Source organism: Heteronotia binoei, chromosome 9 (assembly GCF_032191835.1).
Source record: "Heteronotia binoei isolate CCM8104 ecotype False Entrance Well chromosome 9, APGP_CSIRO_Hbin_v1, whole genome shotgun sequence".
Taxonomy (NCBI): domain Eukaryota; kingdom Metazoa; phylum Chordata; class Lepidosauria; order Squamata; family Gekkonidae; genus Heteronotia; species Heteronotia binoei.
The window spans coordinates 110441680-110512997 of NC_083231.1; the positions used below are offsets into that span (position 1 = coordinate 110441680).

The 71318-nt window shown below is 46.5% G+C and overlaps 3 protein-coding genes across 3 annotated transcripts; 2 read left to right on the forward strand and 1 right to left on the reverse strand.

The window, feature by feature from the left end:
* The first annotated feature begins 318 nt into the window (after positions 1-318).
* On the forward strand, positions 319-19323 carry LOC132577621 (protein FAM47E-like). Its single transcript, XM_060247410.1, is given in 9 exon segments — positions 319-688; positions 3964-4121; positions 7060-7210; positions 8759-8955; positions 9802-9854; positions 11994-12157; positions 13724-13801; positions 19193-19274; positions 19277-19323. Coding segments are annotated over 9 exon segments (1299 nt in total). The 5' UTR covers position 319.
* Positions 19324-21660: 2337 nt separating this feature from the next.
* JCHAIN (joining chain of multimeric IgA and IgM) lies at positions 21661-45520 on the reverse strand. The gene is made up of 6 exons (XM_060247168.1): positions 45377-45520; positions 34130-34326; positions 31271-31403; positions 28985-29065; positions 22305-22861; positions 21661-22224 (listed from the first exon to the last, which is right to left on the reverse strand). The coding sequence occupies exons 2-5, from the start codon at positions 34191-34193 to the stop codon at positions 22657-22659; spliced, it is 483 nt and encodes a 160-aa protein (XP_060103151.1). The 5' UTR covers positions 34194-34326; positions 45377-45520; the 3' UTR covers positions 21661-22224; positions 22305-22656.
* UTP3 (UTP3 small subunit processome component) lies at positions 45435-47187 on the forward strand. The gene has a single exon (XM_060247167.1). The coding sequence runs from the start codon at positions 45668-45670 to the stop codon at positions 47099-47101; it is 1434 nt and encodes a 477-aa protein (XP_060103150.1). The 5' UTR covers positions 45435-45667; the 3' UTR covers positions 47102-47187.
* The last annotated feature ends 24131 nt before the right edge of the window (positions 47188-71318 follow it).

The window sequence follows — 71318 nt, forward strand, 5'->3', positions numbered from 1 at the left end:
ATTCTATGGTACCGTAGAGTTTTTAACATGAGTCCTAGAGTGTTCCTGGCACAATGTCCCTCGGGGTGATGATGTCACTTCCAGGTGACATCATCACACCAGGGATGGTGCGTGCCAACAAGGCTCATCGGGGGTTGGGATCCCCCTGGCGGCCTGCTCCTTGCCGGTGGGTTGGGGCCCTCCCAGATGGGGGATTCCCCTGCCCCTTGGCAGCTCTAAGATCTGGCCACCCTACTCCCCCCATCACCCACTGGACAGGGAGGACCTGGAGACCCTAGCCTAGTGGGGCTGGCTTTTATTTTTCAGATCCCAGAGAGAAATGCCGTTCAGGTGCTTTCAGAAACACAGCCTGTCCAAAGCTAGGCTCTCCGATTCCTTAAACAGCCGGCGCTGGAGGTTCTTGCAAAGCAGTCCGGATGACTTCCGAGCCGGCCTTCCTCCTCTAAGCCGCAGCATTATAACCCAGCCCACAAAGGGGCCTGTCCCGGTCCTTCTCCGCACCAAGTCTGAGGCTCTGCGCAAGACCCAGCTGAGATCCAAACGGAGGAATCTTGATCCCCAGAGCTGCATCTCCAGACTCAGTCAGATTCAGCAGGCCAGGAAGGAGACTGTGGCTCAGACGGAATACTGCCTCAGCAGACACCCCTTGGCCCTCTATCCTCACCTGGCAGAAAGCATCCCTCTAGAGGTAAGCAGAGCTTTTTCTTTTGTAAACAAAAGTCCAGCAGGCACTCATTTGCATATTAGGCCACACACCCTGACATCACCATTGTTTCACACAGGGCTTTTTGTAGAAAAAGCCCAGCATGAACTCATTTGCATCTCAGGACACACCCTCTGACACCAAGCCAGCCGGAATTGTGTTCCTGTGCGTTCCTGCTCAAAAAAAGCCCTGGAGGTAAGAGTGTATGTGCACATAAAAGTGAAAAATCTTTCTCCCTTATTGCAAATACAAAACCGAGACAAATCTTTGCCCCTTTTTCTTTTGGTCCTGCTACTCTTCTTTGAAAAATGGCTTTCCTAGGGTTGCCAGGTCCAATTCAAGAAACATCTGGGGACTTTGGGGGTGGAGCCACTAGACTTTGGGGGTGGAGCCAGGAGACATTGGAGGTGGAGCCAGGAGCAAAGGTGTGACAAGCATCATTGAACTCCGGCCATCACACTGAAAGGGACTGCAAACCTTTTAAATGCCTTCCTTCTATTGGAACTAATGAAGGATAGGGGCTCATAGAATTGGACCCCCTGGTGTAATCTTTTTGAAACTTGGAGGGTATTTTGAGGAGATGCGCCAGATGCTATGCTGCAAATTTGGTGCCTCTACCTCAAAAAACAGTCTTCTCTCAGAGCCCCAGATGCCTACAGATCATTATACCCTATGGAAATCGGTCTCTGTAGGGAATAATGGAGTGCCCAGCAGACATTTCCCTCCTCCCATGCCCCACTTTCTGATTAGCCTGAAGTGGGGGGAGGGCCTCCAAACCAGGGGATCCCCTGCCCCCATCTGGGGATTAGGCAAACCAAAAACCTCTGAAGGTATATGTGATCCAAATTACTAGGCTGTAATGTCCATATTGTATATCAAAGTCTTTAATAAATCAACTCTGTTTCGTTTCCAAGGTACCAGAAGGGCTCCACAATTCTATAGCCGGCAAAATGTTTTGCAGAAGTGCAGCACACAGCTGGGAAGTATTCTGCAGCATTGCCATGTGGTTGCCAACCTCCACGTGGGACCTAGGGTTGCCAATCCCCAGGTAGGGGCAGGGGATCCCCCAGTTTGGAGGCCCTCCACCCACTTCAGGATCATCAGAAAGCAAGGGGAGGAGACATTCCCATAGGAAATAGTTGAGAATTGATCTGCAGGTTTCTGGTAGAGGCACCAAAATTTGCAGCAGAGCATCCGGTGCCTCTCCCCAAAATACCAGCCAAGTTTCAAAAAGATTGGACCAGGAAGTCCAATTCTATAAGCCCCAAAAGAAGGCACCCCTATTCTTCATTATTTCCTATGGAAGGAAGGCATTTAAAAGATGTGCGATCCCTTTAAATGTGATGGCCAGAACTCCCTTGGAGTTCAATTATGCTTGTCACACCCTTGCTCCTGGCTCCGCCTTCAATGTCTCCTGGCTCCACCCCCAACATCTCCTGGCTCCACCCCCAAAGTCCCCAGATATTTCTTGAATTGGACTTGCCAACCCTAGTGGGACCTGAGGATCTCCGCTATTACATTTCATCTTTAGACTACAGAGATCAGTTCCCTTGGAGGAAATTGCCACTTTGGAAGATGGAATTATATTCCAAACTTTAGAAGATGGTTGCCACTTCCATGTTGGGAAATACCTGGGGAGGGCGGGGTTTGCGGAGAGGAGGGACTTCAGCAGGATATAATGCTATAGAGTCTACCTTCCAGAGTGGCCATTTTCTCCATTTATCTCTGTTGCCTGCAGGGCTTTTTTTGTAGCAGGAATGCAATTGCATATTAGGCCACACACTCCTGATGGAGCTTACAGTAGATCCTGTAAGAAGAACCCTGTAAGCTCTTGGAGGATTGGCTACATCAAGGGTGTGTAGCCTAATATGCAAAGGAGTTTCTGCTACAAAAAAAGTCCTGATCTTATTACTGTTCAACACATTACAATATAACATGCTTTGTACTCTTTCTTTATGTTGCACATTGTATCAAACAAAAATCGCAGCCCCCCCCCCCCCCGAAAAAAAAACTGTGTGCAGTTCTGGTCACCGCACCTCAAAAAGGATATTATAGCATTGGAAAAGGTCCAGAGAAGAGCAACTAGAATGATTAAAGGTTCGGAACACTTTCCCTATGAAGAAAGGTTAAAACGCTTGGGGCTCTTTAGCTTGGAGAAACGTCGACTGAGGGGTGACATGATAGAGGTTTACAAGATAATGCATGGGATGGAGAAAGTAGAGAAAGAAGTCCTTTTCTCTCTTTCTCACAATACAAGAACTCATGGGCATTCAATGAAATTGCTGAGCAGACAGGTTAAAACGGATAAAAGGAAGTACTTCTTCACCCAAAGGGTGATTAACATGTGGAATTCACTGCCACAGGAGGTGGCAGCGGCTACAAGCATAGACAGCTTCAAGAGGGGGTTAGATAAAAATATGGAGCAGAGGTCCATCAGTGTCTAGTAGCCACAGTGTTATGTGTATATATATATGTGTGTGTGTGTGTATTTATATATATATATATATATATATATAATTTTTTTTGGCCACTGTGTGACACAGAGTGTTGGACTGGATGGGCCACTGGCCTGATTCAACATGGCTTCTCTTATGTTCTTATGTGACACAGAGGGCGTTTTCGCACTCACCTTCAAGTGGTGCGACCACCCTCCTCACGCCGGCGGATCTGCAGGGATTTCGCACCAGAAGCGCTGGCGCACCCAAAAGAGCCGGCGACTTCCGTCGCAAAACCAGCTCAAACGTTTTCCTGCTTCTTGGCGGTTTCCATTTGAGCTGGTTTCGCGACGGAAGTCGCCGGCTCTTTTGGGTGCGCCGGCGCTTCTGGTGCGAAATCCCTGCAGATCCACCGGCGTGAGGAGGGTGGTCGCACCACTTGAAGGTCAGTGCGAAAATGCCCAAAGATGGGACATTGGCCTGATCCAACATGGCTTCTCTTATGTTCTTATGTGACACAGAGTGTTGGACTGGATGGGCCATTGGCCTGATCCAACATGGCTTCTCTTATGTTCTTATGTTTTAATGAGTAATAGCAGAAATGTAGCAAATTGTAATTTCCAAGTTGACAGCAGAAATGCTTCTTTCATGACTCATGGGGTTATAGTGTGTTTTTAGGTGTGATGGGGCTGCAATGTGTGGGGAAGAGGGAACTTTTTATTACAGGTTTGATCCAAAACAACAATCTTTGGATTCTGTCCATTTCCAGAGAAGCTGCCCCACACACATATTGCCACTGGGAAGTCTTTTCTGTTTTGTTCTTAGCTTTTCCAAGAGGTTGTGCGTGTCCTGGATCCTGAGATGCTTCCCGTCAGTGAAGAAGAGGAGGCTGAAATGGAACAGGAGTATCTTGTTCTGTCTGCATCACCTTGGTTGGAGGGTAAAGGAGAAAGAAAGACAAAGCCCAAGAAGTCACATAAGGGGTGAGTCAGTAGGGATGCCAGCCTCCAGGTAGGACCTGGGGATCCCCTGCAATTACAGTTCATCTCCAGATTACAGAGATCAGCTCCCCTGGAGAAAATAGATGCTTTGGAGGGTGGACTCTATATGGCATTGCACCCCACTAAGGTCCCTGCCCTTCCCAGGCTCCGTCCCCAAATCTCCAGGAATATCCTGACCTGGATCTGGCAACCTTATCCCACCCAATCCTGTGCCAGTGGCCATAGGGGACCAAGCAGCCCTAGTTGAGAATTTAGGGGGGATTATTCTTCTGAACCTGAAGAATAGCCTTTGTAAATATTAGCTGCAAAAGTACATAAAACATCTGCCTTTGAATGCCACCTTGTGGGTGCAGTGGTTGGTTATGCAATTTCAGACCTTTTAAGAAAAAATTAAAGACAACAATTCACAAGGTTATACACAGTCAAGAAAATAAGTAGTCTGGTGTTCCATAATCAAACATTGTTTTCAACAAATTTCCCAGGAGAACAAATCCAGTTTTGTCCTTTTTATCAAATATGCCATATTTCTGTTTCTTTTATATTAGAGTAGAGTGGGGTGGGATGAAGTGAGAGGCAGTGAATTCTGAGGTGTAATACACATCCTTTGCTGTTGCCCAAAGACCAATGATTGATTCAAAAGGTTGCCAGTTCTCAAGTTCTTTAAATATCCCATATCTGGAATCTGTTTCCAAAAGTGAACAGAAGCCTATGGGCACCTTAAAGGCTAAGTTCTGTCTTCGCTTCCATCCTAGACCCTTGCCAGTCCGGCTTTCGCCCGGGTTACGGGACGGAGACAGTACTGGTCGCCCTGGTAGATGATCTCCAACGGCACCTGGATCGGGGCGGTGTGGCGGTGCTGATGTTGTTGGACCTGTCGGCTGCGTTCGACACGGTCGACCATCAGCTACTGACCCGCCGCCTCGCCGATATAGGGGTGAGGGGGTCTGCCTTACAATGGCTTGCCTCCTTCCTCGAGGATCGGGGACAAAGGGTGGCAATTGGGGGCGAGCTGTCCCAGAGGCGTACACTGGATTGTGGAGTGCCTCAGGGGGCAGTTCTCTCACCAATGCTATTTAATATCTATATGCGCCCCCTTGCCCAGATTGCCAGGAGACATGGACTTGGGTGCCATCAATATGCAGATGACACCCAACTCTATCTGCTAATGGACGGCCGGCCTGACTGCGTCCCAGAGAATTTAGACCGGGCCCTGCAGGATTTGGCAACCTGGTTGAGGAAGAGCGGGCTGAAACTGAATCCAGCGAAGACAGAAGTCCTTTGTCTGGGTTGGGGCGCTCGGGGAGGGGAAATACCTCTCCCGGTCTTCGACGGGGCGCCGTTGAAAGCGGCGCACCGAGTTAAGAGCCTGGGAGTTTTACTGGAGCCTGCATTATCAATGGAGGCCCAGATTGCAGCCACTGCCAAGTCAGCCTTTTTCCATCTAAGGCGGGCAAAGCAGTTGGCTCCCTTCCTAGAGCGCCAAGATCTGGCAATGGTGCTTCATGCAATGGTCACCTCGAGACTGGATTACTGTAATGCCCTCTACATGGGGCTGCCTCTGTGCCGAACCCGGAAGCTGCAGCTGGTGCAGAACGCAGCGGCTAGACTGTTGCTGGGACTCCCTAAATGGGAGCACATACAGCCTGGGCTGCGCGAACTGCACTGGCTGCCAGTTACATACCGGGTTCGTTACAAAGTGCTGGTCATTACCTTTAAAGCCCTATATGGTCGAGGACCTGTCTACCTTAGGGACCGTCTCTCCTCATATGAACCCCAGAGAGCACTGAGGTCAGCCGGGAAAAACCTGCTGACTATCCCCGGACCGAGAGAGGTGAAGCTGCAAAGCACCCGTAACCGGGCCTTCTCCTCTATAGCCCCGAGCCTATGGAACCAACTTCCAGAGGAAATGCGGGCCCTGCGGGACCTAGAACAGTTCCGCAGGGCCTGCAAGACCTTCCTCTTCAGACTGGCTTTCCCTGATGAAAATGGAAATTGCGAAGGAAACCGCCATCAGAAAAAGTAAACATAGCACTAGCACTTTTAAAAAATTAATTAATTTAATTTTAAAGCTTAACCAGATTTTAATTAAATGCTGATAATGTTTAATGTAGTTTTATTTACTTGTATAATTTAACTCTGAACCATGTTGTTAGCCGCCCTGAGCCTGCTCCGGCGGGGAGGGCGGGATACAAATAAAATTTGTTGTTGTTGTTGTTGTTGTAAGTTAAAGTTTTTGTTCTGAGATCAGATTTTGTGGACTGTGCTACCATGAATCATTGTTCGGCTTTAAGTTGCCGCCACTAACTCCTGGTTGGGAAATTCCTCGATATTTTGGGGTAAAACTTAGGGAAGGCCCTCAAAAGAATGTAAGAAGAGCCCTGTTGGATCAGACCAGTAGTCCATCTAGTCCAGCCTCCCATCTCTCACAGTAGCCAACCAGTTCCTCTGGAGAGCCAACAACAAGGCACAGAGGCCGAGGCATTCTCCTGATGTTGACTCCTGGCTCTGGGATTCAGAAGTTTACTGCCTCTGAACATGGAGGGTTTCTTTTAGTCACCATCAGAGGGGGGGGGTTGGTCCAAAAAGCCCTGTAGGAACTCATTTGCATATTAGGCCAACCCCCCTTATGTCACCATTGTTTTTCATAGGGCTTTTTGTAGAAAAGGCCCTGTAGGAACTCATTTGCATATTAAGTCACACCCCCTGATGTCACCATTGTTTTGCATAGGGCTTTTTTGTAGAAAAAGCCCTGTAGGAACTCATTTGCATATTAGGCCACATGCCCCTGGCACCAAACCATCTGGGACAGCATTCCAGTGCATTCCTGCTCAAAAAAAGCAAAAGCAAAAAGCCATGGTCACCATAAGTCAGCTCGGTGGCTCTTTGCACACACACAGAGTAACGCAGATGTCTTTTACAGCAAGGATGTGAAAAGCAAGGACCCTTACACCTGGTTCTCCAAACAAAAAGTGGCTGCGAGAGAAAGGGAGGCCAGGCTGAATTACGTTCCTCCCCTCGATGACGATGTAAAGGAAGCCATCCAGGAGTTTTGTAGATGGTTTGATTCTCTGGTGAGTAAAATAATGTCTATATGTGGTCCAGTTTTCAGCCACCATCTTTTGCTGCAACCCTGATTCACAGCTCTAAGGTGGGGATCTGGGCCGATTTCAGTGGGCCCTTGGCAGAGAGTGCCTGGGGGGGGGGGGGTCCTCCCCTCCTCTGCTTACCACTGTGCCCCCCCTGCTGATACATTCCTGCTGACTGCCTGCATTCCCTTCCCCTACTGCCTAACCTTCCATCCTTTCCTTATCCGTGTGCTCACTTTCCAGTCCTTCCTGTGCTCACACACCCTTCCAGCCAGTTTGGTGTAGTGGTTAAGTGTGCGGACTCTTATCTGGGAGAACCGGGTTTGATTCCCCACTTCTCCACTTGCACCTGCTGGAATGGCCTTGGGTCAGCCGTAGCTCTGGCAGAGGTTGTCCTTGAAAGGGCAGCTGTTGTGAGAGCCCTCTCCAGCCCCACCCACCTCACAGGGTGTCTGTTGTGGGGGAGGAAGGGAAAGGAGATTGTGAGCCCCTCTGAGACTCTTTGGAGTGGAGGGCGGGATATAAATCCAATATCTTCATCTACCTCACAGGGTGTCTGTTGTGGGGAGGAAGGTAAAGGAGATTGTGAGCCACTCTGAGACTCTTCGGAGTGGAGGGCGGGATATAAATCCAATATCTTCATCTACCTCACAGGGTGTCTGTTGTGGGAGAGGAAGATAAAGGAGATTGTGAGCGGCTCTGAGACTCTGAGTGGAGGGCAGAATATAAATCCAATGTCCTCCTTCTTCCCTGATGGTGCTGGGCTAGGGATGCCGGCCTTCAGGTGGGACCTGGGGATCCCCAGGAATTTCAGTCATCTACAGAGACCAGATCCCCTGGAGAAAATGGATTTGAAGGGAGGTCTCTGTGACAGTGCTCCCCACTGAGGTCCCTGCCCCTCCCCCAGGCTCCATCCCCAAATCTCCAGGGGTTTCCCAGCCGGGATCTGGTAACCCTACCCCCCCATCCCCTGTCAGTGGATAGAAGGGACCTAGCAACCCTATGTTGGGCAGTGCATGTAGTTGGGAGTGTGGGGAGGGGTGGCTCAAGGGCTCGCAATAAGCAGATGGGCAGCAGAGGAGGTGGGTAGATGGGGAATGGTGGCAGCAAGCCCCTGCAGAACACCTGGGCCTTGGAAACTGCCCCACCTTGAAGAAGAAGATATTGGAACCATATCCCGCCCTATACTCTGAATCTCAGAGTCTCAGAGCGGTCACAATCTCCTTTACCTTCCTCCCCCACAACAGACACCCTGTGAGGTGGGTGGGGCTGGAGAGGGCTCTCCCAGCAGCTGCCCTTTCTAGGGCAACCTCTGCCAGAGCTATGGCTGACTCAAGGCCATTCCAGCAGCTGCAAGTGGAGGAGTGGGGAATCAAGCCGGGTTCTCCCGGATAAGAGTCTGCGCATTTAACCACTACACCAGATTGGTTCTCTGTATGTTGGGGTGTGTTGATGCTGGCCTTTGTAGGTCTTGATACTGTGATGTACCTTCAGGGAAGACAGACTTCAAACATTTCTTCCTCCTTACTCCAGGGAGGAGAGAAATATAACGTTGACGAAGACGCCATTATAAGCCTGTTCGATGCACGTTACGGAACCAAACCTCCCACCTCAGTCCCTGTGCATGTGGTGGAGCTGAATAATTTGCCGGCTGAGTTGAGGAAATATGTGGGAACGCTACCTCCCCAGGCACTCTGGGAAGCCCTTCTCTGCCAGGAATCCAGTCTAAGGTAAGTGTTCATGAGCGACTGCTCACATGCTGGCCATCACATTTAAAGGGACCCCACACCTTTTAGATGCCTTTCCTCCATTGGAAATAATGAAGGATAGGGGCACCTTCTTTGAGGGCTCATAGAATTGGACCCCCTGGTCCAATCTTTTTTAAACTTGGAGGGTACTTTGGAGAGAGGCACTGGATGCTATGCTGCAAGTTTGGTGCCTCTACCTCAAACAACAGCCACCCAAAAAGCCCCAGACACCCACAGATCAATTCTCCATTATACCCTATGGGAATCAGCCTCCATAGGTAATAATGGAGTGCCCAGCAGGCATTTCCCTCCCCCACCTCTGCTTTCTGATGACAGTGAAGTGGGGGGAGGGTCTCCAAACCAGGGGATCTCCTGCCCCCACTTGGTGGTTGGCAACCCCAGAGAGTGGATTTTGAGACATTTCCCTGCAATGTTATCAGCAGCCTGTTCTTCTGGGTCATCCCCACACATGGCTGGCTGTAGTTAGAAACTTTGGTGTGCTACGGATAAGGTTGCCAGGTCTGTATTGGAAAATACCTGGAGATGGTGGGGGACATGGAGCCAGGAGAGGGAGGGAGAGCAGACATTTCCCCCCCCCCTTTCTGAAGTCAGGGGAGGGCCCCCAAACCAGGAGATCCCCTGCCCCCACCCTATTCCCAGCCTCATATATTATGATGGCATATAATTTTGTTTCCAGCTGGGATCCCCAGTGAAGCAGTCAAAGTCAGAGCTGGATTAACAATTAGGCAAAGTAAGCACTGGCCTATAGGCCCCTACACCTTTAGGGGCCCCAGGCCAGCTTTCCCCCCATTTCCCCCCTGATTTCAGCCCTCCCAGCCTGAACATACAGCAACTAAGCTGCTCTTTGCCCCACTTGCCTGGTAAGAAGTCATGTTGGATCAGGCCAATGGCCCATCCAGTCCAACACTCTGTGTCACATAAGAACATAAGAGAAGCCATGTTGGATCAGGCCAGTGGCCCATCCAGTCCAACACTCTGAGTCACATAAGAACATAAGAGAAGCCATGTTGGATCAGACCAATGACCCATACAGTCCAACACTCTGTGTCACATAAGAACATAAGAGAAGCCATGTTGGATCAGGCCAGTGGCCCATCCAGTCCAGCACTCTGTGTCACATAAGAACATAAGAGAAGCCATGTTGGATCAGACCAATGACCCATCCAGTCCAACACTCTGTGTCACATAAGAACATAAGAGAAGCCATGTTGGATCAGGCCAGTGGCCCATCCAGTCCAGCACTCTGTGTCACATAAGAACATAAGAGAAGCCATGTTGGATCAGACCAATGACCCATCGAGTCCAACACTCTGTGTCACATAAGAACATAAGAGAAGCCATGTTGGATCATGCCAGTAGCCCATCCAGTCCAACACTTTGTGTCACATAAGAACATAAGAGAAGCCATGTTGGATCATGCCAGTGGCCCATTCAGTCCAACACTCTGTGTCACATAAGAACATAAGAGAAGCCATGTTGGATCATGCCAGTGGCCCATCCAGTCCAACACTTTGTGTCACATAAGAACATAAGAGAAGCCATGTTGGATGATGCCAGTGGCCCATTCAGTCCAACACTCTGTGTCACATAAGAACATAAGAGAAGCCATGTTGGATCAGACCAATGACCCATCCAGTCCAACACTCTGTGTCACATAAGAACATAAGAGAAGCCATGTTGGATCAGGCCAATGGCCCATCCAGTCCAGCACTCTGTGTCACATAAGAACATAAGAGAAGCCATGTTGGATCATGCCAGTAGCCCATCCAGTCCAGCACTCTGTGTCACATAAGAACATAAGAGAAGCCATGTTGGATCATGCCAGTAGCCCATCCAGTCCAACACTTTGTGTCACATAAGAACATAAGAGAAGCCATGTTGGATCATGCCAGTGGCCCATTCAGTCCAACACTCTGTGTCACATAAGAACATAAGAGAAGCCATGTTGGATCATGCCAGTGGCCCATCCAGTCCAACACTTTGTGTCACATAAGAGAAGCCATGTTGGATCAGGCCAATGGCCCATCCAGTCCAGCACTCTGTGTCACATAAGAACATAAGAGAAGCCATGTTGGCTCATGCCAGTAGCCCATCCAGTCCAACACTTTGTGTCACATAAGAACATAAGAGAAGCCATGTTGGATCATGCCAGTGGCCCATCCAGTCCAACACTTTGTGTCACATAAGAACATAAGAGAAGCCATGTTGGATCAAGCCAACGGCCCATCCAGTCCAACACTTTGTGTCACATAAGAGAAGCCATGTTGGATCAGGCCAATGGCCCATCCAGTCCAGCACTCTGTGTCACATAAGAACATAAGAGAAGCCATGTTGGATCAGGCCAATGGCCCATCCAGTCCAACACTTTGTGTCGCATAAGAACATAAGAGAAGCCATGTTGGCTCATGCCAGTGGCCCATCCAGTCCAACACTTTGTGTCACATAAGAACATAAGAGAAGCCCTGTTGGATCAGGCCAGTGGCCCATCCAGTCCAACACTCTGTGTCACAGAAGAACATAAGAGAAGCCATGTTGGATCAGGCCAATGGCCCATCCAGTCCAACACTTTGTGTCACATAAGAACATAAGAGAAGCCATGTTGGATCAAGCCAATGGCCCATCCAGTCCAACACTCTGTGTCACATAAGAACATAAGAGAAGCCATGTTGGATCAGGCCAGTGGCCCATCCAGTCCAACACTTTGTGTCACAAAGTGGCCAATAAAACCAAGTGCCATCAGGAGGTCCATCAGTGGGGCTGGTGTGGCTGCTACTGGCATTGTCACCAAGTTTGCCTCTCTCTGCCTCTCCCCTGCCGCTTAGTAAAATGGGCTTTTGAGAAGGTGCCTGCAGGCTGCAGTGGGGGCCGTGGGGCAGGCGCTCAGACTCTGAGATAATTTGCGAGGGGCCCCCAAGATTTTGACTGCCTAGGGGCCTCCACGGGTTTTAATCCAGCACTGGTCAAAGTACAGTTAGAGATGATTTGCTAATTATATTTAGTTTTTCGACAGGAACCTTACCGACCCAAGAGGGAGAAGATCCGGTATGGCGCCTGGTATCTAGACCCAAAGACATGGAAAAAACAGAAAGCCAGCGAACCTTTAGAAGATCCTCAACTGGAAAATGCAAGCATCAAGAATTCAAGGAAGATATTGGCTGGAAAGGTATGATCGATTAGCAGCAAGGATATTTTTAACAAGTTAAGAACCCAGCACTGTAATGCAATGTGTTAGGTTACCATGTACCGTATGTCACACACAGTCAATGACAGGAGACAGGCGGAAATTGCTGGGGATTTGGGGGGGGGGGCAGAGCATAGGGAAGGCCAAATTTGCAGAGGGGAGAGAGCTTAGCAATGCTGTGAGGCCCCATAGCAGGGTCCCCAACCTTTTTGAGTCTACGGGCACCTTTGGAACTCTGACATAGGGTGGCGGGTGCAATCACAAAATGGCTGCCGCAGCAGGTGACACAAACCACAATATGTCAGGTATCAAGGTTCTGTACAAGCCTAACAGTAACTCCTCAACATCGCAGATTCACTTCGAGTCATGCAGAAAATGCTGGCGTCTGGGAACGCTCAGCTCGAAGTGAAGCTGTGATTGCATCACTGGTCCGGATTACAAGCAAACGCCTGACGAAGCTTTGAGAAATGGCTTCGATTACCGGTCGGCCGTAGCGTGCTTCTTTTCTGTTGGGACTTCTGGACCAAGTTCTTTTTGAATCCACGTGAGCAACAGAAGACAGAGCATGGCTCTCTATTACTTTTAACAGCTCCTAATTGGACTTTAAGAGCGCCGTGGTGCAGAGTGGTAAAGCTGCAGTACTGCAGTCAGAGCCCTCAGCTCATGACCTGAGTTTGATCCTGGCGGAAGCTGGGTTCAGGTAGCCGGGTCAAGGTTGACTCAGCCTTCCATCCTTCTGAGGTCAGTAAAATAAGTACCCAGCTTGCTGGGGGGAAAGTGTAGATGACTGGGGAAGGCAATGGCAAACCACCTTGTAAAAAGTCTGCCGTGAAAACATTGTGAAAGCAACGTCACCCCAGAGTCGAAAATGACTGAAGAAGATAAGATAAGAAGATGAAGATATTGGATTTATATCCTGCCCTCCACTCCGAAGAGTCTCAGAGCGGCTCACAATCTCCTTTACCTTCCTCCCCCACAACAGACACCCTGTGAGGTGGGTGAGGCTGCAGAGGGCTCTCACAGCAGCTGCCCTTTCAAGGACAACCTCTGCCAGAGCTATGGCTGACCGAAGGCCATTCCAGCAGGTGCAAGTGGAGGAGTGGGGAATCAAACCCGGTTCTCCCAGATAAGAGTCCGCACACTTAACCACTACACCAAACTGGCTCTCTGACTGGTGCTTGCACAGGAGACTACCTTTACCTTTTTAAGTGGACTTTGAGCTAGGTCTTAGGCATTTTGCACTAAGGTGTGTCAGTTTTGAGTCAGCATTGTCATCAACTGTCTATATACGGTATAGAATGATTGTGTGACAAGAACTTTTTCCATAAGTGTTTTATTGTGCATTTCTCAATACAATGTACACCATTTGCAGTGCTGTGCCATGAGGGTTTTGCTTCTGTATAGTGGCCAGCCTGTTCATTGGTACTGTCCCATCCCGCCTAGCATCTGACGAGGAACCTTAGGTACAGCATTTTGGATTGGGAGAAAAAACAATCCTGCGTGAATCTTCTCCTCTTTGGTTATGGGTTTTTGTTTGCTCTTAAATAGGAAGCTGAAATTATGCAGCTTTATGGAACTTATGCCTTCAAGGAATTCCTGGAAAGGAAAGGCTACCGGATCCCAGAGGTAAGATCTAATTCAGAGGTAGGATCCCAGTGGCAAGACCCCAGAAGATCTAATTCAGAGGTCCCCAGCCTTTTGGGGGGGCTGACCACACAGTATCAGGGGGCGAGGTTATGCATAACCCTCCAACCTTTCAGGCAAAAACTGTGCTTAACAGGTGGCCGTTTGAATTGAATATTGTTTTAAAATATTTGCTTGCCTACACTCAGCTTATCTTTGTTCACGCAGTGAAGATCCTTGTGCTGTTGTGGGGGCAGCTGCTGTGGAAGCAATGATTTAAGATTTGCACTGCCAATCAGCTCTCCAGTGGCCAATTAGAAGCCCTGCCTGGTCCTGGCCACTTTTTAAAAGCACTTGGCAGTAGCCAGGGATGGTATCAACTGACACCTTGGGTTCCATTTTTGGGATCCTGATCTTATAATCCAAGATTAGCTCTTGGCATGAAACCATTCTTTCTGGCACTTGTTATTCTGAGTGTCATAAATCTATATAACAAACTCCAGAGTATTACGTAACTTTTTGTTTGCCAGTTTGGTGTAGTGCTGAAGTGCGCGGACTCTTATCTGGGAGAACGAGGTTTGATTCCCCACTCCTCCACTTGCACCTGCTGGAATGGCCTTGGGTCAGCCATAGCTCTGGCAGAGATTGTCCTTGAAAGGGCAGCTGCTGTGAGAGCCCTCTCAGCCCCACCCACCTCACAGGGTGTCTGTTGTGGGGGAGGAAGGGAAAGGAGATTGTGAGCCGCTCTGAGACTCTGTCCTTGAAAGGGCAGCTGCTGTGAGAGCCCTCTCAGCCCCACCCACCTCACAGGGTGTCTGTTGTGGGGGAGGAAGGGAAAGGAGATTGTGAGCCACTCTGAGACTCTGTCTTTGAAAGGGCAGCTGCTGTGAGAGCCCTCTCCAGCCCCACCCACCTCACAGGGTGTCTGTTGTGGGGGAGGAAGGGAAAGGAGATTGTAGGCCGCTCTGAGACTCTGAATCAGAGAGAAGGGCAGGGTATAAATCTGTGGTCTGAGAGCCAGTTTGGTGTAGTGGTTAAGTGCATGGACTCTTATCTGGGAGAACTGGGTTTGATTCCCCACTCCTCCACTTGCACCTGCTGGAATGGCCTTGGGTCAGCCATAGATCTCAAAGGAGTTGTCCTTGAAAGGGCAGCTTCTGTGAGAGCCCTCTCAGCCCCAACCACCTCACAGGGTGTCTGTTGTGGGGGAGGGAGGGAAAGGAGATTGTGAGCCGCTCTGAGCCTCTGTCCTTGAAAGGGCAGCTGCTGTGAGAGCCCTCTCCAGCCCCACCCACCTCACAGGGTGTCTGTTGTGGGGGAGGAAGGTAAAGGAGATTGTGAGCCGCTCTGAGACTCTTCGGAGTGGAGGGCGGGATACAAATCCAATATCTTCATCTACCTCACAGGGTGTCTGTTGTGTGTGTGTGGGGGGGAGGTAAAGAGATTGTGAGCCGCTCTGAGACTCTTCGGAGTGGAGGGCGGGATACAAATCCAATATCTTCATCTACCTCACAGGGTGTCTGTTGTGGGGGGGGGAGAAGGTAAAGGAGATTGTGAGCCGCTCTGAGACTCTTCGGAGTGGAGGGCAGGATATAAATCCAATATCTTCATCTATTATTATTATTATTAATTTTATTTATATCCCGCCCTCCCCGCCTAGGCAGGCTCAGGGTGGCTAACAACATTCAGTAAAACATGGTATAAATACAATAGTTAAAATGCATTAAATACATTAAACATATAAACACATTAAAATTATAAAAATTTTAAAACAACACTATCCAGCATCTATACTTTGTGATATATCTATTCTATAGTTTAATAGCAGCAGAGGCGTTCCGGGCGCTGTTACATATTTAAATAGTGGCAAGAGTCCTTGAAGAATCACTTTATTGGGTCCTCTGTTCAGTCATCCTCTATGAGCATTCTAAGAAAGCCTGCCTAAAGAGGATGGTCTTGCAGACCCTGCGGAACTGGTCTAAGCTCCGCAGGGCCCGCACCTCCTCCGGGAGTTGATTCCACAGGCTGGGGGCTGCCACGGAGAAAGCTCGTGCCCATGTGGTCTGTAATTTTGCCTCCCTTGGCCCCGGGACAGTCAGCATGCTCTTCCCTGCTGACCTCAGTGCTCTTTGGGGCTCGTATGGGGAGAGACGGTCCTTCAGGTAGGCAGGTCCTCGGCCATATAGGGCTTTAAAGGTAATAACCAGCACTCTACCTCACAGGGTGTCTGTTGTGGGGGTGGGGAAGGTAAAGGAGATTGTGAGCCGCTCTGAGACTCTTCAGAGTGGAGGGCGGGATATAAATCCAATATCTTCATCTACCTCACAGGGTGTCTGTTGTGGGGGAGGAAGGTAAAGGAGATTGTGAGCCGCTCTGAGACTCTTCGGAGTGGAGGGCGGAATAGAAATCCAATATCTTCATCTACCTCACAGGGTGTCTGTTGTGGGGGAGGAAGGTAAAGGAGATTGTGAGCCGCTCTGAGACTCTTCGAAGTGGAGGGCGGGATACAAATCCAATATCTTCATCTACCTCACAGGGTGTCTGTTGTGGGGGAGGAAGGTAAAGGAGATTGTGAGCCACTCAGAGACTCTTCAGAGTGGAGGGCGGGATACAAATCCAATATCTTCATCTACCTCACAGGGTGCCTGTTGTGGGGGAGGAAGGTAAAGGAGATTGTGAGCCACTCAGAGATTCTTTGGAGTGGAGGGCGGGATACAAATCCAATATCTTCATCTACCTCACAGGGTGCCTGTTGTGGGGGTGGGGAAGGTAAAGGAGATTGTGAGCCGCTCTGAGACTCTTCAGAGTGGAGGGCGGGATATAAATCCAATATCTTCATCTACCTCACAGGGTGTCTGTTGTGGGGGAGGAAGGTAAAGGAGATTGTGAGCCACTCTGAGACTCTTCGAAGTGGAGGGCGGGATACAAATCCAATATCTTCATCTACCTCACAGGGTGTCTGTTGTGGGGGAGGAAGGTAAAGGAGATTGTGAGCCACTCAGAGACTCTTCAGAGTGGAGGGCGGGATACAAATCCAATATCTTCATCTACCTCACAGGGTGCCTGTTGTGGGGGAGGAAGGTAAAGGAGATTGTGAGCCACTCAGAGATTCTTTGGAGTGGAGGGCGGGATACAAATCCAATATCTTCATCTACCTCACAGGGTGCCTGTTGTGGGGGTGGGGAAGGTAAAGGAGATTGTGAGCCGCTCTGAGACTCTTCAGAGTGGAGGGCGGGATATAAATCCAATATCTTCATCTACCTCACAGGGTGTCTGTTGTGGGGGAGGAAGGTAAAGGAGATTGTGAGCCACTCTGAGACTCTTCGAAGTGGAGGGCGGGATACAAATCCAATATCTTCATCTACCTCACAGGGTGTCTGTTGTGGGGGAGGAAGGTAAAGGAGATTGTGAGCCACTCAGAGACTCTTCAGAGTGGAGGGCGGGATACAAATCCAATATCTTCATCTACCTCACAGGGTGCCTGTTGTGGGGGAGGAAGGTAAAGGAGATTGTGAGCCACTCAGAGATTCTTTGGAGTGGAGGGCGGGATACAAATCCAATATCTTCATCTACCTCACAGGGTGTCTGTTGTGTGGAGGGGGGAGGTAAAGGAGGTTGTGACCACTCTGGGACTCTGAGATTCAGAAAATAGGGTGGGATATAAATCCAATAAATCCAAATCCAACTTCCCTTTATGACTTGACCCCCTGGTCTAGTTACCGGTGCATTGCCTAGGAGGATAGATAGACTTCAGGAAGAGGTCATCTTGAACCCTGATCTTTGTATCCTTTTTACTAGCAGATTGAACCTGGGATATTGCATGCTAAGCATGTGCATAGCCCTACCCCGGATAGCCCTGGCCAGGCTGATCTCATTAGATCCTGGAAGCTAAGCAGGGTTGATCCTGGCCAATATTTGGATGGAAGACCTCCAAGGAGTACCAGGATCATGATGCAGAGGGAGGCAGTGGGAAACAACCTCTGAATGTCCCTTGCCTTATAAACCTATAGGGTCACTAGAAGTCAGCTGTGACTTGAAGGCGCTTTCTGTCACGGACTGTGGCCGGGTCAGGCAAAGTCCAGGAGCAGTCCAAGGTCTGTAGCTGGTGAGCAAAGAGGGTCCGGCGGCAAAACCGAATCACAGTCCAGGCATCGCAGGTCAGAGGTTCAGAAGCCAAAGTCAGGGGTCCAGAAGTCAAAGCCAGGGGGTCCAGAAGCCAAAGTCAAAAGCCAAAGTGGCTGCTAGAACATCAGGTAAGTGACTAGTTGCTTCCACAGAGCCTCCTCCCAAAGCCCACAGCTATATAGCCCTCTGCTGTCTGTTGCCCATTTGGGCTAATTGCTGGCTCAGAGAGGCAGCCAGGATCCTGCTGAGACTCAGGCATCCTCACTCCTAGAAGGGCCAGGATCCTTTCAAAACTCAGGGCTCAGGGAGCGTCTTGCTCGTGAGCGTGCCGCCCTCCTCCGATCCCTGAGGTCCTGACGAAGGCGGTGACGCACCCGAGAGGGCGAGGCAGGGGGGCTTGGATCTTCTCCAGCAGGAGGCAGGGGCACTGGTGCAGGTGGCAGGGGCACAGTTTCTTCTGCAGGCTCAGCTTCTTCTGCAGGGTCCCCAGTACCCATGACACTTTCCACCACCAATCATGCGCATCACAGCTGAGCTATGGCGTGTCCTTCTAAAGAGGGCCAGCCCTGCCACTAGGTGATCGCCTAGGGTGCTGGCCTTCTGGGGGCACCGAATTGGGCACCCCCATGTGACTCAGTGATGTTATCAGTGCAGGGGGGGAGGCGCTCCAGGAGTTAGCCTTGCCTAGGGTACCAGGCAATCTAGGGCCAACCCTGCTCCTAAAAATTGGTGGGATTTGAACTCCCGTCCCTTGCTTGTCCTTCAGAGGTTCACATGGCCCTGCCTTCTAGAATTCATGCCACGAATCGTAGAACCTGACTTACAGGCAATGCTCCCTCTAAGCTGTGGAGTCTTGTGAGCAGAAATCCTTCTTCAGGAGCTACTGGCATTAAAGCTGTGAGTTACTGCATAAATTAGCTTACTCTGGGACCATTTTCCCTGAGCGAAGACACAAATGTGTGAGCTGGCAGCCAAAAAAAGCTGTAAGCTAGCTCACGCTCACTCAGCTTAGAGGGAACGCAGCTTACAGGTCACAGACAGTGAGATCACTTCCATGAGACTTCAAACAAACAAACAGAAGCAGAAGGTCCCAGGTTCAATCCCCGGCATCTCCCAAAAAGGGTCCAGGCATGGAAAACCTCAGTTTGAGACCCCGGAGAGCCGCTGGCAGTCTGAGTAGACAATGCTGGCTTTGATGGACCAAGTGTCTGATTCAGTAGAAGGCAGCTTCATGTGTTCAAAGAAACTAAAACATATATTTTGCTTCAGTTCCTGCAACAGATGCTAGCTGTCCAGAATGTTCTTGGACCTGAAACCAGAGCTGTGAAAGGCTCCAGGAATAAATTTCAGAGGCCAAAGAGCTCCAAGAAAACTCACCCTCAGATACAGCAGATGAATGAATGAATGTATGTAAAGCATGAACTTGTTGATGGAAAAGGTTTTCAAAGTAGATCTGCTATCTGAGGTTGCTGCTATCTAGCCTGCAGCCAGCAGCCCCCAGAAGCATTTTGGGGGAGTGGACTGGCACGCCGGCATTCATGCTGGTATGCCAACATCCAGAAGGTTTTGTGTAGAAAAAGCCCAGCAGGCACTTATTTGCATATTAGGCCACACTCCCAAACATCCCCATTGTTTCACACAGGGTTTTTTGTAGAAAAAGCCCAGTGGCAACTCATTTGCATATTAGGCCACACACCCCAGGCACCCCCATTGTTTCACACAGGGTTTTTTGTAGAAAAAGCCCAGTGGCAGCTCATTTGCATATTAGACCACACCCCCAGACATCCCCATTGTTTCACACAGGGTTTTTTGTAGCAAAAGCCCAGTGGCAACTCATTTGCATATTAGGCTACACCCCCGGACATCCCCATTGTTTCATACAGGGTTTTTTTTGTAGAAAAAGCCGTGGCAGCTCATTTGCATATTAGGCCACACCCTCTGGCACCAAGCCAGCTGGAACTGCGTTCCTGTGAGTTCCAGCTCAAAAAAAAAAAAAAGCCCTGCCAACATCACTTCTGGTGAATACTGGAAGTGACGTCATGAGCCATCCTTGCATTAGAAAAAAACTAAACCCATTCAATCCTTATTTATGTATTCTCACCAAGAACAGCTAAACATCCTCTGTATTTGAATGCATTTCTTTTTTTGGAATAGTTTATTTGGATAGTGAATGTAATGTAATGCCATAAATATTGGAATGTGTTCCTCTGACATAATGCTGGAAGGGGTGCTCTTAGTTAACTCAGTGCTCGAGAGGAGATGAATGGAGCGTTAACAACAGAGTCTCAATTACTCTTAACAATTAAGACGGAAACTTTTACACACTAGTTTCCTAATTTGACATGGGGTCGTGCTGCCCCCCCCCCCCCCACAACCCCTGCTCCATGCCCAGAAGATGGAAAAAACCTTCAGGATCCCTTGCTAAAATTTCTGACCGACCCCAAAGTAGCGATCAGCCACACCGTTAGAATAAAACATTTGTCCATACAGTTAGAATAAAATAAATTAGAAAAACACCCAATACAGGTTGAAGATAACAGGATGGAATACTGTGGCTATGTGAACTCCTGTTGTAATGGAAAGATACCTGAAACTAGTGTAAGAGCTGAACTCATGTAGACGGTTTTCGCACACAGCTCACCTCGCAGTCCCATTCCTGTTCCCTCCACAGCGTCTGGTCGGATTTCCCACCATCTGCACCGAAGTTACAGGAAGTGCCACAGCTTTTGCGTAGCAAACGTAAGCCGCTAAAACCCAGTTTACGTTTGCTACGCCAAAGCCGCGGCACTTCCTGTAACTCCGGCGCAGATGGTGGGAAATCCGACAGACGCTGCGGAGGGAACAGGATTGTGACCGCGAGGTAAGCTGTGTGCGAAAACGGTCGTAGTTTAAAGCCTAGAGCTTTAGCTAGTTTGTCCCACTTCGATGACGGGTGGAAACTCAACGTCATTAATTTGGGGTCAAAAACTCAAGGTGTCCAGTCATTTGAAGTCCAGGGAGTCAAACTATAAATTATTTGCCAGTCTAACTCAAAAAAAAAAAGAGGGAAGATTTGTTGATTTTAAACCTGAAATTGTGGGTTTAGAACTGCCTATGTTTTTCAGTGCATCTATGATACCTGTTCAACCTGTACATTTGTAAATAAACAGTTACCAAAATAACAGTCTCTTGTGGTCTTTGTTCCAAGATCCTAGCTAGATAGGTAGAGAGGACTGGAGGATACAAATGACTTTTCCCCATCTTTTCAGGGGATTAATCCTGTGCAGAGAGCCAGCTTGGTGTGCGGACTCTTATCTGGAAGAACCGGTTTTGATTCTTCATTCCTCTGCTTGCAGCTGCTGGAATGGCCTTGGGTCAGCCACAGCTCTCGCAGAGTTGTCCTTGAAAGGGCAGCTTCTGGGAGAGCTCTGTCAGCCCCAGCCACCTCACAGGGTGTCTGCTGTGGGGGAGGAAGATCAAGGAGATTGTGAGCCGCTCTGAGATTCGGAGTGGAGGGCGGATATAAATCCAATATCGTCGTCGTCACTCCAATTTAACCCTGTTGATTTCAGTGTGTGTTTAGAAGAGTATAACTCTGCATAGAATTGCATTACAAATCCCCGGTCAAAAGAAAATTTTTCACATTTCTTTCACTATATAAAGCTTATTAGGTTAACAACAGCAGCACAACGCACTGCTTTTTTCAGTGGAACGCTGCCAGTTTCACATCGGTTTGGCACCAACGATGCAAGCATGGAGATAATGAAAGATTATTTTTATTGACAGCGTGGATTAATTAAGAGCTGTAGGTAAAGGCAGGTGATAAAGAGAAAGGAATGATACCGTTTAGTGGGAGAAATTAAAAGGGGAAGAAAGCACAGCAGAGCATTGTACTGATGCAGATTTGCTTTAAGCAACAGCATATTTTAAGCAACAGTACTGAGTTCTTCTTCCAGACTTTTAGAGTAGGTAACAATATGTCTACATCACAGACCTGAACTGGCTTTATAGCCATTTCCTCAACGTCACCTGGCCTGTTGTACTAGGAGGGGATTGTAGGCGTCTTGAGCACTGAATTTGCCAACTGCAGGCAGGGAAATTCCTGAAAATTTGGAGGTGGAGCCTGGAGAATTGGGTTGGGAAATGGAGGCTCACAGGGGTAAAAGTCTAGCAGGAGCTCCTTTGCATATTAGGCCACAGACCTCGATGTAGCCAATCCTCCAAGAGCTTACAAGGCTCTTTTTTGTAAGCTCTTGGAGGATTGGCTACATCAGGGGGTGTGTGGCCTAATATGCAAAGGAGCTCCTGCTAGAATTCCACCCCTGCCTGTAAGCTCCTGGAGGATTGGCTATATCAGAGGGGTGTGGCCTAATATGCAAAGGAGCTCCTGCTAGAATTCCACCCCTGCCTGTAAGCTCCTGGAGGATTGGCTATATCAGAGGGGTGTGGCCTAATATGCAAAGGAGCTCCTGCTAGAATTCCACCCCTGGAGGCTCCTGAATAGGGTATCCTGCCATATGGTCCACCCTCCAAAGTAGCTATAATCTCCAGGGGAACCAATCTCTCTGTAGTTTGGAGATGAGTTCTAATTCTGGGAGATCTCCAGGCTCCACCTGGAAGTTGGCAACCCTTCAGCTCACCAAACTATCCAAACCAGGATTCTTTTGGGGGAAGCCATGCCGGTTAACTAACTTAAAACCAATAGAAGCATGTCGCGTAGGTCTGTCCGGGATGTCCAACATTACGGATTATCTCTAATCTGGATAGCAGGATTCCGGATTGAGGGGTGTCGTGATGACATGGGTTTTCCCCTTATGGGAGAACAGGGCTGAGGCCGTGTAGCACTTGTTCCTGTCGTAGGTGTAGCAGGGTTCATCGGGGTCGTTGCATGGAGTTGTCTTCCCGGAAACAATTCCCTCGTCGTCCATGCTGGCTGCCGCTGTATCACATTTCTCGCAGCTAGAAGATGGATTGTACAAGGAGCAGCGTTAGTCAATTCATCTATCAAAAGGGGATCCATACTTTCCAGCAAGTATTCGATACTGCTAGAGCTTTTTTTTGTAACAGGAACTCATTTGCATATTAGGCCACACACCCCAATGTAGCCAGTCCTACTGGAGTTTACAGTAGGCCCTTTACTAAGAGCCCTGTAAGCTCTTGGAGGATTGGATACATCAGGGGTGTGTGGCCTAATATGCAAATGAGTTCCTGCTACAAAAAAAGCCCTGCATGCTGTAAAAGTAGGGTTGCCAGCTCCAAGCTATAAAATCCCTGGGGATTTGGGGGTGGAACCTGGGAAGGGATTTTAGCAGGGATGTGATGCCATAGCGATGTGTCCATAATCCAAACCAGCCATTTTCACCAGCAGAGCTGATCACTGTTGTCTGTAGGAGATCTCCAGCTACCACCTGAAGGTTGTTTCTCTGCCGTCCCTCTTTCCCCCCTACCACCTGGAGGCTGGCAACCGTACTTATTAGAAGAGCCCTGCTGGAACAGACCAGTGGTCCATCTAGTCCAGCAGCCTGTCTCATACAGTAGCCAACCAGTTCCTCTGGAGGGTGAACAACAGGACATAGAGGCTGAGGTCTTCCCCTGATAAAAACATAAGAAGAGGCCTACTGGATCAGGCCAGTGGTCCATCTAGTCCAGCATCCTTCTCACACAGTAGCCAACAAGTTCCTCTGGAGGGTGAACAATAGAGCATAGAGGCCAAGGCCTTCCCCTCATAAGAACATCAGAAGAGCCCTGCTGGAACAGACCAGTGGTCCATCTAGTCCAACATCCTTCTCACACAGTAGCCAACAAGTTCCTCTGGAGGGTGAACAATAGAGCATAGAGGCCAAGGCCTTCCTCTCATAAGAACATCAGAAGAGCCCTGCTGGATCAGAGCAGTGGTCCAGCTAGTCCAACATCCTGTCTCACACAGTAGCCAACCAGTTCCTCTGGAGGGTGAACAACAGGACACAGAGGCTGAGGTCTTCGCCTGATAAAAACATAAGAAGAGGCCTACTGGATCAGGCCAGTGGTCCATCTAGTCCAGCATCCTTCTCACACAGTAGCCAACAAGTTCCTCTGGAGGGTGAACAATAGAGCATAGAGGCCAAGGCCTTCCCCTCATAAGAACATCAGAAGAGCCCTGCTGGAACAGACCAGTGGTCCATCTAGTCCAACATCCTTCTCACACAGTAGCCAACAAGTTCCTCTGGAGGGTGAACAATAGAGCATAGAGGCCAAGGCCTTCCTCTCATAAGAACATCAGAAGAGCCCTGCTGGATCAGAGCAGTGGTCCAGCTAGTCCAACATCCTGTCTCACACAGTAGCCAACCAGTTCCTCTGGAGGGTGAACAACAGGACACAGAGGCTGAGGTCTTCGCCTGATAAAAACATAAGAAGAGGCCTACTGGATCAGGCCAGTGCTCCATCTAGTTCAGCATCCTGTCTCACACAGTAGCCAACAAGTTCCTTTGGAGAGTGAACAACAGAGCATAGAGGCCAAGGCCTTCATAAGAACATAAGAAGAGCCCTGCTAGATCAGACCAATGGTCCATCTAGTCCAGCGTCCTGTCCCATACAGTGGTCAAACAGTTCCTCTGAGGGGCCAGCAACGGGGCATAAAGAACATCAGAAGAGCCCTGCTGGATCAGACCAGTGGTCCACCTAGTCCAGCATCCTGTCTCACACAGCAACCAAACAACTCCTCCAGAGGGCTAACAACAGGGCCAAAAGGTCAAGGCCTTCCCCTTGAAAGATACTCTGGATTTTGGCCTTTAGAAAACCCCACCAAGCTGCCCCTCCTGAGTAAGTTTACAAATTGAATACCCAGTATTTCCTTCAAATTTGTGCTTAGGACACTCTCATTTTTACAATTGCCGTGTAGATCAGGGGTGTCAAACTCATTTGCTATGAGGAACAGATCTTGAACTTGTCGGGCCAGGCCATGTGTGTCATAAAATGTAATGCCAGGTCAGGGAGATATAAACTTTATAAAGGACAAAGACAAACACACACACTCAGCCTAATCCACCTCACTGGCTTGCTGAGCCTCAGCCAACAGAAGGAAGAGAGGCTTGGCTCAGTAGCTCTGCTGCGCAACTGAGAGAGCCTGGCAAAGCTAGCTCTCCTTCCCCCACTTCCTCCCCAAGAGGGGAGCTTTGCTCTGTTGTTCCTGTGCGATTGAGCAAGCCTGGCAAAGCGAGTTATGATGCAGAAGGAAGCAAGAGAGAGGGAGAAGGATGCAGACAACAGTGCTATTTTTTTTTGTTTTGTTAATAACACTGAGACCAAATTGCTTGTTGCAAAATATAGAGCAGCGAGCCAAGACTTGTATTAACAATTGCTACTTCTATACAGTTTTTCCTTTTGTTACATCATCCTGTAAATTGGCTGTTGGGAGGGTTTGCTACAAGTGTTTTTGCATAACGGGCAGTTTTGTCTTTTGGTTTCTGTTGTATTTTCTTTCAGAAGTGCTGGTTATCTTAACACTTTCCATCCAGCCCTCTCGGAAGGTTGTCACACTTTCAACCCAACTGAGTGCGTGAACGGCCACGTAAGTGACTATTCGCAAACTGTAGGCTCATTATGATTAAACAGGGACACGACGGCATATGGATGCCAATTCTGAGGTGGGAAATCCCTGGAGATTTGGGGGGGGGGGGGGTAAAGCCCGGGGAGTGCAGGCTCTGGGGAGGGGGACGAACTTCAGTGGGGTACACCGATATCCAGTCACCCCACCTCCGTAGCAGCCATTTTCTCCTGGAGAACAGATCTCTGGAGATGAGTTGTAATTCCAATAGATCTTCATAGGGTATATTCCCAAAAGCTGCATATTTTTTATTGTAGAAAAAGGGGTTGGCCCAAAGGGTTTTTGTTGCCCTAGGCAGATATCCCCCCCACTGCACCCCCCTTCATGGAGAGAAAAGTGAAGTCATTTCATTCAACCTCTATGAAAGGTGTTGAAAGAGAAAGGCATTGTCCCTTCAATGTCCCTTCAGCCTCCAGGAGAAGTGACAAGGGAGTTAGGATAGATAGATAGGCAAATACTGAGCTTTCTTCCTGCTTACTGTTCTGTCACTATCCCCTTTGATGTGTAGGCGGATAGTCATCAGGGAAACAGCTTCCTTCCTTCCAGACTTCAAAATGAGCAGGAGCTCACAGGAGTGCAGCTCCTGAACCTTTCTGAGGGTTCCCACTCTTCCCCCCCACCTACCTTGTCCATTGGATAGGAGTTGCAGCTGCACAACAATCCCTAAATTAGAAGAACAGGCAGCCAGCCAGCCACCAGGGGCTTTGCCACACCCCCAACAGCCCTCATGAACCCCTGGAGAAGCCCACACCACCCTTTCTCCACTTCGTATGTGATTTTGGGGGGGCGGGTGGCTTGCTGGGCTTTTGACTGAAGGGGGGGGTGGCCCAGGAAAGCCCCAGGTAGGCGAGGCCTGCTTGGGCTGGCTGGATCTCTAGCCAGCCCAAGCAGGCCTCGCTCGCCCGGGGCTCTCCTTTCTTGCATCAGGTTGCTTTTGGCTGGTGGGGGGGGCTGGCATATGCTAATGAGTTATGTTAATGAGCTCCACCACCTATTTTTCTACAAAACAACTCCTGCTTCCTTCCATTCTGCCCTCTCACATTCTCCTTCTTGTGCTCACACACACTGAAGAGAGGGAGCACTTCTCTTCATCTTTGGCACTATTGATGCAGGGTCCCCCCCCCCTATACCTGCATCCATCCAAGGCTGTTAGATTAAACTCTGTCTCTAAGATATCTAGAATGTGGTTCTACCTAGCATGTAGTACTAAGCTATCTAGAATGCGATTCCACCTAGCATGTAGTTCTAAGCTATCTAGAATGCAGTTCTACCTAGCATGTAGTTCTAAGCTATCTAGAATGCCATTATTAGGGTTTGTAGAATCTTTCGGGATCAAGTGCCGTGTTCTACTGGAGAAAGTTTTCCTTCCAGACGTTTCGTTCTCAGCTGCGGAGAACATCCTCAGTGGCGTTGCAGCCGGAGCAGGCGCTCAGACCTTCTTGGCTGCAGTGCATTGAGTGGAGCCAGGGCTGCTGGAGAGCTGCTATTTCTAGGCTGGAGGGGGTGTGATGAAAGGGCAATTGGTTTGTGGATGTGCCCATTGTTTGGTGGGGCTTCCTGGAAGGGTAGTGATAAGGAAACTACCCTTCCAGGAAGGAAAACTTTCTCCAGTAGAACACGGCACTTGATCCCGAAAGATTCTACAAACCCTAATGATGTTACCAGCCGTGAAAAACTGAAATCTTTGATATCTAGAATGCGGTTCTACCTAGCATGTAGTTCTAAGCTATCTAGAATGCGGTTCTACCTAGCATGTAGTTCTAAGCTATCTAGAATGCGGTTCTACCTAGCATGTAGTTCTAAGCTATCTAGAATGTGATTCCTAAATAAAGCACTATTATTAGCTTTGAAATAGAAAAGTGACTCTGTTTAACTTTGTAACTTTGCCAGAAGACAAAGAGCTTTTTCTACATGTAGCCTAAGCGCATTCTGCTAAACAGATGAGATACTGGATTAACTATATGTTACTCCCAACTAAGAGGGAACAGGGCATTTTTTTCTCCACATTGTTGGCACCCTAAGCTAGATTGTCTGATAGTATGCCCAGCATAAGGCAGTGCTCCCTCCATGCAGCGTAGTTTTTTTCAGCACCCCAGAAAAGGTGCTCAGGCCTTTTTTTGTAGCAGGAACTCCTCTGCATATTAGGCCACATCCACCTGATGTAGCCAATCCCCCATGAGCTCATAGGACTCTAAGTACAGGGCTTACTGTAAGCTCCAGGAGGATTGGCTACATCGCGGTGGTGGGGTGGGGGATGGCCTAATATGCAAAGAGAGCCAGTTTGGTGTAGTGGTTAAGTGTGCGGACTCTTATATGGGAGCACCGGGTTTGGGACTCTTATCTGGGAGCACTCCTCCACTTTCACCTGTTGGAATGGCCTTGGGTCAGCCATAGCTTTCACAGGAGTTGTCCTTGAAAGGGCAGCTGCTGGGAGAGCCCTCTCAGCCCCACCCACCTCACAGGGTGACTGTTGTTGGGGAGAAGATATAGGAGATTGTAAACCACTCTGAGTCTCTGATTCAGAGAGAAGGGTGGGGTATAAATCTGCAGTCTTCTTCTTCTACTACAAAAAAATGGACCTGGGAAATTGTACAACACTTATAAGAATGGTCCCTGGAAGAAGGATCTGAGACCCAAAACGGCTTGCAAAGCAGACCGGTTCTCTGTTGGACCACCTACTTTTAACACTGGACTGAATATTATTTAGTGGCTTTCAGCCACATAAGGACAGTAGGAGCATTGAATAACGTATGAGGTTTTAACTTGGCGATATTCACAACAAGTTAAAATTGCATTTTACACGGAGAGTTTTTTCTTTTTGTTGTGGCTTAGTCTCTCCTCCGTGGTCCCATTTACATTGTGAATCCTCAGGTGGGGGCAGGGGATCCCCCGGTTTGGAGCCCCTCCTCCCGCTTCAGGGTCATCAGAAAGTGGGGGGGGGGGATATTTGCTGGGCACTTAATTATTCCCTATGGAGACCGATTCTCATAGGGTATAATGGAGAATTGATCCATGAGTATCTGGGACTCTGAGGGGGCTGTGTTTTGAGGTAGAGGCACCAAAATTTCAGCATAGCATTCAGTGCCTCTCCTCAAACTACTGTCGAAGTTTCAAAAGGATTGGACCAAGGGGTCCAATTCTATGAGTCCCAAAAGAAGGTGCCCCTATCCTTCACTATTTCCAGTGGAGGGAAGGCATTTAAAAGGCATGCAGTCCCTTTAAATGTGATGGCCAGAACTCCCTTTGGAGGGCAATTATGCTTGTCACACCCTTGCTCCTGGCTCCACCCCCAAAGTCTCCTGGCTTCATCTCCAAAGTTCCCAGATATTTCTTTAATTGAAATTGTCACACCCTTGCTCCTGGCTCCACCTCCAAAGTCTTCTGGCTCCACCCCCAAAGTCCCCAGATATTTCTTGAATTGAAATTGGCAACCCTACCGGAGCCATTTGCAATGATCTCGGTGCAATTTAGACTTTAGAACAATCAAGAGAAGCACTTACAGCTTGGAGAGTTTGTAGACAAATCTGGTTCTTGCTGGTGAGGTGGGGTCTGAAATATTCTCCCTGCTCTTCAGAGGCACTCTAGAGAAGCCAAGGGAAAAGTTATCAGTCAGATCGTTGCGATGGACTGCAACTTTTTATTTACTTACTTCATTTATCCTTCACCTTTCTTCCCAGTGGAGACCCCAGTTGGCTTACATTCTGTCTTCACAACAACAACCCTATGAGGTAGGCCAGTCTGAAAGTGTGTGACTGGTCCAAGGTCACCCAGCAAGCTTCCATGCCAGAGGTTCTATATTTCTGTATTTATTAAATTGGATTTACTGGTTGTCCTGCCTCAGAGCAACTTACAACAAAATAGAAACAATAAAGAATTCAGTTAAAATATTAAAATACAATAAAAACAATACATTTCCTGAGATGGTGGTGGTGGGGAAATATTTCCAAAGGCCAACTATGGGGGAGAGATTGCAGAGGGCGGGGGGAAATATGAGAGTGCCAGATTGTCTATTGTCCTGTCACTGTCCTCAACCAAATGTTGGTTAGAACATCTCTGCCTTACATGCCCAGTGGAAAGGTAGTAAGTCCTACGAGGTGCAGACATCTTCTGGAAGAGTGTTCCACAAGGTGGGGGCCAGGGCCTAAAATCACAACTGCGATTTAGCCAAGTCAAAACTATGAGCCCATATAAAGGGCTTTCTTTGTAGAAAAAGCCCAGCAGGAACTTGTTTGCATATTAGGCCATACCCCCTGGCATCAAGTCAGCTGGAACTGTGTTTAGTGTAGTGGTTAAGTGTGCAGGCTCTTATCTGGGAGAACCGGGTTTGATTCCCCACTCCTCCACTTGCAGCTGCTGGCATGGCCTTGAGTCAGCCATAGCTCTTGTAGGGGTTGTCCTTGAAAGGGCCAGTTTGGTGTAGTGGTTACATGTGCAGACTCTTATCTGGGAGAACCGGGTTTGATTCCCCACTCCTCCACTTGCAGCTGCTGAAATGGCCTTGGGTCAGCCATACTTCTCTCACAAGAATTGTCCTTGAAAGGGCAGCTTCTGGGAGAGCTCTCTCAGCCCCACCCACCTCACAGGGTGTCTTTTGTTGGGGGAGAGGATATAGGAGATTGTGAGCCACTCTGAGACTCTGATTCAGAGAGAAGGGTGGGGTATAAATCTGCGGTCTTCTTCTGTGCGTTCCTGCTCAAAAAAAGCCCTGCCCATTTAGATGGTTAAACTACACTAAAGGAGCTCTCTTGCATCAGAGGGCAACTTGATCACCCTTACCATTCTGCCAGTTAGCAAAGAGGTACTGAACTGATGTGTGGTAACATGGGTGGCAGAGTGTAATAATAATAATAATAATAATACTTTTTATTTATATCCCGCCCTCCCCGCCGGGGCAGGCTCAGGGCGGCTCACAACACATAACTACAATGTACAATAAAAAAATATACATGATAATTACAATTATATAAAATCATCATTAAATCATTAAAACAACTTGTGTGTGACAAAACGGTTTCCAGTATGGGCTCAGAGCCATACACGAGGGAAATAGAATTTTGTGTAATGCTTTAAGGACAACGGTACCTAGGCTGGGAGATGAGGCGGCAGAACAGCTGCAGTCTCAGGAATATTTTGGGATTTCCGGCTATAATTAAGTTCTCTGTGAAAACGGGAAACTAGCACAGCGAGCTAAGAGAAGAGGTAGGTTTTTTTTCTCTGCGCTGTTGGTTCTGTTGGGGTAACATTTTTAACGTGAGGGAACCGTCAAAGCTGGAATTTCTCTCGCATGTGTGAAACAGGCCTAAGAGGCTGATGGCCACACAGTCATTTCCATTGGAGCACTGGTGGGAGAAAAAAAATATGACTGGCCTCTGTGCTGGTATAACACATCTGGCTAAAAACTGGAAATGACAATGGGTAGCTCTAGGAATTGCTGGAAATTCTTTGGTTTTGCCATAGAGTTCCTGGTAATTCCTAGAGCTACCCACTGATCTCACTTGCACCTGCTGGAATGGCCTTGGGTCAGCCATAGCTCTGGCAGAGGTTGTCCTTGAAAGGGCAGCTGCTGTGAGAGCCCTCTCCATCCCCACCCACCTCACAGGGTGTTTGTTGTGGGAGAGGAAGGTAAAGGAGATTGTGAGCCGCTCTGAGACTCTTTGGAGTGGAGGGCGGGATATAAATCCAATATCTTCTTCTTCATCATCTTCTTCATAAGATCTCCCCACTGGTCACCTGTACATGACAGTACAGAAGAAAAATGAAACGAGACAAAGCAGCATGTTACATACATTATGCGGATGTTTCTCTCCAAGACTTCTTCTTTAGGATTGTCTTTGGACGGGACAAATGTCGAAGTCACCTTCGCACACTGGCACTTATTGTCAACCAGGACCGTCTCGTCATCCTGAGGGTCATAAAAAGCTTCAAGCGACAAAGAAAAGTTTTGATCATGAGATGAAATAACATTTCCGTGTCATTTCACTGGACGTTCGAGGCAGTCTTTATTCTGATGGGCGGCAAACGTCCACAGGCTCAGGCAGACTGTCTCCTAGCCTGGCTGCCTAATGTTCTTCCATAAATGTCAGATGTTTGAGGGCCACAGGGAAGGAGGAAAATAGGTGGAGGGAGGGAGGGAGAGGTGTAAAGAAAGCAACGTTAACTTTAAATGCATTCTCCAAGCTGCCAGCTGGCTTGGCTTAGAGAAGTGATTTAAAGAGAGGAATGCCTTCTCCAAACCAGCCGACGGGTGGGGGGTGGGGGAGAGCTTCGAGAGCCACACGATATATGTGAAAGAGCTACATGTGGCTTCCAAGCCACAGTTTGCCCCCCACCCCGTTGTAATCAATGCATCACACTGACTCTCGTAAACTATGAGGCATTGAAGGCAAGCTACCAGTTATAGGTAGCTGATCTACCCCATCAGCTTGACTAGCTGGGAAGAAATCAAGATGACACACTAGGGTTGCCAAGTCCAATTCAAGAAATATCTGGGGACTTTGGGGGTGGAGCCAGGAGACTTTGGAGGTGGAGCCAGGAGACATTAGGGGTGGAGACAGGAACAAGGGTGTGACAAGCATAACTGAACTTCAAGGGAGTTCTGGCCATCACATTTAAAGGGACAGCACACCTTTTCAATTCCTTCCTTCCATAGGAAATAATGAAGGATGGGGCACCTTCTTTGGGGGCTCATAGAATTGGACCCTCTGGCTCAATCCTTTTGAAACTTGGAGGGTATTTTGGGGAGAAGCACTGGATGCTATGCTGAAAATTTAGGGTTGCCAATCCCCAGGTGGGGGCAGGGGATCCCCCGGTTTGGAGGCCCATCCCCCCGCTTCAGTGTCGTCAGAAAGTGGGGGGGAGGGGAGGGAAATGTCTCCTGGGAACTCTGTTATTCCCCATGGAGATTTATTCCCATAGAAAATAATGGAGAATTGATCCACGGGTATCTGGGGCTCTGGGGGGCTGTTTGTTGAGGTAGAAGCACCAAATTTTCAGTACAGCATCTAGTGCCTCTCCGCAAAATATCCCCCAGGTTTCAAAACGATTGGATCAAGGGGCCCTTATTCTATGAGCCCCAAAAGAAGGTGCCCCTATCCATGATTTCCTATGGAAGGAAGGCATTGAAAAGGTGTGCCGTCCCTTTAAATGTGATGGCCAGAACTCCCTTTGGAGTTCAATGATGCTTGTCACAGCCTTGATCTTGGCTCCACCCCTAATGTCTCCTGGCTCCACCCCCAAAGTCTCCTGGCTCCACCCCCAAAGTCCCCAGATATTTCTTAAATTGGACTTGGCAACCCTATGAAAATTTGGTGCCTCTACCTCAAAACACACACACACACACACACACACACACACACACACACCCCGAGCTCCAGATACCCACAAATCAATTCTGCATGATACCCTATGGGAATTGGTCTCCATAGGGAATAATGGAGTGCCCAGTAGACATTTCCCTCCCCTCCCCCCGCTTTTTGATGACCCTGAAGCGGGGGGAGGGCCTCCATACTGGGGGATCCCCTGTTCCCACCTGGAGATTGGCAACCCTACTAGAGCATTTCTGAACGCCTGGCCATAAAAGTGCAATAATCAAGGTGCGCAAGATGCCAGCGAGCTGAACATTCCTTCCATCATTCCATGGTTTGAACATTCCAGTCTGGGCATTTTAGCAAAATATGTACGTGGCAGTTAATTGCAATCAGGGCTGGCCCTAAACTATCTGGTACCCTAGGCAAGGCTAACTTCTGGCAAAAATCGCCCCCCACCCCCCACGGATAACCAATTTTCAAAAACAGATGAATTGTGGGGAAAATGAAAAGTCACAAGGGAGCACGCAATTCGGCACCCCCAAGAAGGCTGGCGCCCTAGGCAATTGCCTAGTTTGCCTAGTGGCAGGGATGGCCCTGACTGCAATTCCTTTCATGCCAATTCATAGAATCATAGAGTTGGAGGGAACCTCCAGGGTCATCTAGTCCAACCCCTGCACAGTGCAGGAAACTCACAAATACCTTCCCCTAAATTCACAGGGTCTTCATTGCAGTCAGATGGCCCTCTAGCCTCTGTTTAAAAACCTCTGAGGAAGGAGAGCCCACCGCCTCCTGTGGAAACCTGTTCCACTGAGGAACTGCTCTAACGGTCAGGAAGTTCTTCCTAATGTTGAGCCGGAAACTCTTTCGATTTAATTTCAACCCACTGGTTCTGGTCCTACCTTCCGGAGCCACAGAAAACAATTCCACACCATCCTCTATAGGACAGCCCTTCACGGACTTGAAGATGGTGATCCTATCGCCTCTCAGCCGCCTCCTCTCCAGGCTAAACATCCCCAGCTCCTTCAACCTCTCCTCGCAGGACTTGGTCTCCAGACCCCTCACCATCTTCATCGCCCTCCTCTGGACCCCTTCCAGCTTGTCTATATCCTTCTTCAAATGTGCTGCCCAAAACTGAACACAATACTCCAGGTGAGGTCTTACCAGAGCAGAGTAAAGCGATACCATCACTTCACGTGATCTGGACACTAGACTTCTGTTGATGCAGCCCAAAACTGCATTTGCCTTTTTAGCCACCACATCACACTGCTGACTCAGTGTGATTAATTTATGGCGATTTCTACCTTGTTCGGACCTGATTTCCCAATAGCTTTCCTGTACCTGCTCCGAAAATGGCTCCCCAGAAGACTGCCAGAGCTCCACAGACCAACCAAGAGAGCTTCATCCTCAATCCCTTCCTGGAAAGCTCTTAGCGACGCGCTGCTCAGGGATGTGGGGAACTTGCAGCGCAGCAAGTTTCTGCCGAATTGTCAGCGGAGAAGAAAGCCAAGGAGGGCTGCCGGCAACAGATGGTGCAGCTGGAGAGAATGAAACCACAAGTCGATGCTGGCTTACCAAATCCGGGTGGGGAAGCACCGTTCTTTGAAAACTCTACCTCTGGTTACTGTTACAACACCTCTGGGTTTGCCTTCTAAACAGAGTGCTGCTTTTACACCAGCCGGTTTAAAAGACATTATCACATGAACATGAACATATATGAACATATGAAGCTGCCTTCTACTGAATCAGACCCTCAGTCCATCAAAGTCAGTCTTGTCTACTCAGACTGGCAGCGGCTCTCCAGGGTCTCAAGCTGAGGTTTTTCACGCCTATTTGCCTGGACCCTTTTTAGTTGGAGATGCCGGGGATTGAACGTGGGACCTTCTGCTTTCCAAGCAGATGCTCTACCACTGAGCCACCATCCCTCTCCTTAGACATATGAACATATATGAACATATGAAGCTGCCTTCTACTGAATCAGACCCTCAGTCCATCAAAGTCAGTCTTGTCTACTCAGACTGGCAGCGGCTCTCCAGGGTCTCAAGCTGAGGTTTTTCACGCCTATTTGCCTGGACCCTTTTTAGTTGGAGATGCCGGGGATTGAACCTGGGACCTTCTGCTTTCCAAGCAGATGCTCTACCACTGAGCCACCATCCCTCTCCTTAGACATATGAACATATATGAACATATGAAGCTGCCTTCTACTGAATCAGACCCTCGGTCCATCAAAGTCAGTCTTGTCTACTCAGACTGGCAGTGGCTCTCCAGGGTCTCAAGCTGAGGTTTTTCACACCTATTTGCCTGGACCCTTTTTAGTTGGAGACGCCGAGGATTGAACCTGGGACCTTTTGATTACCAAGCAGATGCTCTACCACTTAGCCACCATCCCTACCCTTAGACATATGAGCATATGAAGCTGCCTTATACTGAATCAGACCCTCGATCCATCAAAGTCAGTATAGTCTACTCAGACTGGCAGAGGCTCTCCAGGGTCTCCAGCTGAGGTTTTTCATGCCTACTTGCCTGGACCCTTTTTAGTTGGAGATGCCGGGGATTGAACCTGGGACCTTCTGCTTCCCAAGCAGGTGCTCTTACCATGAAGCTGCCTTATACCGAATCAGACCACTGGTCCATCAAAGTCAGTTTTGTCTACTCAGATTGGCAGCTAGGGTTGCCTGCTTCCAGGTGGGGCCTGGAGATCTCCCGCTTTTAGAACTGAGCTCCAGCTGGCAAAGATCAGCTCCCCTGGAGAAAATGGCTGCTTGGAAGGGTGGACTCTGTGGCATTGTACCCTGCTGAGGCCCCTCCCCTCCCCAAACCCCACTTTCTCCTGGATCCATTATTACTGCTTCTGCAGAAGAACGATGGGTATGGTTTTCAAAGAGAGTTTTACAGATACCGTGGATCACCAAAAAGACAAATAAGTAGGTTCTAGATCAGGGGTGGGGAACAGTGGCTCTCCAGATGTTTTTTGCCTACAACTCCCATCAGCCCCAGCCATTGGCCATGCTGGCTGGGGCTGATGGGAGTTGTAGGCAAAAAACATCTGGAGAGCTACTGTTCCCCACCCCTGTTCTAGACCAAATCAAGCCTGAACTCTCCCTAGAAGCTAAAACAATTAAACATTTGGAGAACACCCACAGCTGTGCCTTCCTTCTCTGCACAGAACAGAGTAAAGGGTTTATCATAGTTTGGAAAACCCAAAGCTGGTGGAGTGAGCAAAGCCTCTTTCAATGCTTTCCACCCCACTTCCATCTCCTCTGTCCACTCAATAGGGTCAGGTCTATCTGCCTCTGTGGTTGCACCACGTAGTGGCTTAGAAAGTATGAGAAATTCGCCAGCCACTGCCTGCAGAAGCTGATGACCCCTAAGAAGGACCTAGGGTTGCCAAGTCCAATTCAAGAAATATCTGGGGACTTTGGGGGTGGGGCCATAAGTAAAGTTGTGACAAGCACAATTGAACTCCAAAGGGAGTTCTGGCCATCACATTTAAGGGGACCGCATACCTTTTAAATGCCTTTCCTACATTAGAAATAATGAAGGATAGGGCACCTTCTTTTGGGGCTCATAGAATTGGACCCCCTGGTCCAATCTTTTTGAAATTTGGAGAGCATTTTGAGGAGAGTCATCAGATGAATATTTGGTGCCTCTATCTCAAAAACCTGCCCCTCCAGAGCCCCAGATACCTCGGATTAATTCTCCATTATACCCTATGGAAATCAATCTCCACAGGGAATAATGAAGTGCCCAGCAGACATCTCCCTCTCTTCCCCCCAGTTTCTGATGACCCTGAAGCTGGGGGAGGGCCTCCAAACCGGGGATCCCCTGCCCGCACCTGGGGATTGGCACCTCTACTCATGAGTTGCTGAACTTCCAAGTTCTTCACAGGGCAACCAAAAGTTCAAGTTTACCTTCACACTATGCAAACGACCTCTGCAAAGATTGTGCAACAAACGGAGGGTCTGAACTGCTTTCACAGCCATGTTGTTCTGCCCACTGCCCTGCCCCCCTTCAGCCTTAAAGGCGCAGACACACCATCCAAAGAGGAAGCCTTTCCAAGTGGAGTCTGAAACCTCCCAAGGTGGAAAGGCACATGGTGGCTGTGGGGGCGGGACTTCCTCCCGCTGGCAAGGAGGCTGGGATAGCGGGAGAACCCCTGCTGGGACCTGGGGATTGGCAAGCCTAGAAGGACCTCATTTCTCCCCAGAATAACCACTGGCATTCTAGGGGGGGCAGCAGCTCTATGAGAACTTTCTGAAGTTTTTATAGCTTTCTAGCCTGAGAATCTATTTCTTATCTCTAATAAAATCTCTTTCCCAGGTCCGTCTAGCACCAGCTGGACTTGCAGATGGTTCTGGCTTATGTCCATCTATCTTCAGATCTGCACATCTCCGGCTAAACTCAAATAAGTTCCTGTGAGAACCTCTCCTGCTAACAAACTTCTTCTCAGCAAAATTCATTTTTTTCCTCTAAAATTATCCTAAAATGAACTTTTTTCTAATTGACCTAAATTCTCTCAACCAGCACTCAACTCTAGAAGCTTCTAGGCCTAAGTAAATTCAAACACTTTAAACAGTGCAAAAAGACATAGGTTGTTGATATAAGGCAGGGGTGGTCGACGGTAGCTCTCCAGCTGCTTTTTGCCTACAACTCCCAATAATAAAGGTTATTACCTTTAAAGCCCTATATGGCCGAGAACCTGCCTACCTTAGGGACCGCCTCTCTCCATATGTCCCCCAGAGAGCACTGAGGTCTAGTTCCCAAAATCTTCTAAAAATCCCTGGGCCAAGGGAGGCTAGATTGAAAACAACGAGGGAGCAAGCCTTCTCAACAATGGCTCCCCAATGGTGGAATCAACTACCTGAGGAGGTGCGAGCCCTGCGAGACCTGAATCAGTTCCGCAGGGCTTGCAAAACTGCCCTCTTTCAGCTCGCTTTTAAGATGGAACGCGGTTAATTGACATCTAGCCATCCTATACATATCCTGAATTGTAGCACCTTAATTAATAACTTATAATGTTTAAATGTTTTATCTAACTTTTAACTTAATTTATGACTGTAACCTAACTATATTTTATATTTTAAATTGTTTTTATAGGAATGATTGTATTTTATTGTAACCATGGTAAATACCATGTCCTGTGAGCCGCCCTGAGCCTGCCTTTGGCAGGGGAGGGCGGGATATAAGAATATATTATTATTATTTTTATTATCAGCCCCAGCCATCGGCCATGCTTGCTGGGGCTGATGGGAATTGTAGGCAAAAAGCATCTGGAGAGCTACCGTTGGCCACCCCTGATATAAGGGAATCAATTTTTAATTTTTTCTGCAACAGTAATGTGTGAAACAGCCCTGCATTATCGTCTGATCAGGCAGCCCTTTCTCACGAGCTAGGCGTACAGTGCAACCCTTAAGAGAGTTACCAACTTTCTAAGCCTGTTTGCTTTAATAGACTTTTAGAGTGGTTAACGCTGCTTAGTACTGTGTTATTAACGGTTTTCCCCTGATATATAGTCAGATGCTTTACAATCTGTGGGTATTTTAGGGCACACTCCCAAACTGTGCCCTCCCCAGACTCCACTCCCAAATTTCCAAGAATTTCACAACCCACATTTGGCAGCCCTAATATATAGTTTGCTTTTGAAAAGAGCAGGAGTCCAGGAGCACACGAAAGACTATAATGATTTGTTCATAAATGATTTGGAGTTGGGAGTGAGCAGTGAAGCGGCCAAGTTTGCAGACGACACTAAATTGTTCAGGGTGGTGAGAACCAGAGAGGATTGTGAGGCACTCCAAAGGGATCTGTTGAGGCTGGGTGAGTGAGCGTCAACGTGGCAGATGCGGTTCAATGTGGCCAAGTGCAAAGTGATGTACATCGGGGCCAAGAATCCCAGCTACAAATACAAGTTGATGGGATGTGAACTGGCAGAGACTGACCAAGAGAGAGATCTTGGGGTCGTGGTAGATAACGCACTGAAAATGTCAAGACATTTGTTGAAAATGTCAAATGTACAATGGCAATAAAAAAGGCCAACACCATGCTGGGAATTATTAGGAAGGGAGTTGAAAACAAATCAGCCAGTATCATAATGCCCCTGTATAAATCGATGCTGCGGTCTCATTTGGAATACTGTGTGCAATTCTGGTCACCGCACCTCAAAAAGGATACTATAGCATTGGAAAAAGTCCAGAAAAGGGCAACTAGAATGATTAAAGGTTTGGAATACTTTCTCTATGAAGAAAGCTTAAAACGCTGGGAGCTCTTTAGCTTGGAGAAACGTTGACTGCGGGGTGACATGATAGAGGTTTACAAGATTATGCATGGGATGGAGGAAGTAGAGAAAGATGTACTTTTCTCCCTTTCTCACAATACAAGAACTCGTGGGCATTCAATGAAATTGCTGAGCAGTCAGGTTAAAACGGATAAAAGGAAGTACTTCTTCACCCAAAGGGTGATTAACATGTGGAATTCACTGCCACAGGAGGTGGTGACGGCTACAAGCATAGACAACTTCAAGAGGGGCTTAGATAAAAATATGGAGCAGAGATCCATCAGTGGCTATTAGCCACAGTGTGTGTATATATGTGTGTGTATGTGTGTATATATATATATATATATATATATATATATATATATATATATATATATATAAAAATTTTGGCCACTGTGTGACAAGGAGTGTTAGACTGGATGGGCCATTGGCCTGATCCAACATGGCTTCTCTTATGTTCTTACAAGCAGAATTTGCGGCAGGGAATGAGCTTTCATGAGTCACTGCTCAGTTCTTCACATACGTTGCTACTGGACTCCTGCTCTTTTCTACTGCTACAGACTACCCATCATAGTCTGTTAGTTGTTCTTTTCATTCTGATTTATTTTGGTAGTTTAATTGTGTCCTTGCTCAAATGCATGCACAACCGCATCCTTGCCTGAAAGAGTCTGATCTGCTCTTTTACCGGCTGTACCTAGAAATCCGTTATACAGATTTCACGTGGGCGTTTTCAACTTTCAAGAATGCAGTTAAAAATAAACTCCTTGCTGACCACAGAGTTTCTTCTTTGAAAAATAAAGCATTGGTTTCAGTTACTTTTTTCTGTTGCTTAGTAAGTACTTGATGGGGACAAATCAGGAAAAAAATAGGCAAAATCTGGAGAGAGAAACCATAGACATCATGGATACAGGGGCTGGCTGGGCATGCCAGGTATAGACTGGGATACTGTTAGAGGAATTTAGTTCATCTAGTAGAAAAATTAATTTAGTAGAAAAGGCCCTGCATGAACTCATTTTCATATTAGGCCACACCCTCTGATGCCAAGCCAGCCGGAACTCCGTCCCTGTGTGTTCCTGCTCAGAAAAAGCCCTCGATGTCATAGAGTCCACTCTCTAAAGCTGTCGTTTCCCCCAGGGAACTGATCTCTGTTGTAATTCTCGGAGTTTTGCAACCTTCATCCATCCCTGTCTTGTAACTAGGGTTGCCAATTCTGGAAGACCTCAACATTTTGGAGATGAAGCCTTAAGGGCATGGGGTTTGGAGAGGAGAGGGACTTCAATGGGGTATGATGTCACAGAGTCCACCTTCCAAAGCAACCGTTTCTCCAGGTGCATTTATCTCTGTCACCTGGAAATCAGTTGTAATAGTGGGAGATCCCCAGCCACCACCTGGAGGTTGGCAACTGTACTTATAAGTTATAACTCACATTTCCCTTCTCCCTATAGAAAACAGGTGGTCCTTTGTCTTTGATGCATAAGCAAATAACCTGACCCTTCTACCTGGCAAATTGAGGCATCTTTTATCTGCTAAATGGTAAGTTCTTCCATTGTCAGGAGAAACCCTCCCAAATCTCTCCAAAGGCAGCTTCATCAAGGCTGTACAATGGATTTAATTTGCTTAAATCACAGAATAAAACCTAAGTAGGGTTGCCAGGTCCCTTTGCATATTAGGCCACACACCCCTGATGTAGCCAGTCCTCCAAGAGCATACTATTTGTGGGGGTAGTGGACTTGGGGTGTAGGCAGGGGTGGAATTGTAGCAGGAGCTCCTTTGCATATTAGGCCACACACCCCTGATGTAGCCAATCCTCCAAGATGTTACAAGGCTCTTTTTTGTAAGCTCTTGGAGGATTGGCTACATCAGGGGTGTGTGGCCTAATATGCAAAGGAGTTCTGCTAGAATTCTACCCCTGGGTGTAGGTTGGCAGATTCAGGTTGGGAAACTCCAGGAGATTGAGGATGGAGCCTGGGGGGAGGGTAGAGACCTCAGTGAGGTATAATGCCAGGGGTGGGATTCTAGCAGGAGCTCCTTTGCATATTAGGCCACACACCCCTGATGTAGCCAGTCCTCCAAGAGCATACAAAAAAGAGCCTTGTAAGGAGGATTGGCTACATCAGGGGGTGTGGCCTAATATGCAAAGGAGCTCCTGCTAGAATCCCACCTCTGTATAATGCCATAGAGTCCACCATCCAAAGCATCCATTTTCTCCAGGGAAACTGATCTCTGTAGTCAGGATATGAGCTGTAATTCTGGGGGGATCCCCAGGTCCCACCTGGAGGCTGGCATCTCTAAGGGAAGATTTCAAAACCTTTTGGTGGCAGTGCAGCAGAGGAATAAGCGAGGCGCACACTTACTGATTGAAAACGAGGTATTTTACTATTTGGCACCAATAGCAAGGTTCATTTGAGCATCAAGGCTCCCAAAAATAATGAACCCCCGACACTTCTCAAACCATCAGCTTTAAGCAAAAGCGAACCTTCAGCCTGGCCCCTTTACACATTATCTGATTCACTTCCCCCCTCCCCTTTTCTCCCCGCTATTCCAGTATGTCTGCTTATCTCTATTCAGCAAGGAGCTTCCTCAGAGGGCCTCTTTATCAGTACACATCTGTGTCTTACACCCATTTGAGCTGCCTGCTTTTCTAACAATTGCAGCTCTTCAAATATTGCATCAGACGTTCTGTTAAAGGCAAAACCATATTTTCAATTATTATTATTATAGGGGTGTTCATAATTATTCAGGGGTCCCTCTTCAGCAGCCTGCTCCAGGACAGCAAAAGCTCTCTGCATCCTTTTGTGCAGTTGGCAAGTACTCAAACCTGCCAAGACGCCTTCCCTCCTCCACCCCTCACAGGGATCACAACTGCACCTGCTCTGTGGTTTTCTTAAAAATAACCCAGCACCTGCATTTCTTTTGCATAGAACAGCAACAGGGTTCGGTATGAGCCAGCTGGCTTGTATCAGAAGTGGAATTGCTTTCCACCACACAACCTGACCTCAGGCAGTTTGAATGTTCTCTGAGTAGCCTCGTTCAATTTTTTTGATGGGCAGAAGCCGTTAATGAAAAGTGTTCCAGCTTGCCAGGAGGAAGCCATCGGGATGGAACATCCTGGAGGAGATAGACTAGATCGATCGACTTTGGGCTGATTAAAATGGGTTTTGATAAAATAAAGCAGCAGCTTGTTTGGGTTATAAGAACTGACATGTAACATATGCAACAGGTTAACTGTTTCTAAACAGGCAAATTGTTTCTGAGTTTGAGTCCAATGACACCTTTAAGACCAACAAACTGGAGAGCCAGTTTGGTGTAGTGGTGAAGTGTGTGGACTCTTATCTGGGAGAACCGGGTTTGATTCCCCACTCCTCCACTTGCACCTGCTAGCACGGCCTTGGGTCAGCCATAGCTCTGGCAGAGGTTGTCCTTGAAAGGGCAGCTGCTGTGAGAGCCCTCTCCAGCCCCACCCACCTCACAGGGTGTCTGTTGTGGGGGAGGAAGGGAGATTGTGAGCCGCTCTGAGACTCTTCGGAGTGGAGTGCAGGATATAAATCCAGTATCTTCATCTACCTCACAGGGTGTCTGTTGTGGGTGGGGAGGAAGGTAAAGGAGATTGTGAGCTGCTCTGAGACTCTTCGGAGTGGAGGGCGGGATACAAATCCAATATCTTCATCTACCTCACAGGGTGTCTGTTGTGGGGGAGGAAGGTAAAGAAGATTGTGAGCCGCTCTGAGACTCTTCGGAGTGGAGGGCGGGATATAAATCCAATATCTTCATCTACCTCGCAGGGTGTCTGTTGTGGGGGGGGGAGGGCAAAGGAGATTGTGAGCCGCTCTGAGACTCTTCGGAGTGGAGAGCAGGATATAAATCCAATATCTTTATCTACCTCACAGGGTGTCTGTTGTGGAGGAGGAAGGTAAAGGAGATTGTGAGCCGTTCTGAGACTTTTCGGAGTGGAGGGCGGGATATAAATCCAATATCTTCATCTACCTCGCAGGGTGTCTGTTGTGGGGGGGGGGAGGGCAAAGGAGATTGTGAGCCGCTCTGAGACTCTTCGGAGTGGAGGGCGGGATAGAAATCCAATATCTTCATCTACCTCACAGGGTGTTGTTGTGGGGGAGGGAGTGAAAGGAGATTGTGAGCCGCTCTGAGACTCTTCTGAGTGGAGGGTGGGATATCAATCCAATATCTTCATCTACCTCACAGGGTGTCTGTTGTGGAGGAGGAAGGGAAAGGAGATTGTGAGCCGCTCTGAGACTCTTCGGAGTGGAGGGCGGGATATAAATCCAATATCTTCATCTACCTCGCAGGGTGTCTGTTGTGGGGGGGGGAGGGCAAAGGAGATTGTGAGCCGCTCTGAGACTCTTCGGAGTGGAGGGCGGGATAGAAATCCAATATCTTCATCTACCTCACAGGGTGTTGTTGTGGGGGAGGGAGTGAAAGGAGATTGTGAGCCGCTCTGAGACTCTTCGGAGTGGAGGGTGGGATATCAATCCAATATCTTCATCTACCTCACAGGGTGTCTGTTGTGGAGGAGGAAGGGAAAGGAGATTGTGAGCCACTCTGAGACTCTTCAGAGTGGAGGGCGGGATACAAATCCAATATCATCTTCTTCTTCTTAATTCTGGAGATAAGCTTTCACGTGCATGCACAATTCATCATGAAGTGTGCATGCACATGAAAGTGTATAACCAGAATTAAACTTTGTTCGTCTTAAACGTGCCACTGGACCCAAACTTTGTTCTTTTGCTTCAGTCCTACCTAAGTGTATCTAAGTTTTGAATAAAACTTTAAAGGTGCCACTTGACTCCTGCTTTGTTCAACTGCTTCAGACCAACACGGCTGCCCACTTGGATGTATCGAAGCAGTTCAACCTGCATACATATGCATGCTAATTAAAAAATAACCTTTCCTTTACAGACAATGAATGCATCTGTTTTAAAGGTGCCTCCACTTACAAAAGATATCATCTCCAGGTGTTTGTTCAAATATATGTATGCAACATCTAAAAATGAGGGGAGGGGGGGAAATCAGACATGTTCACTGTCAAATCAGACATATTAACCTCCTCCAGCTCCACACCCAAAATCTCCAGGTATTTCTCAACCCTATGGGAAACTCACATACAGAGCATGGGGACAACTGCTCTTCCCAAAGTTAGTTTCCCAGATATTTAGGAACGCCTCTAATCTTTTTTTTCAAAGCTAGTTAGCTAAGCGGCCATCTCCACCTTGTGGCAGTGAAGTTAATGACACCTTTGTGTTGAATTTAGGGAAAGAGGTGGCTCAGGGTTAGAGAATCTGCTTGTTATGCAAAAAATCCCAGGTTCAAGCCCTGGCATCTCCAGTTGAACAGACCAGGCAGTACATGATGTGAGAGACCTCACCCTGAGACCCTGGAGAGCTGCTGCCAGTATGAGCAGACATTACTGACTTTAAAGGACCCGATGGTCTGATTCAGTATAAGGCACCTTCATGTGCTCATGCTATTACAAAGCGATTTCATTGGATGAGCCCAGGTTCAAAAATTATGTCAAAGGGATAAAACATGGCTGCAACTGTGTTTCTTCTTTTCCAGGGGTGGAGGGGATTCCCCTTAAACATTCACAAGACTCTATTAAGACCAGAGGTGGAATTCTAGCAGGAGCTCTTTACATATTAGGCCATACACCCCTGATGTAGACAGTCCTCCAAGAGCTTACAAAAAAGCCTTGTAACATCAGGGGTTACATCACCCTGGTTACATCAGGGGTGTGTGACCTAATATGCAAAGGAGCTCCTGCCAGAATTCAGGCATTTAAAAGTTGTGCGGTCCCTTTAAATATGATGGCCAGAACTCTCTTTGGAGTTCAGTTATGCTGGTCACACCCTTGCTCCTGGCTCCATCCCCGAAGTTCCCAGATATTTCTTGAATTGGATCTGGCAACCCTAAACAGAGCCGCCCTGCTGGTGTCCACGGATGCTTTATGCACGACTGAGGGAGTCCTCTGTGGAACACGACAGTTTATTCTTACTGCTGTATTATTTTGATTGGAACTCATTTTTCTAAAAAACGTTATTCTACGACTTCTTGTTTTTCGATTTTGTTTGGGACCTGCAGAGAAACCTGCCATTTCAGTGGTTTGTAAAGCAGTTCCTACAATCTCCCGGGTGGGGGGAACTGAATAAACTTTTAAAAAGAAATACAGCCCTTCTCTCCTCGTTGTCCCCGCAATGCCCCTCCAGGCAGCACGAGAGAGGTGACCGCCCTTTCTGTTCTCTATGGTAATTTATTGCTCCAGCGCGCCCGGAAACAAGGCGGAAGGAATAATGTGTCGCGCTCACCGGAAGTTGGCCAAAGGTTTTCCATGGCCGGCCGGAAACGAGACCATTCGAAGGCATAGCCGCGGTACCCCTACGGGAGAAAAATCCTGAACGTGTCAATTGGCCGAAGAGCGGCTGATCGCTGGATTCCCGCTCGGAACCAAAGTTTTTGATAACCGGAAGTGCAGGAGCGGGGCCGGAGCGTTGCGGAGACGGACCAACCTTTCACCCGGAAGTCGACGTCCGCGGGCCGCAGCGGAGAGAACGCACACGCTTTCGAGCGCAGGTTGACTCCGCGTTGCCCGGGTAGCCATGGGGAAAGCCCGGCGGCGGTCGGCCGCTCGTCCTCGGACCAAGGCCCCGCAGGAGGAGCGGATGGAGGAGCCGGAGCCTGGGGAGCTGCGAGTCACGGAGGAGGCGGACGATTTCCACGAGCGGCGGGTGGAGGAGGCTTTGGCGGCGCTGGGCAGCGAGGAAGAGGAGAGCGAGGAGGAGGTGGAGGAGGTGCTGGGCCTGGAGCTCAGCGAGGACGATGGAGGCGAGAAAGAGGAGGAGGACGGCATGGACGAGCCTTTGGATATGGACAGTGATCTGGAAGAGCAGCGGGGCGGTGGGAGCTCTGGCCTCCCCCATGAGGCTGCCTGGGGTCAGCGCAAGAAGATCTATTATGGCACGGACTACGGCCAGCCCGTCGCTGGTCCCAAGGCGACCAAGAAGAGCAAGGAAGAAGTGGAAGCTGAAGAGCAGGAGGAAGAAGAGGAGGCCAAGGCCATCCAGAAGAGGCTAGCTCACAATCTGGGTGAGGACGACTTCCTCCTGGATATTCTGCAGGCCTACGCTCCGAGAGACGAGCAGCCGAGCGAAAAAGAGTCCAGGCGCAAAATTGCCAAGGACTTGCAGTCTCTTTCTAAGAAAGAGCAGCTGAAGTTGTTGAAAAAGGAATCTCCGGAGCTGCTGGAGCTGATTCAGGACTTTGAAGCGAAGTTGGTAGAGCTCCGAGATGAGCTGGAGCCGCTCATGCAAATGGTAAGAGATGGGGTTGTCCCGCAAGGGAGAGGGAGCCAGTACCTGCAGACCAAATACCATCTCTACTTGAACTATTGTTGCAACATCAGCTTTTACTTGGTGCTGAAAGCCAAAAGGATTCCAGTCCATGGCCACCCGGTCATTGAAAGACTTGTCACTTACAGAAACTTAATCAATGACTTAGACACTGTGGACCAAAAATTGTCACCTGAAGTGCGGCTGCTTCTTAAAGAATTCCATAGTAGTGGTGGAGTGGAAGTGATGAAGAAATCCGTGGGATGTCTTAGAAAGTCTGTTAACAAAACGAAACCCAGAGCTGCTCGTAAGGTTTCTAGTGGTGACCTTGCTGAAGAAGCTTCAGAGGATTCAGATTTCAATGAGGAGGCTGCCCTGAATTATTATAAGGAGATGGAAGAAAAGATAAAATCTAAGAAAAAGAGGAAACAAGTGGAAACAGAAGAAGAGGAAAAACCGCTTGTGGAGGAGGAAGTACCAGATCAAAAGAGAGGAGCGACGTACCAGATTATCAAGAATAAAGGCCTCACGCCCAAAAGGAAAAAGATTGATCGTAACCCAAGGGTCAAGCATCGTGAGAAATTCAGGCGAGCCAAGATTCGCAGGAAGGGGCAAGTTCGTGAGGTCCGGAGAGAAGAACAAAGATATGGAGGCGAACTGTCTGGCATTCGTGCTGGTGTTAAGAAGAGTATTAAGCTTAAGTGATTTCCTTTGCATATATATATATTTTTTATCACGTTGAAGACAATCAGTGTGATGTCAATAAATATGCTATTTTGGGGGAAAAGAAATTCTCTCCTCTCTCATTTTGGTGAATATAATCCAAAGTTACTCCACATTTGGTTCAGGGCATATTTCCCATTTGTTTGTTTCATTTTGCTAGCCCTGATTGAGGGTGGGACCTAGTAAGGGTAGTGGGAGGAATGCAATTGGTAACCAACATAAGGGATTACTAAGTATGTTAGGTAGTGGGGTATTACAGTTCTGCCGTTATATTTCATTTATTTGCTTCATTTAGAAGAAGAAGAAGAATTGCAGATTTATACCCCGCCCTTCTCCCTGAATCAGAGACTCAGAGCGGCTTACAATCTCCTATGTCTTCTCCCCCCCACACCCTGTGAGGTGGGTGGGGCTGAGAGGGCCCTCACAGCAGCTGCCCTTTCAAGGACAGCTCCTGCGATCGCTATGGCTAACCCAAGGCCATTCCAGCAGGTGCAAGTGGAGGAGTGGGGAATCAAACCCGGTTCTTCCAGATAAGAGGCCACACACTTAACCACTGAACATAAGAGAAGCCATGTTGGATCAGGCCAACGGCCCATCCAGTCCAACACTCTGTATCACACAGTGGCAAAAAAATTTATATATATACACACACACTGTGGCTAATAGCCACTGATGGACCTGTGCTCCATATTTTTATCTAAACCCCTCTTGAAGGTGGCTATACTTGTGGCTGCCACCACCTCCTGTGGCAGTGAATTCCACATGTTAATCACCCTTTGGGTGAAGAAGTACTTCCTTTTATCCGTTTTAACCTGTCTGCTCCAAACTGGCTCTCCTTTGTCTGCAGTGGGATTCCAAAGCAGTTTATTACATTGTTATCCTTTTATGCATTTTATTCTCACAACAACCCTGTAAGGAAAGTTAGACCGAGTGTGTGTGACCGGCCCAGGATGGCCCAACAGCTTCCAAAGGGGGGGCTTCAAGCCTGGGTCTTCCAGCTCTAGTTTTACATTCCGACCTGTATGCTACACTGGGTCTGTTTAATCTTTATTTGGTCAAACAGCTTTGAAGCAATAAGTAGGGGTGAGTTTGGAGCAACCCTTTAAGGTACCAATAAACTTGGAAATGTTATTCAGTTGAATTTAGTGACGCTTGCTTCGTGAAAATATGCTTTGAATCTGTAGCCTGCATTGCCATCTTTAGAACATTCCTTTTTAGCATAAGAATTTTAGCATGCAACTGGATAAAAATTGTAGCAAACGCCTAATAGATGCCTGGTTGTAGCTTTATATAAGCCCAAATTTTTCTTGAGTGCTTACTGCTAATTTAGACAGTTTGATGTCATTGTTTCTGGGGGGTTTCTATATTTATTTTGTGTACCAACATATCACTTTGTTATGTGCACTGAATCTCAGCTGTCATGCTGTTGTCCAGTCAAGGTATTTTGGAGATTCCATTCTTGGGATCCGGCTTTGCCATCTTGAGTAATTTGGCTTTATTAGTGAACTTGGCAGCTCCTCCCTTTCACACAGATTTCAATATGAATTAGTAGGTTTTGCATGTGCTATGTGTATTGGTGCAATGCAAATAAATATTGGCATGGGTCTCACTATAGAGCTTTGGGGACCCCACCCTCATTCTCCTCAGTGATTGATGCTGTCCACTGGACTCAAATTTTGTTCTGTTGTCAAATCGTTTAAAATATTTATTACCTTGCCCTTCCGTTTAAATATCTGTGAGGCAACTTAAAGCATTAAGAACTCTAGCAACAGAAAAGACAAAAGGATATAAACTTGGCAAGCTGTTGAAATCCTAACAGCTAGCATCAATCCAGGAAGACCTGTTTAAAGAACTGTAGGATAAAAGCAGTACAAACGTAATTTTAAAAATTGATAAAACTGTAAGGAGAAGAAGATTGAGAGTTCTGGAAGAATAAAAGTGTCATTTCCTGGCATTTAAAAACTTGTATAGTCATACAAGGTAAAAGAAGGGGACAGCAAAGGATGAGATGTTAGTATTATTGATGCAGCGAACATGAATTTGAGTGAATTTAGGAGGACCGTGGAAGACAGAAGGGCCTGGCATGACATGGTCCATGGGATCGCAGAGTCGGACTCAACGGTGTGACTAAACAACAACAGCAGCATGTTCAGCATCAAGCATGTCTGTACAGAGTAATGCATGGTACCACTACAGAAAAGTCCTTGTTTCTGGTGGTTGCTTCACTAGATTTTGAAAGTGAAAACAGCTTAACACAAGGCCAAAATCTATCCTCAGGGGTTGGTAGGTTATGTCTGAGTGGAGATGAAATGTTTGTAGGATTAAGTCTTCAAATGCAAGTCATGGTTTTGAGGCTTGATTTCATTGATGCTTGGCAAGAGCTGGGGTTCAAATAGATTAGTGCTGTAATTGGAAATGACTTTGGAAGAATCCTAAAGATTAGTGAAGGGGAAAGTGCTCTAGAGAGAAAACATCCTCAGAGTGAGTGCTGATAGGATTGCTAATCCCAGATTCAGAAATTCCTGGAGATTTGGGGGTGCAGCAAGCAGAGGAACCTCAGCACGGTCAAATGTCAGAGTGCACTTTTCAAAGCTGCCATTTTCTCAAAGGGAATGGATCTCTGTCACCTAGAAATCAGCTGTAGTTCTGGGAGATTTCCAGGTCTCACCGGGAGGTTGGTAACTAGGAAAATGTGTCAAGTATATGTGGCATGCAGTAACTCTGAGAGACACACCGCAAACTAGATTTGTTCAGGAGCTCTGCTGGATCACACGAGTGGTCCATCTAGTTCAACGTTCTGTCTCACACAGTGGCCAACTAGGGCATAGAGGTCGAGGCCTTCTCCTGATGTTGCCTCCTGACCAGGACTTTTTTTGTAGCAGGAACTCCTTTGCATATTAGGCCACGCACCCCTGATGTAGCCAATCCTCCTGTACTAAGAGCCCTGTAAGCTCTTGGAGGATTGGCTACATCAGTGGGTGTGGCCTAATAGGCAAAGGAGTTCCTGCTACAAATAAAAAGCCTTGCTCCTGGCACCAAGATTCAGAGGTTGACTACCAATGTGAAGGTTTCTTTTAGTATCCTTGGCTAGTAGCCGCTGATAGGCCTATCCTCCATGAATCTAACTAACTAACGTCCATTATTAATTACAATCAGTATTAATTACCATTAAGTCACATGCTGATTCCTACATACCAGTATCTGCTAGCATTATTTACGAGATGTCCAGCATCATTCATGGGATGTCCTATCCTATGAAGCTGCCTTATACTGAATCAGACACTTGGTCCATCAAAGTCAGTCTTGTCTACTCAGACTGGCAGTGGCTCTCCAGGGTCTCAAGCTAAGGTTTTTCACACCTACTTGCCTGGACCCTTTTTAGTTGGAGATGCCAGGGATTGAACCTGGGACCTTCTGCTTACCAAGCAGATTCTCTACCACTGAGCCACCGTCCCTCCAGTTGATTTTACTGACTTACGTGTAATTGGGGCTTTTTTTGTAGTAGGAACTCCTTTGTGTATTAGCCTCCCCCCCCCCCGATATAGCCAATCCTCCAAGAGCTTACAGGGTTCTTACTACAGGGCCTACTGTAAGCTCCGGGAGGATTGGCTACATCAGGGGTGTGTGGTCTAATATGCAATAGATTTCCTGCTACAAAAAAAGCCTGTGTGTAATCTTTCTTGAGTCATAGAATCATAGAGTTGGAAGGTACCTCCAGGGTCTTCTAGTCCAGGGGTCCCCAACCCTAAGTCCGTGTATTGGTACCGGTCTGTGGTCTGTTAGCAACTGGGCCATGAGCTGGATAATTATTTCATATATTACAATGTAGAACAGCAAGTAATAATAAAAAGAAGACATTGGATTTATATCCTGCGCTCCACTCTGAATCTCAGAGTTTCAGAGCTGCTCACAATCTCCTTTACCTTCCTCCCCCACAACAGACACCCTGTGAGGTAGGTGGGCTGAGAGAGCTCTGACGGAAGCTGCCCTTTCAAGGACAACTTCTACGAGAGCTATGGCTGACCCAAGGCCATTCCAGCAGCTGCAGGTGGAAGAGCGGGGAATCAAACCCGGTTCTCCCAGATAAGAGTCCGCACACTTAATCACCACACCAAACTAAAGTGCACAGTTGTATCATCCTGAAACCATTGTGTGTCCCCTGCCCCCCATCCATGGAAAAATTGTCTTCCACAAAACTAATCCCTGGTGCCAAAAAGGTTGGGGACCACTGTTCTAGTCCAACCCCCTGCACAATGCAGGGACTTCACAAATACCTCCCCCTCCCCCCCCCCACACCCCCTTCCTGACCTTCTCATGAGCTGCCTAATTCACGGAATCAGCATTGCTGTCAGATGTCCCTGGGGGAAAGGTGGATTATAAATGATGCAAATTTTTAAAAAGTAATCTTGTGATGCACGAGGTGGTCCCAAGAGGCTGCTGTATGCGCTACAGTTTTAGGCGATATACTTGACAGTTCCTCTGTGCATCTGTGAAGCACGTATGGTTGTTTGTTTCTTTTAATTGCATGCACAACCAGGTGCCAGGGAGTGAGCCCGACGGAGGTACTCTGCAAAGTGTTTCACAAACAGGTTGGGCGGGAACAGATACAATCCCAACGCCTGTTTTACATGAGGTTGGTATTAAGTGCTCATCCATGTGGGTGAGCTATCACAGACGCGATGCGATGAGTCTACTGCTTTTTAAGGGAAGCCAGCCGCTCATCAAGTGTACAGTAGTCAAAGGAACTGGATTTGACTTCGGTCGCGCCTTAGAGACCAACGTGATTTTCAGGTTGGAAGCTTTCAAGAGTCAAAGCTCTCTTTGTCAGATCGTATCTGAAAATCTTCCTGGTCTCCGAGCTGCTACTGAACTCGAGCCTTGCTCTTCTACTGTGGACTAACATGGCTACCCCCTGAAACAGTAGTCGATGGAGCTAGATTTGAGTCTATGATTACTGCAGAGACCAACAAGATTTTTGGAGTATAAGCCCAACTCACTGAAAATGTCGACACTGTGCGATTGCAATAAAAAAGGCCAACGCCATGCTGGGAATTATTAGGAAGGGAATTGAAAACAAATCAGCCAGTATCATAATGCCCCTGTATAAATCGATGGTGCGGCCTCATTTGGAATACTGTGTGCGATTCTGGTCGCCGCACCTCAAAAAAGATATTATAGCATATAATTAACGTCAACTGAGGGGTGACATGATAGAGGTTTACAAGATTATGCAGGGGATAGAGAAGGCAGAGACTTTTTTCCCTTTCTCACCGTACAAGAACTCGTGGGCATTCAATGAAATTGCTGAGCGGTCGGGTTAGAACTGATAAAGGAAGTACTTCTTTTTTTTTTTTTTTTTTTTTTTTTTTTTTTAGTTTCAATAATTTTATTCATCCATTGCAATACATAAAAAACCAAAACAATGATACCACAAACAAATTTACATTACACATACGACAAAATAATAAAGTACATACCTCCTTAAATATCCTCAAATCATAAACTACTTATTCAACCCCTGTAACAGAATTTATAGGATAAACATTATCCCATAACACCCTTCCTTCATCCCAGTTAAGGTATGACTGTGGCATAAAATTCCCAATATTCAACTTGTTATAACTTTAATTTAAACAATATATTATTATGTTATATTATAACTTTAATTTAAACAGTACTACCGTTATCCAATATACAGAATATAAAGTATTATAATCTTTTATCCTAACCTATTTTTAATTTTTCTCTAGCCATATATATACCTTTTCCCATTTTTTTATTGCGTCCTCCTTCAATTTTCCATGTATTGTGTTAACCAATATGTCCGTTTCCATTAACTGCATAATTTTGTAAATTAATTCTTCCCTTTTGGGGGATGTTTTAGATTTCCAATTTTGAGCCAATAACATTCTAGCCGCCGTTACAATGTAAACTACAATGAATTCATCCTCTCTGGGAACCATCCCACGTACTAAGGACAATAACATAAACTCCGGTTTAAGCGGAAAATTAATCTTCAAAATTTCAGTCAAAATTCTATGAATACCTTTCCAGTATTTTTTGGACACCTTACATGTCCACCATAGATGATAGTAGGTTCCAATCTTCACTCCGCATTTCCAACAATTAGGTGGGAAGTCGTGATTAATTTTGTTTATTAAAACCGGTGTAATATGCCACCTGTGAAAGAGTTTGAAGAAATTCTCCCGGTAATTAACCGGTTTTATGATCTTAAAATTATTCCGCCATAACATTGCCCATTGTTCCAACGTTATATTGTATTTTAAATTTGATGACCATTTCACCATTACGTTTTTAACCGATTCGTCCTCCAATTTTATTTGTAGTAAATAATTATAAACCTTCTTTATCGTTTTCCCAGTCTTATCTGTTATTAACTTGTCAAAATCAAAATTTGTTCTCGTGAACCCAACAATTTTATCACAATTATATTTAGCCATAATTTGGGTCATTACCCACCAATCCAGAGTAATTCCACTTTGTTCTAAGTCATCCTTCCTCCTCATTTTATTCTTCTCATCTAATAAATCCGAATATCTTAGAGATTTTTCGGGAGACCACAGTTGTGGACGAATAGATGCCTCCATTGGGGATATCCACCTAGGCGTTTTGTCATAGGTTTCCGGTTTCCGGCGGGACGGTGCAGTTGCGTCTCGAGTGAGCTCCTCGCGACGAACTGCGAATTCAGCCTGTTGGGGGGCCTTCGGGTCCGCACAACCTCCAGTCGAGGGAGGTAAAGTGCGCTAGAGAGCAAGGGGAATAGTGGGGAGCCGGTCAGGGCAATCTCCAAGTGTTTACCCTTAGTCTTATGCACCGCGGCTGAAGGCGTCTATGGACGAAAAAGTTCCAGCCACCGGATTCTTGAGGTGGGCTGTGGTTGGCGGTGGTGGACTACAGAGGCGAAAAGAAGCTTTTTGTTGTTGTTGTTTATTTGCTATCCTCCTAACTGCTCAGCGTTTTTTCTTTCCTGGCTCCTCCCTGGTTGGGGGAGAGAGTAAACGAGTTCGCATTGCTACGCGGCAGCAGGACGGCTAGAAAGAAAAGTTCAAGTGTTTATTTGATATTTGCCTTTTTTTTTTCCTCTCCTTCTGGAGAGGCAAGTCAACAATACGAAGGGTTTTCTTTCCTTTTCCATTCTGGATTATCAATTGGAGGGGAGTAAGAGGCTCTCTACGTAGCTTTTTCTGGGAAAATACCCGGTCAAGAAAAGGTTAACTGGAAGTACTGGCGAGGGAAGAGAAGTGTGGGCGTGACCGGGCAGAGACGTTGCCGGGCGTGTCGACGTTGCGGAGAGCAGGGGGAGAAGCAGATACTGGGCGGGCCGTCCAGAGAAGTTTTTCAACGCGGCGGACAAAAGCGGAGCGCTGCTGTTTAAAGAACAGGAAGTGAGACATCATAACTGGAAAGTAGGCAAGACAAGTTTTTGTTTCAAATCAACGCGGTTATATTTTATATGGTTTTCTGCTGTGCCATCAGACAAGAACGGACTGTGAAATCTAACTGGACTAAGATCGGATTCTTAAGCAAACCATTAATGTTCAATGCACATTAAGACTCACATCGCTGGCTTAATTTGCAGCCCTTGACTCAGGTTTCTAATATCAGTGGGCGGAGTTATTCTTTGCATTGACAATTGATGAAGTGATAATTGACAGTGATTACCTTCAAGCTCTGAGATTTGGGCAGCTGGTGGGTCAGCTGTGTTTTTTTGACTTACGTCTTTGTCTTTTTTTTTTCATGGTGTTATGATACTGTGAAATTGTTGCTTTGGGTTGCTTTGGGTGGTAGATGAATATAATGTCCCAACCAGTGAAAACAAAATTCTCGCCTGGGCAGCCAAAGGCTGTAGGTGCTGCCTTATCACAAGATGTGGTGAAAGATATGCAAGCCAGCTATTTAGATGCTTTAAATCAATTGAAGGCAGACTTAACCAAGCAGATGGAGGCGGTTGTCAATAGAATGGAAAGTCTGGATAATAAATTCAGCGACACAAAGAAGGATATATCTGAAGTAGTTAAAATAACTAAATTAATAGAAGGCAAACTTAGAATAATGGAAGGGAAAATGGAGGAAATAGAAGTTAAGCAAGAGAAATCTGAGGTGAAAGTGGTCCAGATGGAAATGGACCAAGCTGAGTATGTACTCAGGTTTTTAAACATTCCGGAGGAGAAGAACGAAAATCTGGTTAATGTAATGAGTGAAGCCTTAGCAGAACCGTTGATGATGGAAAAGTCAGATGTAGAAAAGGAATTTGATTCAGTATATAGAGTTAATACCATTTATGCTAGAAAAAACGGGCTCAGCCGAGAGGTTCACTTAAGATTTACACGCAAGTTGATTAAGGAGAGAGTTTGGAAGGAAGGAAGAGACCAGCAGCTGACTATTAAAGGGGTTAAAATAAAAATAATGAAGGAAATACCCTGGTCGGTCAGAAGGAGGAGGAAAGATTTCTGGCAGTTGGCCCTTGCCTTGCAAGGAAAAGGGATTATGTATAGATGGCTGATCCCTGAGGGGTTGCTGTTCACATACGGGAATAACAGATACAAGATAGATTCAATGGCTAAACTGGAGGAGTTTTTTAAAACGTATATAGGTGACTGGCAAAAAGGGGAAAATAAGACGCCAAATTCCAACGGTTTAGAGAGGCAATCAGACCAAGTAGATCCATCTAAAGAACTTCAATTATCAGATCCAGAAGAGCGCGAAGAAGGAGAGGTTTATCAATCCGAGGAAAGAAAAAGGGAGACTAGATTACAAAAAAAAAAGAGACTTCAATAGATTAGGGGAGAAGTTAAAATGGCAAACAGATTAAAAATTATTTCGGTTAATGTTAACGGTCTTAACTCCCCTCAAAAAAGGAGGAGAATTTTTTTACAGTTAAAGAAATATGATGCAGATATCACATGCTTACAGGAAACTCACATGAGGCAGAAAGACGGAAAGCTTTTACACTATAATAGACTGGGTAAAGAGTTCATCACTTCAGAGGCGGATAAAAGAAAGAGAGGAGTGGTGACATATGTCAAAGAGGGTATACAGGCTGAAATGATTTTTGAAGGTAAAGAGGCAAGAATGCAGGGAATCGAAATAATAAAGGATGGAAAAAAATTTCTTCTGATTAATGTTTATGCACCTAACCAAAATCAAAGATTATTTTATAAGGATTTGTATTCTAGGGTCTCCAAAGCTGACTACGATAATATATGTATAATCGGGGATTTAAATGCGGTTGAAAATCCTGAGTTAGACAGAAGTTCAATAAGAGATAAAAGGAAATCCAAAGTCAAAAGTGGTAATACTCTCCCTGAAATCTTTCTGAGAACAGTGGAGGAATTCGCCTTAGTGGACGCTTGGCGTACGCTTAATCCTAATACTAGAGATTATACCTACTTCTCAAATAGACATGCTTCATGGTCCAGGATAGACTCGACCTGGATTTCTTTGGGATTAATGAAAGCGGTGCAAGAAGTTGAAATTCTCCCCTCCACAATCGCCGACCACTCACCCATTATGTTATCTTTAAGTACCTCTAAAAAGAAGTCAGGATGGAGAATGAATCTAAGTCTCATGAGGGATAAAAGATTTATCCGATACATAGAGGAAGAAATGAAAAATTTTTTTCACACAAATATCCAGAGTGGCGTTTCTTATACTACTATTTGGGAAACCAGCAAGGCCTTTTTTAGGGGACTGGTCATCAGTTATAGTGCTAGAAAGTGGAAGGAAGACAGTAGTAATTTGGTGAAATGGTCGGAATTAATTAAAATTAAAGAATCGCAGCTGAAAACCAATCCCACGTTAAAGGAGTTAAGGACAGAGATTAGGAATCTCCAACATAAAGTTCATTTAATTTTTTCAGATCAGGTAGAAAGAAAGATAGCCTACTCCAAAGCCTTTTTTTTTGAGAACGCCAATAAACCGGGTAAGTGGCTGGCGTACAAAGTCAGGAAGGAAAGAGGGAAAAAAGTGATAAAATCGTTAAAGGATAAGAACGGGCAAAATACCTCGGTTTTAGAAGAAATGAAAGTAATAGTGCAGGAGTTCTATAAGAATTTATATAGAAAACAGGGAAACCATGAGTTTGAACAACAAGATTATTTGAAGAACAGGGTCCGGACTTTATTATCTAATGAACAGAAAGAAATTTTAACGGCTCCAATTACGATGTGTGAAATAGTAGAAGCTTGGACAAAAATTAAAAGTAATAAGGCGCCTGGACCTGATGGTATTCCTCCGGAATATTACATAACCTTTAAGGAGAATATAATAGATCCTTTTAAAAATCTATTAGACGAGGTTTGGTGTTCGGCCATAATCCCAGAGTCGTGGAGGTACAGTAATGTAGCTCTTATCCCCAAGCCTGGGAAAGACCCTGATAATATTGGAAACTATCGCCCTATATCCTTATTAAATACAGATTATAAAATATTTACGTCAATTCTGGCAAGTAGATTAAAACAGGTACTGAGGGAAACTATACATACTGATCAATCTGGATTTTTACCAAAAAGACAAATGCACACAAATGTTAGGCTGTTATTTAATTTTTTGGAATACTCGGAGTTTAATAGGGATAAACAGTTAGCCTTTTTATTTCTCGACGCGGAGAAGGCCTTTGATAATTTAGAATGGAATTTTATGTTAGAACTCTTGGAAAAATCAAATTGTGGGGCAAAATTTGTTGAAAATATACGGGCTATATATGACAAACAGTTTGCTAGGATAATCGTCAATGGTGACTTAACAGAAGAAGTCCATCTTACCAAGGGTACGAGACAAGGTTGTCCCCTTTCTCCCTTACTGTTTATTTTTTCTCTTGAAGTTTTAATTGACTCAATTAGGTTGGATGACAAAGTTGAGGGGATAAAGGTTAAAGGAGAAAACTATAAAATACTAGCTTACGCAGATGATATGGTTCTTGTGTTGCAAAATCCTTTGGACTCAATAGAGACGGTTTTGAATCATTTGGAAGAATATGGGAAGGTTGCCGGCTTAAAAATAAATAAAAGTAAGTCGAAGTGGCTAACCAAAAATATGACGGCACAGGCAATTGCGGATTTGGAAAGAAAATCAGGATTTAAAAGAGAGAAAAAAATTAGATATTTAGGTATAGTTGTTTCGGATAAATGCAGTGCCACTTATGAAAATAATTATGTTCCTTTATTAAAAGAAATAGAGTATTCAAATGTTGGGTTAATTTGAAACTTTCATTTATGGGCAGAGTGTCATTACTGAAAATGAATATTCTTCCCAAAGTTTTATTTTTGTTTCAATCGGTGAATTTTGCTATGAGGGCTCCTTTTCTTAAGAAATTAAATCAATTGGCTAGAAATTATGTCTGGCAAGGAAAGAAACCTCGAATAGGCTGGAAAATACTAGCTGACAAAAAAGAGAACGGAGGTTTAGGGCTACCTGATTTTGAGATTTATCATACTGCTTGTTCAATTTGTTGGTTGAAAGACTGGGTAATGTTAGAAAACACCCGTGTGTTAGCAATAGAAGGGGCCGATTTACAAGCCGGTTGGCACGCTAATATGTGGTATATTAAGAAACCACAAAATTACTTTAAAAATCATTTAATTCGTCAGTCTTTATTGCTAACTTGGACAAAAATAAAAAGGAAGTACTTCTTCACCCAAAGGGTGATGAACATGTGGAATTCACTGCCACAGGAGGTAGTGGCCGCTACAAGCACAGACAGCTTCAAGAGGGGATTGGATAAGCATATGGAGCAGAGATCCATTAGTGGCTATTACAGCTTATCGCTGGAACTCTGTCTGGGGCAGTGATGCTCTGTATTCTTGGTGCTTAGGAAGGGCAACAGTGGGAGGGCTTCTAGTGTCCCGGCCCTACTGGTGAACCTCCTGATGGCACTTGTGGTTTTTTTGGCTACTGTGTGACACAGAGAGTTGGACTGGGTGGGCCATTGGCCTGATCATACATAGCTTCTCTTATATTCTTATGTTCAGGGGTGGCCACACTGTGGCTAGGCAGCTACATGTGGCTCTTCCACACATATTGTGTGGCTCTTGAAGCCCCCACCATGTCATTGGCTAGCTTCGAGAAGGCATTCTTCTCTTGAAATCACTTCTCCAAGCCAGTCAGCAGCTTGGAGCATGTATTTAAAGTTGCCTCCTTTCTCCCTCTCTCCTCCCCCTATCTATTTCCTTCCTACCTGGAAAGGATTGGAAGACTTATCAAGCCCACGGATTACTATCCTTTCTTGCTGATCCACGTGGGAACGCATGATACTGCCCATCATAGCCCTGAACGTATTAGAAACGACTGTGGCTCTGGGTCAGAAGGTAAAGGAGCTGGGTGCACAGGTTGTGTTCTCATCAGTGCTTCCTGTTGAAGGCCGTGGCTTAGGACGAGAAAGGAGGGCTTTAAACTAAATTGTATGGGGGAGCAAGACAATAATTCAAAGCCTCGTATGATGCCAGAAACTGGGGATAAGAACATTAAAGATTTGCAGAGAGTGGTGCATGCACTAGGTAATGTGAACTTGCAGGTTTGTACGGAAACGAAACCCTCAGGATGCATAAAACGTGGATTCCGATGTCTCTACACTAATGCACAGAGTATGGGAAACAAACAGGAGGAACTGGAAGTCCTAATAAAGGAAGAAGACTATGACATAATAGGCCTTACTGAAACGTGGTGGGATGACACTCACAACTGGAAAATTAGGATTCAGGGGTACATCTTATTTAAAAGGGACAGGCAAATGATAAAGGGTGGAGGCATAGCAGTATATGTGAAGGAGGTATATACTTGTGAGGAAATATGTGAATCGGAGCATGGCAGCTCAGTTGAGAGTCTCTGGGTAAAAATAAAAGGAGTAAGAAACAACAGTGATATTATTGTGGGGATCTGCTATAGACCACCAAGTCAGGCAGAGGATTTGGATGAGATACTTCTATAGCAGATTTCAAAGTCCTCCAAGAGAAGGGATACAGTGATCATGGGAGATTTCAATTACCCGGACATCTGTTGGAAGTCCAACTCTGCTAAAAATGAAAAATCAAATAGATTCCTGACTTGTCTTGCTGACAACTACCTTTTCCAGAAAGTGAAGAAGTGAAGGCAATCTGCTATCTTGGATTTGATTCTCACCAACAAGGAAGAATTGATTGAAGAAGTGGAAATAGTGGGCACCCTGGGCAGTAGTGATTATGTGATTTTGGCATTTACAGTCTTAGGGAAGGGAAAAGCTATACATAGTCAGACTTATAGATTGGACTTCAGAAAGGCAAACTTTGATAAACTTAGAACTATGCTGGGTAAAATCCCATGGTCAGAAATACTTAGGAGGAAGGGAATTCAGGAGGGGTAGGAGTTTCTTAAAAGTGAAATACCGAAAACGCAATCACAGACAATTCCTATGAGAAGAAGCAATGGAAAAAGACTAAAGAAGCCGAAGTGGCTCCATAAACAGCTCTCTAAAGACTTGAGAAATAATAAAGACTCCTTTAGAAATTGGAAGGAGGGCCTTATAACCAAGGATGAATATAAACAAATCACCAGTGCTTGTAGAGAAAAAGTTAGAAAAGCTAAAGCTCAATATGAGCTTAGGCTGGTCAAAGATGCTAAAAACAACAAAAAAGGGTTCTTATGTTCAGAGTAAGAAATAGAGCAAGGACATGGTAGGCCCATTGCGAGGGCAATAAAGTGAAATTGTAACAGGTAATGAAGAGAGGGCGGAACCGCTCAGTTCCTACTTTTCCTCAGTCTTCTCTTCTGAGGGGAACGGTGCTCAACATGGCAAAAAACGAACATATAAGGAGGGTATGAAGTTCCAACCTAGGATCAGCATAGGGCTAGTACATACACACCTAGTTTCTTTAAATGAAACTAAGTCCTGAGGGTTGCAAAAGAGCTTGCGGATGTAATTTCTGAGCCTCTGGTTATTATTTTTGAGAATTCCTGGAGAACAGGAGAGGTGCCAGAAGATTGGAGGCGGGCGAATGTTGTCCCCATCTTCAAAAAGGGGAAAAAAGACGATCTGGGTAACTACCGACCTGTCAGCTTGACGTCTATACCTGGAAAAGTTTTAGAACAAATCATCAAACAGTTGGTTCTGGAACATTTGGAAAGAATGGATGTGATTACTAAGAGCCAGCATGGTTTTCTCAAGAACAAGTCATGTCAGACTAACCTGATCTCTTTTTTTGAGAAAGTGACTACCTTGCTGGATCAAGGGAATGCTTTAGACATCGTTTATCTTTATTTCAGTAAGGCTTTTGATAAGGTTCCACATACTATCCTTGTTGACAAGTTGGTAAAATGTGGTTTGGATCCTGTTACCGTTAGGTGGATCTGTAACTGGTTGACAGATCGCACCCAAAGAGTGCTTGTGAATGGTTCCTCATCCTCTTGGAGAGAAGTGACAAGTGGAGTGCCTCAGGGATCTGTCCTGGGACCTGTTTTGTTCAGCATCTTTATCAATGATTTGGATGAAGGAGTAGAGGGAATGCTTATTAAATTTGCAGATGATACTAAATTGGGAGGGATCACAAACACAGAAGAAGACAGAACCAGGATACAGGATGACCTTGACAGGCTGGAAAACTGGGTTAAAACCAATAAAATGAATTTTAACGGATAAATGTAAAGTTCTGCATTCAGGTAGGAAAAATCCAATGCATTATAGAATGGGGGAGACTTGTCTTAGCAGTAGTATGTGCGAAAAGGATCTAGGGGTCTTAGTGGATCATACGCTGAACATGAGTCAACAGTGTGAGGCGGTGGCTAAAAAGGCAAATGCAATTTTGGGCTGTATCAACAGAAGTATAGTGTCCAGATCATGTGATGTGATGGTATCGCTTTGCTCTGCTCTGGTAAGACCTCATCTGGAGTATTGTGTTCAGTTTTGGGCACCACATTTTACGAAGATTATAGACAAGATAGAACGGGTCCAGAGGAGGGCGAGGAAGATGGTGAGGGGTTCAAATGCAACATGATCTATATTTCATGTCCAAAACAGGGTTCAAATACAATTTATTTATTATTTATTACGCTAAGCTTATATCCCGCCCTCTCCGCAAGCGGACTCAGGGCAACTCACAACATCACATTACTTCCATTAAAAACCAATAAAACATATAAAACATAATTACATATTTAAATTATTTAAAACATTTCATGGTTTTGCATTAATACAGTACAGTATAGCGGTTCTGAAAGTTCGATGGTGACCATCGGTACTCTGCATGGTACTCTATATGATGTCCAGTGGCAGCTCTCTCTCGGTTAAATGTCGAAGGACTGTTGGAACAATTCGGTCTTACAGGCCCTGCGGAATGTAGACAAATCCCGCAGGGCCCTTATGGCCTCCGGGAAAGCGTTCCAGAGTTCTGGTGCTGCCACTGAGAAGGCCCTGGCTCGTGTCGTACGCAACCTGGCTTCTTTTGGTCCAGGGATGGACAATAGATTTTTCATCCCTGAATACAACATGATCTATATTTCATCAGTCCAAAATAGGGTTCAAATACAACACAATCTATATTTCATCAGTCCAAAATAGGGTTCAAATACAACAGGATCTATATTTCATCAGTCCAAAATAGGGTTCAAATACAACAGGATCTATATTTCATCTGTCCAAAACAAGGTTCAAATGCAACACGCTCTATATTTCATCTGTCTAAAACAGGGTTCAAATGCAACACGCTCTATATTTCATCTGTCCAAAACAGTGTCCAAATACAACACGCTCTATATTTCATCAGTCCAAAACAGGGTTCAAATGCAACACGCTCTATATTTCATCTGTTCAAAACAGTGTCCAAATACAACACGCTCTATATTTCATCAGTCCAAAACAGGGTCCAAATACAACACGCTCTATATTTCATCTGTCCAAAACAGTGTCCAAATACAACACGCTCTATATTTCATCTGTCCAAAACAGTGTCCAAATACAACACGCTCTATATTTCATCAGTCCAAAACAGGGTCCAAATACAACACGCTCTATATTTCATCTGTCCAAAACAGTGTCCAAATACAACACGCTCTATATTTCATCAGTCCAAAACAGGGTTCAAATGCAACACGCTCTATATTTCATCTGTCCAAAACAGGGTCCAAATACAACACGCTCTATATTTCATCTGTCCAAAACAGGGTCCAAATACAACACGCTCTATATTTCCTCTGTCCAAAACAGGGTCCAAATACAACACGCTCTATATTTCATCTGTCCAAAACAGGGTCCAAATACAACACGCTCTATATTTCCTCTGTCCAAAACAGGGTCCAAATACAACACGCTCTATATTTCATCTGTCCAAAACAGGGTCCAAATACAACACGCTCTATATTTCCTCTGTCCAAAACAGGGTCCAAATGCAACACGCTCTATATTTCCTCTGTCCAAAACAGGGTCCAAATACAACACGCTCCATATTTCATCAATAAACAGCACAGTGCTTATGAGATCCCCCCGAGGCCGGCGCTTGAGGCCCTTGGAGGGAAGCGGGAGAAGCGGCGGCAGCAGCCGGCGGGGCGGAGCGGCGTGAGGGGCGGGTCGCGCGGCGGCCAGCCGGGGCCCAGGGCAGGGCGAAGGGGCCGGTCTAGATGGTTGAGGCGACAACGACGCCTCCGCGGCCGCCGCCGCCGCTTTCTCCGCCCCGTGAGGAGGAAAAGTTGCCGGGCTGAGGCGGGGCAGGAGCGCCATGGAGCCGGGGAGCAACGAAGACGCCGAGCAGGGAGAGGCGCCCCCGGACTCCCCGCCTTTCTTCCTCCTCTACCCGGGCCGGGGAGGCTCAGCCGCTCCCGGATTGCCGCCGCAGAGCGCCTGGAGAGCCGCCCCGCCGGGCCCGTGCGGCGTCCCCCTGCCCGTCTTGCTCAGTTACGTCGGGCCAGAACCGGGCCAGTACCGGGCCGGCAACGTCGGTGAGTCTCTCCCGGCCTCGCCCCGCCTTTCTCCGTCTCGGCCCCACCCAAAAGGCGCGCCTGGCGGGGGCTTCTCCCCAAGCCCTGCAGAAGCCCCGGGAGGGAAGGCGTGTCGTCCGCCTCCTCGCCCTACTTGTGGAGGGCCGCGCCTTCTGGGGGGGTTGCCAGAGGCTGCTTTTGGACTCCCTGCTGCCCTGCAAAGCTATGGGGGGGGGGGGTTTGCAAGCTCTTGACAGCTTCTAGGGTTCTCTTTGAGCTGGGTGAGTGTGAGCTAGGTGGCAGATTTTTAGCGTTCAGCTCACACGGTTTTGCCTTAGCTCAGGAAGAGATGGCCCCAGAGCATGCACTCGCTCACCACTTGAATGCCAGGAGCTCACAAAGTAAAATGTTTGCTCACAAGACTCTGCACCCTTAGAGGGGACGTTGGTTCTTCTGACATGTTATTGTTCTATTGCTGAACAAGAAAGCTCTTGACAGTTTCTAGGGTTCTCTTTGAGCTGAGTGAGTGTGAGCTAGGTCGCAGAGTTTTAGCGTTCAGCTCACACAGTTTTGCCTTAGCTCAGGAAGAGATGGCCCCAGAGCATGCACTCGCTCACCACTTGAATGCCAGGAGCTCACAAAGTAATATGTTTGTTCACAAGACTCTGCACCTTTAGAAGGAACGTTGATTCTTCTGACATGTTACTGTTCTGTTGGTTTCTCTCCCTAATGTTATCCAGATGAAAGGTTTTCTCCATTTGTTAATTTTACTATCCTGCCATTGGATTTTAACTCTTGTACCGCTTTGCATTTGAAACCACTGCCCATCAGCTCTAGGTAGTAGTGCTCGCTCGTTCCTCGTCTGAAGAAGTGTGCATGCAGACAAAAGGTTACATTCTGAATAAAACTTTGTTGGTCTTAAAGGTGCTGCTTCCCTTTAAACTGAGTTAGTGTGAGCTAGCTCATAGTTTTTAACCTCCGGCTCACACATTCTTGCTTAGCTTAGGAAGAGTGATCACAAAGCACACTAATTTATGCACGGGCCCAATCGCTCGCTTACAACTTACATGCCAGTAACTCATGAAATAGAATTTTTGCTCACAAGACGCCACACTTTAGAGGGGGAGGACTGGCAGTATCATTTACAAAATTTGCTGAATCCTGACAGACAGACGCACGCGCGTACACACAGCGCTGGATCAGTAAGGGCTAACAACATTCTAGCTGAACAACAAAGAACAGGAAAAGCTAAAAATGTGTCCTAGAACGGGAATGTCAGGTAAGCCCCAATCCTTTGTATGGTTATTTGGAAGTTCCTCGGTGAAACTTACTGCCAAGTAAGAGGACTTAGGTTTATATTTATTTTCTTTTTATTTATTTTATTTATATCCCGCCCTCCCCATATGGGCTCAGGGTTGCTAACAACCAATAAAACAACAAGATATAAAACATTAAAACTATAAGAGCCAGTTTGGTGTAGTGGTTAAGTGTGAGGACTCTTATCTGGGAGAACCGGATTTGATTCCCCACTCCTCCACTTGCACCTGCTGGAATGGCCTTGGGTCAGCCATAGCTCTGGCAGAGGTGGTCCTTGAAAGGGCAGCTGCTGTGAGAGCCCTCTCCAGCCCCACCCACCTCACAGGGTGTCTGTTGTGGGGGAGGAAGGTAAAGGAGATTGTGAGCCGCTCTGAGACTCTTCGGAGTGGAGGGCGGGATATAAATCCAATTTCTTCATCTACCTCACAGGGTGTCTGTTGTGGGGGAGGAAGGTAAAGGAGGTTGTGAGCCGCTCTGAGACTCTTCGGAGTGGAGGGCGGGATATAAATCCAATATCATCATCATCATCATCATCATCATAATATTTGATAAAATCAATAAATTACAAAACTTGACAGTGGTCACAGTGCTCATAATGCTGGCTGGATTGCCCTGTAGGTCTCAAGCAATAAAAAAAAATGTTTGCGTCTAGTGGCACCTTTTAAGACCCAAAAAGTTTAATTCTGGGTATAAGATTTTGTTTGCTTGCACCCTTCATCAGATAGCCTTCATGCAAATGAAAGCTTCTATCCAGAATTAAACTTGGTTGGGCTTAAAGATACCCCTGGACTTTGTTCTTAGGGTGGTGACTGTCATCTGTTCTTTTGCTTTGTTTCCTTTTCCTTTAATATAACTTTCTTCTTTCACTTCCCCATGACTCTTCTGCTCATACCATCTGTCAAAGTGGACTTTGGCTCATGAAAGTGTTTGTTGGGGTGAAAGACTGGTCTGGTACAAGCTAAAAACATGCTCTGGTCGGAACAGGAACTTTACATAAACCTTAATCATCAGCATGTTCATTTGGAAGTTCCTCAGTGGGGTTTGCTCCCAATTATAGGGGTATAGGTTTGCAGTTGCCATCACCTTTTCTTCTAATTGCATCTGTCGAAGCAGGCTGTTGCCTGTGTAAGTGTATCCAAGCTTAAAATGTGTCCTAGAACAGAAATGTCACATAAAACCCAGTTATGGTTGCCAGATCCAGGTTAGGAGATTTGGGGGCGGAGCCTGGGGAGGACAGGGAGTCCACCCTCCAAAGCATCCATTTTCTCTTGGAAAACTGATCTCTGCAGTCTGGAGATGACCTGTATTGACCTGTATTGTCAGGGGGATCCCCAGGTCCCACCTGGAGGCTGGCGTCTCTTGTCCTAATCCTTTGCATGTTTATTTGGAATTTCATTGATGGAACTGTCATCTATTCTTTTATTGTTTGCTTCCTTTTTTTTAATATAGCATTCATAAGAACATAAGAGAAGCCACGTTAGATCAGGCCAATGGCCCATCCAGTCCAACACTCTGTATCACACAGTGGCCAAAATACACACACACACACACGCATGCACGCACTGTGGCTAATAGCCACTGATGGACCTCTGCTCCATATTTTTATCCAATCCCCTATTGAAGCTGTCTATGCTTGTAGCCGCCACTACCTCCTGTGGCAGTGAATTCCATATGTTAATCACCCTTTGGGTGAAGAAGTACTTCCTTTTATCCGTTTTAACCTGACTGCTCAGCAATTTCATTGAATGCCCATGAGTTCTTGTATTGTGAGAAAGGGAGAAAAGGCCTTCTTTCTCTTTTTCACTCCCCTGTCAAGATGGGCTTTTGCCCATAAATGCATTTGATGGGATGAAATACCAGTTCAATACAAGCTAAAAACGTCATGAAAGCCTGAATGTCACGAAAGCCTGGATCCTGTGTATGCTTATTGGGAAGTTTCTTGATGGGACTTAACTCCCAAGTAAAAGGACATAGGTATGCAGCTGTAATATATTACATAAGAACATAAGTGAAGCCATGTTAGATCAGGCCAATGGCCCATCCAGTCCAACACTCTGTGTCACACAGTGGCCAAAAAAAATTATATACACACAAACACACTGTGGCTAATAGCCATTGATGGACCTCTGCTCCATATTTTTATCTAAACCCCTCTTGAAGGTGGCTATGCTTGTGGCCGCCACCACCTCCTGTGGCAGTGAATTCCACATGTTAATCACCTTTTGGGTGAAGAAGTACTTCCTTTTATCCGTTTTAACCTGTCTGCTCAGCAATTTCATTGAATGCCCACAAGTTCTTGTATTGCCCACAAATTCTTGCATTATCTCGTAAACCTCTATCATGTCACCCCGCAGTCGACGTTTCTCCAAGCTAAAGGGTCCCAAGCGTTTCAACCTTTCTTCATAGGGAAAGTGTTCCAGCCCTTTAATCATTCTAGTTGCCCTTTTCTGGACTTTCTCCAATGCTATAATATCTTTTTTGAGGTGCGGCGACCAGAACTGCACACAGTACTCCAAATGAGACCACACCATCTTCTTTTGGTTTGTTTCCTTTCCCTTTAATATAGCTTTTTTCTTTCATCCTTCCTTCTCCCCCTCCAGCTCGACTTTTCCAGTAATTGCATCTGTCCATTTCCCCCCAATAATTTTTCTTTCCTGAGGAGAAAGTTAACAAAGGATGCCTTCTGTCTCTCTGGTACTAATCCTCCCCTCCCTTTCCTCCAGGATTTAATTATTAGCATCAGTAAACTATTTTCTTCATTTTTCTTCAGGAGCTCATTGTTTTAACAATTAGGGGGGGAAAGGGGGAGTCCTAATCCAAGTCCATTGCTTGTTTAGATATCTCTTCATACTGATTGTATGGATTTGTGCTGTGCAATCGATGTGCTCTCATGCTCAGTGAGAAAGCTGGTAGTAAATAAATAAATGATAGACTTTTAAATATATCAGGTTTGCAGTAAGAACAGTTGTGTTGGATTGTGTGTGGTTTCATTCCTTGACAACCAGGGATTGTTTGGTTGTGAAGAAGAAGAAAAAGAAGAAGAAGATATTGGATTTATATCCCGCCCTCCACTCCAAAGAGTCTCAGAGCAGCTCACAATCTCCTTTCACTCCCTCCCCCACAACAGACACCCTGTGAGGTAGATGAAGATATTGGATTTATATCCCGCCCTCCACTCTGAAGAGTCTCAGAGCGGCTCACAATCTCCTTTCCCTTCCTCCCCCACAACAGACACCCTGTGAGGTAGATGAAGATATTGGATTTATATCCCACCCTCCACTCCGGAGAGTCTCAGAGCGGCTCACAATCTCCTTTCCCTTCCTTCCTCACAACAGACACCCTGTGAGGTAGATGAAGATATTGGATTTATATCCCACCCTCCACTCCGGAGAGTCTCAGAGCGGCTCACAATCTCCTTTCCCTTCCTCCCCCACAACAGACACCCTGTGAGGTAGATGGATTTATATCCCTTCCTCCACTCCGAAGAGTCTCAGAGCGGCTCACAAACTCCTTTACCTTCCTCCCCCACAACAGACACCCTGTGAGGTGGGTGGGGCTGGAGAGAACTCTCACAGCAGCTGCCCTTTCAAGGACAACCTCTGCCAGAGCTATGGCTGACCCAAGGCCATGCTAGCAGGTGCAAATGGAGGAGTGGGGAATCAAACCTGGTTCTCCCAGATAAGAGTCCGCACACTTAACCACTACACCAAACTGGCTCTGCAGTACAGTGCTTGAGCTGCGGTGTTTTGAAATACAGCAGGGGTGGCCAACGGTAGCTCTCCAGATGTTTTTTGCCTACAACTCCCATAAGCCCCAGCCATTGGCCATGCTGGCTGGGGCTGATGGGAGTTGTAGGCAAAAAAAACATCTGGTGAGCTACCGTTGGCCACCCCTGAAATACAGGATACAGTGGATGAAGTGAGGCTGGCTTTAGGATTGAAAAGATATTTGACCTTTTCTCTTGTGTTAATTTTACTTTGATCTGTAGGCATGGAGGCTTTATTTCAGATGAGGGTTGAAGAACACAACACTGTGAGGGAGATAGATTCAGGCGGGCGGCTGTGTTGGTCCGAAGCAACCAAACAAAGTTTGAGTCCAATGAAACCTTTAAGGCTAATTAAGTTTTATTTTGCATATGCGTTTCCATGTGTGTGCACACTTCTTCAGAAAGTTTATGCCAGGGGTGGCCAGACTTGCTTAACGTAAGAGCCATACAGAATAAACATCAGATGTGTTGAGAGCTGCAAAACATGAACATCAGATGCTGGAGGGAGGGAAGGAACAAAGGCAAATAGATGGAGAGAAGGAGAAGGGAGGGAGAGGTGGAAAGAAAGCAACTTGGGAGGGACAGTGGTTCAGTGGCAGAGCATCTGCTTGGGAAGCAGAAGGTCCCAGGTTCAATCCCCGGAATCTCCAACTAAAAAGGGTTCAGGCAAGGAGGCGTGAAAAACCTCAGCTTGAGAACCTGGAGAGCCGCTGCCAGTCTGAGTAGACAATACCGACTCTGATGGACTGAGGGTCTGATTCAGTATAAGGCAGCTTCATATGTTCATATGTTCAACTTTAACTTTAAATGCTGCTGACTGGCCAGCTTGACTTGGAGAAGTGATTTAAAGAGAAAAATGACTTCTCCAAGCCAGCTAGTGGGGTGGTGGGGGCTTGGGGAGCCACACAATATGTGTGAAAGATCCGCATGGGGCTCCAGAGCCTCAGTTTGGCAACCACTGGCTTATACCCAGAATTAAACCTTGTTGATCTTAAAAGGTACCACTGGATTCAACATTTGTCCTGTGAGGAAGGTTAGGCTGAGAGTGTGTGACTGGTCCTAGGTCACCCAGCAGACTTCCATGAGAGTGTGGGGGCTTTGAATCTGGGTCGCTTAAGATTCTGGTTTAACACAACTGCCGTGCCATATGTCAACCAGGAGGATTTTTTAGCTCCTTCTATATGCTGCTTTTTGAGGCAGAAGGCTGAGCTGGAGTGAGAATAGTTTGAGGGAATGAGAGAGCTGGAAGAGGCACTGAATATTTCAGACGACAAGATGTTGAGATTTCCTTGAAATCTGTCCGCACAAACTTTTCCATGTGACCTTTGGCTCCCTTTACTCCCAACTGCGACCAAGCGGTGTGTACCTCCTTTTGGACACATGCGCTTCGTAAATTTTATATCTCTCCCTTTCCTTTGTTATCTGTTACAGATTGTAAATTCCCTTAGGACAGAGACTTCCTGATTTCGCCTCTGTAACTCTGTCCGACACTCTGTCCGACAATAGTCCTGAACACACACACATTTGAGGCATTAGTAGTGTAGTGATTATTATTGTTGTCATTATTTTTGGAGCATGCTGATTCATTGTTTTGCAAGCTAAAAAAGACAATCCCTGACTCTAGGCTTGTACAATCAGGCCTGTCAAAACCTTTAGTACTTTATTAGTTTTTCTCCTCTCTGAAATCCTGCAGATTCTTGAACGTTTATGCTGATAATGACCTTAAAATCCCTATATGGCTTGTGGCCAGGATACCTTAAGGATGACTCCCATATGAACCTACCTAGCCATTGCAGTCCTCTTTGGAGGTCCTTCTTTGGGTGTCTCCACCGTCCAAGGCTAACTTGGTGGCAATTTGAGAAAGGACATTCTTGGTTGTGGCATCAAAATTACAGGATTCCCTCCCAAAAGAGATTTGTCTTTCCCTTCCATTGTTTTTTGCCAGTGAGTGAAGATGGCTTGTGTTTGTCTGATGGTCTCACACTGATTCTTACTGAATCTTCATCCTTTTCATGTGCTTACATGTTTTGCTTGAGTTGTTTTTATATATTTATGTGTTTTTAATCTTGTTTTAATGTTTTTATTGTTTACTACCTTGGGAATCCCAAGTAAGGTGGAAATGTTCAAAATAAATACAACAGAAAACAGTGATAATTTTGCTGGCAGTGGGGGTGGACTATAATGGATTATTGGCTCCTCTGAATTCTTCCTATTGAA

Coding starts and splice junctions, on each gene's coding strand:
- JCHAIN (XM_060247168.1), bottom strand. CDS start 34,193: ATGAAGCTCTCTTGGTTGGTCTGTGGAGCTCTGGCAGTCTTCTGGGGA. Junction 29,066..31,270: donor GAGAGAAACATCCGCATAAT/GTATGTAACATG, acceptor TGGCTTCTCTAG/AGTGCCTCTGAAGAGCAGGG. Junction 22,862..28,984: donor GTCTACAAACTCTCCAAGCT/GTAAGTGCTTCT, acceptor TCCATCTTCTAG/CTGCGAGAAATGTGATACAG.
- UTP3 (XM_060247167.1), top strand. CDS start 45,668: ATGGGGAAAGCCCGGCGGCGGTCGGCCGCTCGTCCTCGGACCAAGGCC.